This window comes from Cynocephalus volans, chromosome 6 (assembly GCF_027409185.1).
Source record: "Cynocephalus volans isolate mCynVol1 chromosome 6, mCynVol1.pri, whole genome shotgun sequence".
NCBI classification, from domain to species: domain Eukaryota; kingdom Metazoa; phylum Chordata; class Mammalia; order Dermoptera; family Cynocephalidae; genus Cynocephalus; species Cynocephalus volans.
Window position 1 is genome coordinate 113734375 of NC_084465.1, and position 60313 is coordinate 113794687.

The 60313-nt window shown below is 47.3% G+C and overlaps 2 protein-coding genes and 1 pseudogene across 2 annotated transcripts; all 3 read left to right on the plus strand.

The window, feature by feature from the left end:
- Positions 1 to 22272: 22272 nt before the first annotated feature.
- Positions 22273 to 23712, plus strand: SPN (sialophorin). The gene is made up of 2 exons (XM_063101109.1): positions 22273 to 23149; positions 23261 to 23712. The coding sequence occupies exons 1-2, from the start codon at positions 22273 to 22275 to the stop codon at positions 23710 to 23712; spliced, it is 1329 nt and encodes a 442-aa protein (XP_062957179.1).
- A 20586-nt stretch (positions 23713 to 44298) lies between these two features.
- LOC134381192 (vasculin-like) lies at positions 44299 to 45555 on the plus strand (annotated as a pseudogene).
- A 737-nt stretch (positions 45556 to 46292) lies between these two features.
- On the plus strand, positions 46293 to 48769 carry QPRT (quinolinate phosphoribosyltransferase). Its single transcript, XM_063101110.1, has 4 exons — positions 46293 to 46344; positions 47219 to 47754; positions 48357 to 48488; positions 48563 to 48769. Exons 1-4 carry the CDS (start codon positions 46293 to 46295, stop codon positions 48767 to 48769), a joined length of 927 nt encoding a protein of 308 aa, XP_062957180.1.
- Positions 48770 to 60313: the final 11544 nt, after the last annotated feature.

Consider the following 60313-nt stretch of genomic DNA (forward strand, 5'->3'; position numbering starts at 1 on the left):
GGGGCAAAGCAACAACCTAGAACGCTGCCCGACACACAGCAGACTCTAGATGAATGCCCCCGGCAGGAAGGAGGAGAGGAAGGCTGGAGTGGGACAGCAGGCCAGCCAGGCATTCCCAGTGGGAAGGAAGATGGGGAAAGGGGCCTGTACTGGAGGATGGCACCTGGGCCTCAACACCAACACCCCAGGCCATGGCACAGAGGCACTAGTGGCAATGGCATGGTGAGGAAGGAAAGTGCCATGACCTTCTCACCATGATTGTCTGGACCCTTGTACTCCTTGGTGCCACCGCTGTCTGTAATCCCAGCACAGGTGAGGCAGGTGCCTGCCACCCTCCCAAGCACGTGCCGTTCCCACTCTGCTAGGGAGGCACAGGGCTGAGGGGTGGAAGACAAGCCCAGGGTGCTAGGGGTTGACAAGGAGCTAGCAATAGTCCCTCACCCAGCCTCATTCTTTGAACAGGTGGCACTGGGGGATCCAAGCCCTGGCCAAGAGCCAGGGAGGACGCAGTAAGGGAAGACGCTGGAGCCCAGCCCTCAGGGGAGTGGCAGAGGTAGAGTCCCTGCCTGCAGCAGCTGCTAGCCTGAGACTGAGGCCTGGCCCGGGACAGAAAGAAGTAAGCAAAGAGCTCAGGGACCCCAAATTTAATCCCCTACCCCACTCCCAGGCAGCTGCTCATGGAGGCTGCCCTGACCCACATGCTGGGAGCAAGAATTGGTGGCAGAGACATTGGCCCAATGGGCCTGGCAGCCTGGAGCCAAGGGTGCCTTCTGGGGCCAGATCCAGAGCCCGAGCTGACAGCAGAGAGGAGAGCAGAGGAGGTGACCATGGTAGTCAGATGGTCACAAGGACCAAAGGGAGACCAGCCTGCAGCTGGGGATTAGGTGGGGAGAGGAAACTCAGTGAACTGGAAAGAGCAGGGCTTGGCTCTGAGAAATATCTAGAAATAGATCTCAGCTTTACCCTGCACCAGCAGCACAGCCATGGAAAGTCATTTACCACTCCACGGGCCTAGTTTCCTCCTCTGTGCACTGTGCAAAGTGCCACCTGATCCACACGGTTATCAGGAAGACCAGTCAAGATCATTCATCCACTCAGCCATTCCCCAAATACCCTGAGCGCCACCGACCAGCAGCTTAGTACTCTCAATGCCAGCTCCGTGGCCAGCATGAATCCAAGGCAGCCTCTCCTGATCCTTCCTCTCCTGGGCCAGAATCGCCCCCAGCTCAGGGCTCAGCAGTCGCTTGTGGTGGTCTCTGGTCACAAGCAACATTTCTCAGAGGAACAGAACTGTCTGCTCACCAGCAGCATGACATGGCAAAGTCCCCTCCCATTGCCATCTTCCCCACCTCCCCCACCCCTGCTGCCAGCTGTTGTCATTACCTAGGGGCTCATAGCTTTGTCTGGAGGGTCCCCCAAAAGGACCATGGCTCCTCAGGCCACTTCTGCCAGTGATGGGTCCATTAGTTATCTTCTTACAGAGGGTGGGTCAGCGGCCTCCCTGCTGAGCTGTAGGAAATAAGAAAACAGGGAAGGGGGAGAAGAAGAGCAGGGGTTAAAGCTCAGAATCAGGGTGTACTGGAATCACGTGCCCACCTTGGGCCCTGAGAGCCTGGCTCCACTAAGCCCGGTCCCAAGGCCACCCCAGGTGACCCCCGCCAAGCCCCTTCTAGGTGGCCTCCTGCTCCACTGCTCACAGTGTGGAAACAGGGATACACAGCCTTGAAGAAGTCCTGCCCTCAGGAACCCGCAGCCCCCAGCCCTCTGGCCACTTGGAGCTCTGGCTCCCTTGGCTCCCCAATCCCCTGCAAGACCAGCCCTGCCTGGCTTCTGAGCACATGGTACCTGAGGGTCCCCCTGTGTGCACGCCTGTATCCACTGCAGGGCATGAAGAGGCAATACACCTCCGGGCATTGCACCTGGGCTGAGACTGCAGCACTCAGGCCACCTGCCACATCTCTGTCTGTAGCTCTATCTTCCTGAGCCACACCTGATGGGCAGCAGAGCTGGGGTCGGGTTGCCTGAGGGTGAATCTGCTCTGGCCATTGATTATCTACAGCTTGGCTCAGGCTACTGGACCCCTCTGGGCCTCAGTTTCTCATCTGTACAGTGAGGGGAATAAAATGGCCTACGTCTTAGGATTATTGTGAGAAATAAATGGATACACAGTCAGTGCTCAGAGCAGAGTTGACAAAAAGTAAGTGCTCAATACATACTTCACTGGCTTGGCATCATACTTAGGATGACACCAGCCATCTCTGACAAGAGGACGGCGGGGACATCTCTAGCCTGGACCGTGCCAGGGCTGCCGCCCATGGGGTTCCCTTCCCCCTATGGATTTGTCCCTGTGTGCATGAGTCCATGTGGGACCTTATATTTCAAGTGGAACCTTTAATTCAGTGTCCTTTTGGCCAATCTGAAGTATGTAAGAGCCTGGGAAGGCAGAACTGGGAAATGGACAAATGGAGATGGAGAAGAAAAACTTGGCAACTCCTCCACTGGATGGCATCTGTCATCCAGGAGTGACAGGGTGGTGCATTCTGGAGTGAATTTAAGGTGTCAGAGAGGATCCCCACCATGGATGACTTAACAACCGCCCTGGAGGGGAGCAGAGTCAGGGAGATGTTTGGCTTCGGTACAGCCAGTGCTGTTTGCCCAGTCTCTGATATACTGCACAAGGGCGACACTACTCACATTCCAACCGTGGAGAACGTCCTAAGCTTGCAAGCCGTCTCTTGGGAAAACTTACTGATAGCCAGTAGGGAAGAGAAGAAAGCGGCTGAACAATTAAATACAAAATACAGGATATCAACTGTATGCTGTTGGGAAAGACTGCTGCGTTTGAATTGTGATAGATTTCTTTGGCTGCCTGTTATTACTTGTGCATAAAGTGGTTTGTATTATCAGTGTGTTTCAAGGGTGATTTTTTTTCCCCATGCCAGAGAAAATGAATTGCAATCATCAGATTAAAAAATAAGTAAATAAACTGTCTTGGAATAATTCCTCTTCCTTGTGGTCATCTACCAACTACTTATATAGGTAGGTTCATTGGTTTAAGTTTGCTTATTATTTTTAGGGACTGGATTTTGTCCTTTTTGATATAATTTTATTCCTAATTATGAAAAACTGGCAAGCCCCAAGGCGCTGGTGCTGTGCCTGGGCCGGAGCTAATTTTTTGTCCTTTGCTTACTTCTAAAACGGGGGAACTTCCTGTGGCAACCAGTACTTGAGCTGTGTGGTTGAACTAAATTGCTGCTTTGCTGCTGCTTCCCTAGGGAAGAGTTTTTGTGCAGCTCAGGGTTTAATGGTTGATCTTATAGGTACTTCCAGCTCTCCAGAGACCCCATGCACCTGGGTTTTGTAGAAACTCTGATCTGGGCCTGAGTCTTTTCATCAAACTGCACCCCATGCAATTCTATGTTCCTCTGAGTGGTCCTGTGCTGATTGGGGGGCGGATCGGCTGTCCTTGCTGTGTCCCAGTGTTCTCCTGGTGGGCCCATCTCCCCCACCACGCTCCAAACACTTCCTATGGGACGGGCCCTGTGCTGGTCTCTTGCAATGACTCACTGACCTCTGAATGGCTCCCCTGTTTCAGCTGTTCTGGCTCCTTGTTCCTGTGTGGGTCCTTGGGAACCCTATTAGTGCTCTTGCTGTCCTGGGGGCCACCAAGGCCCTCTTCTCCTCTGCTGCCTCCAAGTAACTCCATCCAAAGGGCACAGCTGTGGCTTCTGCCAGCTCCTGCTTCATACACTCATCAGCTCTAGCCTTAAAGCAGCCGTGGCCCGAGATGCTCCGAGCAGTTTTTTTCTTTCTCTCATCGTGGCTTCTCCCCTTTCATGAACTCCGTAGGTCTCTCCTCCTCTTCCCCTGAGCTCCAGCGGCCCCAGCTTGGCTGTTGTTACACTTTTATAGTTGTAAATTGGTTGATTTGTGGGAGAGAGTGATGCTGGGGACCGTCTATTCCACCATCTTGACTGACTCTCGACCTTTGTCAGATATTGTTTTGCAGATATTTTCTCTCAGTCTGTGTCTTGTCTTTTCATTTTAAAAATCTGTGTCTTTTGAAGAGCAAAAGTTTTAAATTTTGGTAAAATTCATTTTGTTGATTTTCTCTCTCCTTTTTTTTTTTTTTTTTTTTTTTTTGGTGGCTGGCTAGAACTGGGATCTGAACCCTTGACCTTGGTGGATATTTTTTCTTTTATTGTTTATGCTTTTCGTGTGCTATATAAGAAATCTTCGTCAAACCTAGAGGGATTTTCTATATTTTCTTCTAGAAGTTTTATAGTTTTAGCTTTAACATTTAGTCTATGATACATTTCAGTTAACTTTTATATAAGATTCACTTTTTTTTGGCAACTGGACCTTGGTTGTCACTATCCCTCTCAGTGAGGGAGACGAAAGGATTACTCAAAGCCCAAATACTTCAAAGCAATGAGATGCCCAGAGGGACTACACCAAGCTAACTCCCATAAGAAAGGAGAAAGTCAGTGCAGCCCCAAGCTCAGGCTTGTCTCATCCTTTATTGTAGTATCAAGACCTTGGCCATGTAACAAGCTGATGTGAACAGGGATAAAGGAGGGAGAGCCCCCAGGACAGAACCTCCTGAAATTTTATTTGAATAGACTATACTGCATACTCCATTGAGTTCAAGGATGCAGCAGTTCCTAACAGCTGGTGTTATCATCTTGAGAAATACTGTGTGCAGCACATCCCGCATGGGTACTGAAGCCATGTGTCTTTTCTGGCTGTGGCCAGAGGTCATGGCCGTCCTCTTAGCAGAACATATCACAAGATGTTAACCCTCTACACTTGGTGTTACAACACCATGCTCTAAACAACTGAACTAACTAACCAGCTCCAGATTCACTTTTTTTTTTTTTTTTTTTGCATATGGCTATCCAGTTGTTCCAGCATGATTTGTTAATAAGATTATTCTTTCCCCACTGAATTGCCTTGGCATCTTGGCCAAACATCAGTTGACCGTATATGTCTTCATCTATTTCTGGATTATTTATTTTGCTCCATTCATTTGTATGTTTATCTCTACACCAATACCATATTGTCTTGCTAATATCAGGTAGTGTCAACCTCTAATATTTTTCTTCTTTTTAAAAATTGTTTTGGCTATTGCATGTCCTAGGCATTTCCATATAAATTTTAGAACCAGCTTGTCAATTTCTCAAAAAATTCCTGCTGGGGTTTGATTGGGAAAATGTTGAGTTATACAGAATTGTATAATTCTGAATGCTCAATAGAATTTACCAGTGGTGCCATCTGTACTTAGAGTTTTCTTCACAGGAAAGTTGTTTTAAATTTCCGAATATTTCCATGTATTATCGCAGTTTATAGGGAACATAAAGAAATTCAGTTGACTTTACTAAGGTCACCAGCAAAACAGTGATGAGAAACCTGAAAGTGAATCCTGTCTGCTTCCAAATAATTTGAAAGTTGGCTCATGTAATGAAAAATTATATGATGAAACAGCATGTCTGGGAGTGAAAAAGAAAAACTTTGTCTCTCAGTGCCTAGAGAGCTGTGCCAGTTCCAAAGATAAAGCTTTTATTTGAGGCACAGAGCTGAATTAATCTTGTGGGAAAGTTTTTAACTACAAATTCAATTTAATTAATTCTATATGAGGCTATTCACGTTTTCTATTTCTTTTTGAGTGAGCTTTGGTAGTTTGCTTTTTTAAGGAATTTGTCCATTTCATCTATGTTGTTGAATTTATTGGCACAAAGTTGTTCATAGGAATGCTTTCTCGATTTCATTTTTGATTCATTTATTGCATTTCGAATATGTCATTCTACTGCCTTCTGACTTTCATTGTCTTAGATAAGAAGTCAGTTGTATTTCAGTATTGGTGTTTCCCTGCACACGACAAGCTGCTGTTTTTTTTTTTTTTCTTGCTGCTGCTGCTTTTATGATTTTCTCTTTCTATTTGTTTTTTTGTTTTGTTTTGGTTTTGGCAGCTGCCCAGTATGGGGATCCAAGCCCATGACCTTAGTGTTATCAACACTGTGCTCTAATCAACTGAGTAAACCAGCCAGCCTGATTTTTCTCTTTGTCTTTGTCTTTTAGCAGGTTGACTATGATGTGTATGGCTGTGAACATCTGTATTTATCCTACATGGCATTCATGGAGCTTTTTGGATGTGTATATCACTATTTTTCATCACATTTAGGAATTATTTTAACATAATTTTGTCAAAATTTTTTCTGCCTTTTTCTCTCTTTCCTTTTCTATTGGACTCCTATTATGCTTGTCCACAGGTCTCTGAGTCCTTATTCATTTCTCTTTGCCTTTTTCTCACCTCTCTTTTTCAGATTGGATAGTTTCTAATCACTGATTCTGTCATCTCAGATCTGTTGTTAAGCCCCTCTAGTAAATTTTTCATCTCAGTTATTGTGCTTTGCTTTGCTTTTTCCTTTTTTTTTTTTTTTTTTTTTTGAGGCTGGCCAATATGAGGATGCGAACCCTTGACCTTGGTGTTATAACACTGTGCTGCAATCAACTGAGCTAACTGACCAGCCCCAGTTATTGACTTTTCAACTTTAGAATTCCCCTCCCCACCCTTTGTTTTTAACCATTTAGACTGCTTTTAAGTATACTATTCATTAGCATTAAGTACATTCACAATGTTATACCATTATTATCACTATCCATTTACAGAACTTTCTCATCATTTCAAACACTCTACCTATTAAACAATAACTCATCATTCCTCCCTCCTCCCAGCTTTCGGTAACCTCTATTCTTTCTGTGTCTATGAATTTGCCTATCCTAGGTGCCTCATATGAGTGGACTCTGGCTTATTTCACTTAACGTATTGTGTTCAAGGTTCATCCCTTATTGTAGCAAGTATCAGAATTTCATTTATAATTTCTATCCCTTATCAAGGTTACCTATTTTTGAGTCATTGTTTATCACACTTTCCTTTGAGTCTTGGTCTGGTTGGTTAGCTCAGTTGGTTAAACACGGTTTATTTTAGTTCTGTGAACATACCCGTATCTATATATATGGTGGGGTTTTTTTTGGCAGGGGGAAGCATCTGGCCAATACAGGAATAGAACGCCAGTCCTTGTTGTTATCAACACCATGCTTTGACCAACTGAGCTAAACAGCCAGCTGTGAACATATTTTTAGTAGGTGCTCCAAAGACTTTGTCTGCTAAATGCATCATCTTTCAATCATCAGAGACAGTTTCTACTTATCACTTTCCCCCTCTGAGTTTGGACTGGATTCTGATGCCACCAAAGGTGGTGGTTGTCACTTCTTCACGTTCGTTTGCCCAGGCAAATGATCCCCACAGTGTGTGGCTGCTGTCTTTGCCCCCTTTAAAAAAATTCTTGTTTTTATGTTTAAGCTTGAATTCCTAGGACTACCCCTGTATCTGTGTAGCATAATGGTCAGCCAGTTATTTTATAGGGGCTGTACTTAGTTACCCTGAGCCAGTGAGAATTCTTTCCTTTGCCAATGGATCTGTGTGTGGGTAAGAGAGCACGATGTTCAGGCCATTTTCAAGCCTGTCTGGGCCTTACTTTCTACTGGATCCCTCAGAATCTCTGTGCATGCAGACTCAGTGTCAGCCAAGAGTGTGTGGGTAGCTTGGGCTCTCTCTGCTCCCTGCTGCAAATGCACACGGCCTCAGCTCCTCACTTGCAACTACAACATCAGGCTAGTAGAGTCATTAGCTCTCCTACTCACTTACCATGAAGATCGTCACTTCCACTGACAGCATCACTGGGCATGGGTGCCATCTGCTTCTCCAAATCAACAAGCCTCCTTTCAGCAGTGAAGCTGCCAGTCCTCAAGGCCTACCCTGCCTGGGCAGAATCTCTGCACCCACTGAGCTGGGAAGGGGGAGACACAGAGCAGCCCCAGGCGCGAACAACCCAGACTCCCACTGTTCTCACTCAAAGCTGAGCAGTTTTCAAGCTTATATGCTTCTTGGGTTGTTGTAAGCCTCTGGTCAGTTTTCAGAGCAGTGAAATGGTTTTGACTATTTTGTCCAGCTTTATAGCTGCCTTTTGGGGACAGAGTTTGCGGACCTCATCCCTCAACCATAGGCAGAAGTCTCCGCCTTTAAATACCTTTGAGCTTTGTTCTGGGGGAGGGTCTTGATGCCTTGAAAGCAGTTTAATCCTCTGAGGGCTTGCTTTTAAACCTTGTCAGGCAGGACCACAGTCGCCTTTATCTAGGGTTAGCTTGGCTTCACGACTGAGCAATGCACTTGTCAGCTCTCTGCTGTGCGCTTGGTGGTGCTTCCACTCTGGCCGACCGCGCACTGCGTGAGCCCTGGGACTGTTTGTTCCACCTGCTCTTTTCTTTCCCGGCCTCACGCATGCGCTGACCGGTGCTCAGATGAACGCTGCGGCGCCCCCTGCAGACAGATGTCTGCAGTTCTTCCTCTGTGCCTTACTCATAGTTGCCCTGTGAATTCCACTTGCCTGGCCTCCCTTGATTCTGGCCTTGATCTCCTCAACTCGGGGAGACTGCTGGGCCCTGCTTGGGTTCCGTCATCCTGTGCAGCAGCTGCGCAGTCCTAGGGCTCCTCTCGTTTGCTTCTCTTCTCTCAGGGCTCACTGCCCTGCACTGCCTGGTGTCCGCTGTCTGAATGGCCTCGGTCTTGCATGGCATTTCACTTGTTTAAGACAGGTAGGTATGTCTAGGACCTGCTACTCCATTCTGGTTGGAAGCCCCACTTAGGCTTTTTGATTATACTATGCTGTGCCCTAGCCCAACCCTGCCTTGTGCCCGGGATCAGTGGCAGTAGAGTCAGTGAGGGGGAGCTTCTGGGTGGAGATCAGCAGTGGGCACCGTTCTCTGTGTTCATGAGCACTCCTGCACTGTGGGCTGGAGGCAGACGTGGGTGAGAATGACAGGGGATGGAGTCTGTTCTTGAATGTGGTGGCCATGGGTTCCCTGTGACCCTGCTGCCACCAACTAACTGGGATCTACAAGAAGTGGGACATATGACATCTACCTGGAGCCCACTGGAGATTTGTCTTCCAGGAAGTAAGCTTTGGTCTGATTTTTCCTGAAGTTGCCTTGGTCATAATAATAATAGCTAACATTTATTAAACACTAACAGTGTGCACTTAGGCACTAGCCTAAGTTTTATATACAGTAGTCCTCATGATAACACAGGTGGGGGGGTGACTATTGTTATGCAGGTGTAAACCTTTGAGTAGCTGAACTGTGGGGCCTTCTGGGGTTTCCCAAAGGAGTGGCCAGAGTGACTAGGGCAGGGACACTGGAGGGGTGTTGGGCCAGAGGCTATACTAACCAAGGGGTACAGAACTATTTCAGTATTTTAACAATGGGGACCACTGTACTAGTGTGTGCCAACTGAACTTGACCCTGTGAGGATGTCAGGAAGACAATGGTCTTTGCAAGTTCTGGAATGGGCAGCAGGCAGGAGGCACCTACATGATGCTGCCTGGGGTGCCCTGACTTTCAAGACTGCAGGTGGGCCCCTAGGCCTAGGTCGAAGTAGAAAACTTGACAGGGTTCTGCAGGCTCCAGCTCCTGTCCCCCATCCCCCAGCGTCCCTGGCCGCCTCACCGAGCCCCTTCTGCAACCTACACCCAGGCCCTCGCTGCCTCCGGGCCTTTGCTGTGTTTTTTCCCCCTCATCGGTTCTGTCCCCTCTTCCCTCTGCCCAGCTGACTTCTGCTACTCGTCCCTTGGGTACTGGTGTTGGCCTCTTTTCCTCCAGGAAGCCTTTCTGGACTCCTGGGAGTGGGCAGGAGCTCCTGCTGCATGGCCCCGCAGGGCCTCGCACTGCCCCTTCATAACCCTTGTTGATGGTCAGAAACCACGAGGAGACCGGGGAGACTATGTGTCCCCAGCACAGAGCACCATGCCCGGTACATAGTAGGAACTCAATAAATATTCATTGAAAGGGTTTAGAAAAGGATCCTGGGGTGGCGATGGCGATCAGAGGGTGGATGGGGGCCAGGCCTGCTTGGAGAACCCCACAGTCTCAGCAGGTGGACCACAGCCCAAGAGAAGGAATTGAAACCTGGGTCCAAGGAGCAAAACAAATTGAGACCTGAGGTATGCCAGGTCGCAACCAGCCTCTTCCTGTTCCAAATGCCATGAGCTCTGAGCCAACCTGTTGTTGTGAGGCTGCCTCATGGAAAAGGAACCAGAACCCCCAATTGAGAATTTGGAAGGGGGGTTTTATTGGCCGGCCAGCAACTGTTCCTCAAAGAAAGCCTTGGAAGGAAGCAGCCCTGAGTTTAAGTTTAAGGGGTCTTTTAAAGGCACATAGTCACACAGGCAAAAAATCATATAGTCACACACTTACAGTTATCATATAGTTACACACATACGTACACACAAACCCTCCTGGCATGAGGAGGGGGTTGGGGAGGCCTAGCGCAAGCTGATAACAGAAGCTGAAAGAAGCCAGTTAATCACTTAGGGACGGCAAAAACTTTCACAGGGCGGTTTCCTCCTTAGGTGGTCTAGATACATCCAGATACAGCTCTTGGTGTTATTGGTCAGGGATAGCATAGGCGGGAAACAGCAAAGGCAGGCAGAACTTAAAATTTTTCTAAGTACAAGACAATTTTTAACCTTCAATTTTCACCACAGGTGTTGGGGGCTTTCAAACAAGAACACTTTTCAAACAGTAAAAATGGCATAAGCTAAATCAATGTACCTCATCACACTGTTTCCCCATTTTTCCTTCTTATCCTACCTCCTTATCCCAGGCTCCTGCTGGCTCTCCCAGAGCCTGTCTCCCTCTTCTGTCCCGGTTGTTCCGGCCTCCTCTGCGAATCCCTCCTCCTGCCACTCCCATGGAGATTTATTTGACCCCGTCTTGGGCTCATGGAGCATCGCCACTTCAGTGGAGACAAGGCGGACTGTGACTCACATCAGGTTGTTTATATGAAAATCGCTGGCCAGAGTACACACAACTCCAAACTCAGGGGGTTGGTACTAAATACCTTCTTTGAACAGTTGCTTTTGAGCTTGTTTGTACTAGCAGACATCTTTTTAAAAGTATTTTAAACAATTTTGAAAATTTTCTGTCAAAATAGTAATGCGCATAGTTTTAAAAATTCAAATAGGGGCTGACCGGTTAGCTCACTTGGTTAGACTACAGGCTACTGATAACACCATGGTCATGGATGTGGAGCCGATCCATATCTGCCAATCGCAAAAAAAAAATAATAATAATTCAGATAAGATTCAAAGGCTTACATCGAAAAATAGCAATACCCAGCACCTTCCTCAAGTATCACTTCTGTAGATAAATACTTTCTTTTTAGCCATTTCTATTGATATTTATTTCCATGTTTCTAATAACATACTGCTTTTTAAAAATTCATCAGTTTTAGACATGATGGGGGCAGAGGCAGAAAAAACGACTTTATGTCTTTTTTTAAGAACAACTTTATTGAGTGATAATTTACATACCATACAATTCACACATTTAAGATGTACAATTTGGTGATTTTTGGTACATTCACAGAGTTGTGCAACCATTACCACAATTAATTTTAGAACATTTTCATTACCTCAGAAAGAAACTCCACACCCTATTTCTCCTCTGAACTTCTCAGCCCCTAGCAATGACCAATCTGCTTCTATTTCTATGGATTTGCCTTTTCTGGCCATCTCATGTAAATGAAATCATACAATATGTGGTCCTTTGTGACTTGCTTCTGTTACTTAGCATAATACTCTCAAGCTTCAACCATGCTGTAGCATGGATCAGTGTTTCCTTCCTTCCTTTTAATGCTGAGTAATATCCATTGTATGAATGTACCACATTTTGTTCATCCGTTCACTAGGTGATGGACAATGTGGGTTGTTTCTACTTTTTGGCAATTACGAATAATGCTGCAGTGAACATTTGTGTACAAATTTTTGCATATGTACAAATTTTTATGTTTGCAATTCTCTTGGGCATCTACCTAGGAGTGGAATTTCTGGGTTATAGCTCAGAGAGGTTAAGTGTCTGGCCTGAGGTCACAGAGCTGGTAAGGGGTAGAATCAAGATTCAAAACCAAGTCCTAGGTCAGGTCTTTTTGTCCTCCATTACACTAATCTTACGTAGGCTCTGTTGATCTAATTTGATCCATGGTTATAACTTAGAATATTTAGAGGACTTAACTAGTGTGTACTCAGGCCCTGAGTTTAGCGTTTTGTTTAGCATTTTGAGGAACTGCCAGACTGTTTGCTAAAGTGGCTGCACCATTTCACATCCCCATCAGCAGTGTAGGAGAGAGACAGTATGTCTTGAATACCTGTTAGAATAGTTGAGAATCAATGACAGTTTAAAATCGGACTCCCAAATATCTAAGTGAGATAAAACTGCCTTGGTTCTGATGGATCTAGGGCAGTGTACCAGTTAGTCCCAGCAAAAAGCAGAATCCAACTCAGATGGTTCTAAGCAGTGCTGTCCAATAGAACCTTCTGTAATTATGGAAATTTCTGTATCTGTGCTGTTCCAAGTGGTAACCACTAGCCACATTGGCTACTGAACACTTGAAATGTGGCTAGTGCAACTGAGAAACTGAATTTTAAATTGTATTTAATTTAATTTAATTTTAATTTAAGGGCTGGCTGGTTAGCTTAGTTGGTTAGAGCACGGTGCTGATAACACTAAGGTCCAGGGTTCGATTCCTGTAATGGTCAGCCAGCAAACCCCCCCCCCAAAAAATAAATTTAAATATCCATATGTAGCTAGTGGTTATTGTATTGGAAAGAGCAGATCTAGAGGCTTTAACATAGGGACTCCTTGTAGAGATATGGATATGGTTAAAAGAATCTACAAGGAATGCTGAGCCCAAATTTAGCCAAGAGGCTAGCATACTATGGGAGCTGTTACTACCTCTAGGACTGAGGGGTAAAGGGAATACATTGTATTATTGAAACTCAGTGAAAACTGGAGACATAGAGGAGGGGACCTCCGACAGGCACCGTAGGAAGGGAGCAGGGAGAAATGGCCTGACTCTCCTCTCCCCCTCCAGCCTCCAGCTGGTCCTCCCTTTAGCTGAACCCAGTGGAAGCCAGAAGGTGAGGGAGCCTCCGGGGCACAGAAAGGATCTGAGGGGTGGGAGGTAGAAGACAACAGCCCAGGGTAACAAACCCAAAGCCCACCTCTGAACCCCAGGGCTCTGAGGAACTCTATCCAAAGCCACTTCCTGAGCAGAGCACATCAGACTGAACAGATACACAGGGCAGCGTAGGGGGGCCCAGAGGTCACAAGGCTTAGGAGGGATCTTTGCTGAGTTCTGAAAGGCTAAGGCAGGAAAAGAAAAATATTAAACTCTGTGCCAGGCCTTGCCGTGAGCTGGGTAATTTCACTATTTGCTTGTGTAACCTGATAACAGTCCTGAAGAGGGCAGCATCATTACCTTCAATTTAGAGCTGGGACAAGGACGAGCAGCTGGCGACACTTATGTGGACATTTTCCAGACTGGAGGAAAGCCTGCTGAGGAGTGACACTGGTGCTTATCAATTGTTCAGGGGCTGAGGCAGATCCAAAATCGTGTCTGTACTGGCTGATATCTGGGCGGTAGCTCTCGTGATCTGTGATGACTCCTACCACCTCCAGCTTTGCCAAACACACAGATCTGCCCTTGCTCAATGCGTGAGAATCCCATTCCGTCCCATCAGGTCTGATGGAGAATCTTGGATTCTGCAGCTCTTCCCAAAAGCCCAGCTGAGAAGCAACTTAGAGTTTCAGGGCCTGAGTAAACACTAGTTAAGTCCTCTAAATATTCTAAGTTATAGCCATGGGTCAAATTAGATCAACAGAGCCTATATAAGATTACTGTAATGGAGTACAAGAAGATCTGACCTAGGACCTGGCTTTGAGTCCTGATTCTACCCCTTACCACCTGTGTAACCTCAGGCCAGACACTTAACCTCTCTGAGCTGCCATTGCCCTCTCTGTAAATGAAGTAGCACCCATTTCCCATGTCAGTGCTGGTCCTCTTCTCTCAATCAACACTTACGCTTGAGGTTAGTTCACCCAGAGTCATGGCTTTAAATACCATCCAAATGTTGATGTACCCCAGATATTCATCTGCAGCATAGACCTCCTCTATGAGCCTCGGAACTGCTTACTTGAAACCTCTTGGGTGTCTAACAGGCATCTCAAACTTAACAGGTCCCAAAATGAACTCCTTATCTTCTCCCCCAAACCTGCTCCTCCCCCAGCCTCCCCATATGAGAAAACAACTGTTCCCATCTTACAGTTGATCTGGCCAAAACCCCTGGGGTTGTCCTCAGTCCTGTCTTTCACACCCCCATATCCAATCTGTTAAGAAACCCTGTTGGTTCTACCTTCAAAAGACATTCAGCATCTGACCACCTCTCCCCACATCTCCTGTCACCTGTCACCTGGCCTGGTGCAGTAGCCCCTCACTGATCTCTCTGCTTCCACTCTTGCCCCCAGTCTCTCCTCCCAACAGTGGCCAGAGGAGTCTTTTCAAAGTCAAAGCCTCCGACAACTCTGACTGATTCAGAGTGAAAGTCCTTATGGTGACCTAAAGCCATGTTTAATCTGGCTTCATTTCGTCCCTCTCTCCATTCAGACCCTCTGCTCCAGCCACACCAACCTCCTTGGGGTTCCCAGGACACGCCAAGCGTGACTGGGTTTGGGGGCCTTTGAATTTGGCCTTTTCCTCCCCTGGAGTTCCATTCCCCTTGAATATGGCATGGTTGGCTCCCGCACTCCCTTCAGGTCCTTCTCAGGGAGACCTGCCTGCAGAAATGAACCTTTCCTACTGCCCCTGTCCTGCTGCATTACATTCCTCTGTGACACCTACATGATGTGTTTGTTTAGAGTCTGTCTCAGTCAGGAGAAGGTGACCTCCAGGAGGGCAGGTGTCTGGGACTTTATTTGGTTCATTACCATATTCCTGTGCCTGACACATGGTTGGTATTTAACAAATATTTATGGAATAAATGAACAAAAGAATAACGTTGTGAGGTAGGGACTGTTCCCATTTTAAAGATGAGGAAAACTGAGACTCAGGAAATGTTCCCAAGGGCACACAGCTAATGAGTAGTGGCCGTCTGCAGGCCAGTCTGTCTGACTCCGATGCCCAGGCCTGACTTGCATTACCCAGCAGCTAATGTATTCTTGACATCAACCAGCACGAGGTGTGGCCTCACATGAAAATTAATTTTTGTTGTTCTTTTTTGGTGTCTGGCTGGTACAGGGATCTGAACCCTTGACCTTGGTGTTACAACACCATGAGAATTAATTTTAAAAGTGAGCGCCAGGAAAATATTGGACTTCTCTGAGGAACTGCTTACTGTTTCTTCTCCTTTATGACTATGAGAAATCATGTAAATTCTCCCTTTTGGGCCAGCCTCAGGAACTCAGGGCCAAATGTGGAGCTGGTCACTCCGTTCGCCCTTTCCTAGGCTGTTTACCTCATCACCAGCTGCTTCCTGTTCCTTAGGAAAGACGTAAGTCATAAATGACATCTTTAGGGTTCTGATGTGCCTGGCCGTGGGTCTTCTTTCATTGGACAGGCATCAGGTAGGCTTTTCGGCCTGAAGATGTGTGATTTTCAGCTGAGTGAGGCTGTCTCATGATATTTCTCTGATTATTCTCGCCCTTCCATTTTCTCAGTTCTCTCTTCCTGGCACTCTTATTGGTTAGTTTGGGACCTCTTCAATTGATCCACTGTGTCTCTGTGGTAAGGATTACTATTGTCCACCGAAATCCAGGGATCCCTTCTTCTGCCAGGAACATGGCTGAGCTACATTTCCCAGCCTCCCTTGCAGTTAGGCATGGTCACATGACTAAGTTGTCACCAATAGAACGTGACGGGAGCGTAGCATGTGACTTGCAGGCCTTAAGAAGCTAGCACACCTTCATACTCTTTTTTCCCTTGCTGCTAGGTAGAACTCAAGACAATGGATTCAAACATGCATATGACAACAGTGTCCTTGTGGGTGACAGGACAATGACTAGGAAGAGGCTGGGGTCCCTGGAAGATGTGGGGAGCAGAGCTGCTTCCCTGATGACCACCACTTAATCTGGACATGTCCCACTGAAAAGAAATAATCTACTGTGCTTTTTAGGCCGCCACTTTATTGGATCTCTATGTTACAGCAGCACAGTTGTACCTGAGATAGTGCAGTCTCACATACTGTCTCTCTTATCTTCTCCCTCTCTCCCTTCTTTTTGGGGTTCTGTTTTCTGGAGGACTCCTCTAACTTTTTGTTCTAACACTTTTAGTAATTCAGTATCATTGTTTTAATTTTGAAGAATTCAGTCTTGAACTCTAATTATTTCTTTTTCATAGCAGGCTGTTTTTATTTTTTTAACTTATTTTTTATTTTTATTTTTTTGCAGCTGGCCAGTATGGGGATCCGAACCCTTGACCCTGGTGTTATACTGTTTTTATTTTGAGAAAGCAATGTCTTTTAAAATTTCTCTAAGGATATCAGATTTTTCTTTTTCTTTAAACAAATTCTGTTTCCTCCAGGATTATTTTTCATTTTGTTAAGTACTCATGATGCTTTAGGCTACCAATGACTAAAAATCCAACTTCTAGGAAGCCCACAGAAGGGGACCAATGACATTCAGGGCCCATTGATCTGGCTTTTTGGATGCCTCAACCACCCTGTGCTCTTTGTCTCTCTGCTTGGCCAGCCACAATGCTGTCATCCTGGTCCTGGTTCCTCTCAGAGTTGGAGGATATGCCCTTAATCACATCTGGTGAAAAGGAGAGGTCACTGTCCTGGCTCTCTTTTAAAAGTAAATAAGAACTTTTCAAAAAGCCCCCCTTCCTTGCATCCCAGTGGCTGGAATCAGGGCACATGCCCTTTCCCGATGCAATCATGAGCAGAGGGCATAAGGTTACTCTAGATTCATCAGACTTTTTCCTGGAGGTAAAGGAGGGGTTGGTGTCCCTGATGTGTATGAAGGGGGGCACCTGAACAAATTGGGGATCTGTTAGGAAAGAGGGAGGCAGAATGGATGATGGGACTGATTTATCTTGGTGCTTTTCTTCATGTTGCAGGGTTTCTTTGAATGTCTGGTATTTCTTTAAGGTCCATTCATACTTCCGAGTAGGCCAATAAAAAGCTAATTGGGGCTTTTGGTACTGGAGTAGGGCTTCCAACTTGATGGCTGAACTTTTGAGTTTTCCTGTGTGTGTGTGTGTGTGTGTGTGTGTGTGTGTGTGTGTTTGAGAAAAGCTCTTGGATTAGCATCAGATTTTTCATCAGCAAACTCATATATCCAGATCCTAGAAGAAAATGAAACACCTTCTAGGTCCTAAGAAAAAATGATTTTTAGCATTGAATTCTATATCAATTGATAAGAGTCTGGATGTGTTGTTCCTCCAAAACTCAGGTGGAAATCTGATCCCCAATGTGGCAGTGTTGGAAGCTGTTTGAGTCATGAGGGTGGATCCCTCATGAATGGATTAATGCTCTCCCTGGGGGAGGAGGGGTAGTGAGTGAGTTCTCGCTCTATTAGTTCCCACGAGAGCTGGCTGTTTAAAAGACCCTGGCACCCTCTCTCTCTTTCTCTTGCTTCCTCTTGCCTTGTGATCTGCCTGTACCTGCTGGCTGCCTGCTGCTTTCTGCCACGAGTAGAAGCAGCCTGAGGCCTAGGCCAGATGCAGCTGTCCCAGAATCATAAGCCAAATAAGCCTCTGTTCTTTACAAATTACCCAGTCTCAGGTATTTCTGTTATAGCAACACAAAATGGACTAATACGTCAATCAAGTATGAGAACAAAATAAAGACATATTGAAGCACAAGATTACTTAGAAAGTTTACCTTCTTCTTAGGAAGCCCACTTTTGAGGAAGTGACTTGAGGACGTGCTCCAGCAGAACTGAGGGGATAAGCCATAAAAGATGAGGATGTGGGATGCAGGAAAGAGGCTATCCCACATGGGAGAAACAACTGCTGGTCCCAAGATGAAGCTGGGCTACACTTTGAGTTTCCCTGATATTTAGACAATTAGATTTGGGCTGTGCATTTTTGTTAGAAATACCTTGGAAGCAATGTATTCTTTCAGGAGGCAGGTGGTGTTGGGTTGTCCTGTTACTGTGATGGTAATTTTGGTCACTTGGTTAAGACAGTGTCTGTTAGATTTCTCCACTGTAAAGTTACTATTTTCCTTTTGAAATTAATACAGACTATGTAAATGTCCTATAAACACACAGCCCTCCAATTTCACTCAATGGTTTTAACATACATTTTTACCTGAATCAGTTATTATCACAGTGGTTATAATTTGGTCATTTTTAACTCTAAATTACTTTTACAATTATTAGTTAGCTTTCCTACTGTAAAAGAACTTTCCTGACTATCCTTCCACTCTCCATTCCTCCCTCCTTCCCTTTGTCTATCTCATTCTCTAATATTTTCAGAATCAGTATGAACTCATGGGCTCTTACCTTATTCAACTGATTAATCAGTCACTGTCATTATTCAGTTTGATGCTCAAAGTGTCCCTGCTTTGGCCTTTGGTAACTCCTTCCAGCTGGTTCCTTGTCTTTTTGACACATGTCCATCATTCTTTGAGCACTTCTTTACTTGCTGATGTTACAAGATTTTCCAGGCTCTTCTCTGATTTCCCTGCCCCAGCCCTGGAATCAGCCATTTTCCAAGGAACCCTGATTCCTCCAAGGAGAGTGGTATCTAGAAGCCAAGACCTGGATGTCAGGTGCTGGATCTATTTTGAGGGTAGAAAGAGTATAATTTGCAGATAGATTGGATGTGAGGTATAAGAGAAGCAGAGGAGTCCCAATGTCTCTCAGCTTTTTAAAGACCCAGCTCAAATACATCGTCTCTCTGAAGTCTTCCTAGATGCCCCTTAAGACTGGATATAGCCCCTATTTTAGCAAGTACTACATTATTTGAATTAATTATTTATACCCAACCAGTATCAGATTCTAGTACCACCTGGGAGATCCTTATCTTTGGCCTCTGGCCCTTGACAAACCTGACTTTGAATCTCATCCCTAGCACTTATTGCTTTTATGAGCCTAGGCAAATCTCTTAGCGGTCTTGTTCCTCAGATTTGTTTCACAGTATTTCCCACCTGTAAAATTAGGGTAGTGACATGTATCTCTCAGGGCTGTCATGATGAGTAAGTGCTATATGAATGCGAAGCTCCTGGCACTGAGCTGTGCCCATGCTACGTGCCCGGAGGTCACTTACCCTCTTGTTGGGAGGAGCAACTGGCATCAGGCACAGGGGACCTTTGGCACTGCACCTGGCCAACAGTGAGTGTCAGTCCATGAGTGCAGCAACCAATGTTCTAAGTGTCTAAGTATCACTCTTCTGTGATGCCTTGAGGGCCATGGTCACCCCTTGCTCATCTCATCATGGTCTCTCCCTCTACCCCAGAGTCCGCAGACCCTGTATTGTGAGTGCTTCAGGCTGAAGCCTGGACCCACCCACATCCTCAGAGCAACACTAAAACTTATTCCTCCTATCTAACTCTAATTTTGAATCTGTTAACCAACCTCTCTCTATACCTTCCCATCCTTCCCAGCCTCTAGTAATCACTATGCTACTCTCTACTTCTATGATATCAACTTTTTAAACTCCCACATACTAGTGGCAACATGCAGTATTTATCTTTCTGTGCCTGGCCTATTTCACTTAACATAAGGTCCTCCAAGCTCATCCATGTTACCACAAATGACAAGATTTCATTCTTTTTTTTGTAGCTGAATAGTATTCCATTGTGCCTATATACCAATTTTCTTTAGCCATTCATCTGTTGATGGACAATTAGGCTGATTCCATAACTTAGCTATTGTGAATAGTGCTGCAGTGGACATGGGAGTGCACGTGTCTCTTCCACATACTGATTTCCTTTTCTTTGGATAAACACCCAATAGTGGAATTGCTGGATCATATGGTAATTCTATCTGTAGTTTTAAAATTTTGTTTCGTTTTTGGTTTTTTTGTTTGTTTTGGGTGACTGGCCAGTATGGGGATCCAAATCCTTGACCTTGGTGTTATAACACTGCACTCTAACCTAATATCTATAGTTTTTTGAGAAACCTCCATACTGTTTTCCATAATGGATGTAATAACTTACATTCCTGCCAACAGTGTAGAAGTGTTCCCCTTTCTCCACATCCTCACCAGCATTTGTTATTTTCTGTCTTTTTGATAATTGCCATTCTAACTGATGTGAGATGATATCTTGTTGTGGTTTTGATTTGCATTTCCCTGGTGATTAATGATGCTGAATTTTTTTCATATACCTGTTGTCCTTTTGTTTGTCTTCTTGAGAAATTTCTATTCAGATCTTTTGCCCATTTTTAGTTGGTTATTTGTTTTTGTTGTTTGCTATTGAGTTGTTTGAGTATCCTGTATACTCTGGATGTAAGTATGTGGATTTATTTCTGGGATCTCTATTCTGTTCCATTGGTCTATGTGTCCATTTTTATGCCAGTACCATTCTGTTTTGGTTACTATGGCTTTGTAGTGTACTTTGAAGTCAGATAGTGTGATGCCTCCAGCTTTGTTATTTTTGCTCAGGATTGCTTTGCCTGTTCAGGGTCTTTTGTGGTTCCATATGAATTTTAGGATTGTTTTTCTATTTCTGTAAAGAGTATCATTGGTATTTTGATAGGGATTGCATTAAATCCATAGATCACTTTGGGTAGTATGTTTTAATCTATTATGCACATGGGCTGCTTTTACTATATATATATATATATATATATATATATATATATATATATTTTTTTTATAATTGATTTTTTTTTTCTTTTGGTCTTTTTTGTGACCGGCACTCAGCCAGTGAGTGCACCGGCCATTCCTATATAGGATCCGAACCCGCGGTGGGAGCGTCGCTGCACTCCCAGCACCGCACTTTCCCGAGTGCGCCACAGGCTCGGCCCTGCTTTTACAATATAAATCGGCTTTGATTTTCTTTTTTTAAAGAAGGGCAAAAATTGAAAAAAAAACACACAAGTCAAAGCTTACTAATTAGAGGAAGGTCAGGAAATAGAAACCATCCAAAACAGAAAATAAAGAACCTCTACTCTCACCTATCGAAAGACAATCTGGTTAATCCCTCCATAGATATCTTTCCAGACTGTTTTCTGTGTAAATTCCCACAGCATCACCAGCCTTCTACAAAAATGGTATCACAGCATGTGCAGTTGTTCATAACTGCCTTGGCTGAGTTAAGCCGAGGCTAGTGGTGGCCCCAGCTCCATGTGAGCAGTCAGGGGCTCCACCCTGCAAAGGCTTTCACAGCCCCAGCCAGAGCCAGGGGATACCCCTCACCCTGCTACTTCCTGTGAGGAGCCAGGAAGTGGCACCACCTCAGGTCCTGCCCTAACAGCTCAGGAACCACAGATGCAAAGGAAACCACCCTCCCCTCCCATCTCCTCCTCTGCACCCCTAGCTGTCAAGCACACATTCCCATGCCCCAGCTCTTCCAGCGTCACCTCTTCCCATCCTGCTATCCAGCTAAGACCCAGGAATCCCTATTCCAGGATCCTCCCCCACACAGCATCCCCTCCTGCCTCAGCTGGGCCTCCAGAGCCCCAGGCAGGTTATGGAGCTGTCACCACACGAGGGTGGTTAAGGCAGGATGCAGGGTGTGGGGGTGGAGCCAGGGCTCACTTCCTTTCCCCTTGGGGCCCTATCTAACCCAGTCCTGCCCCCGCCTCAGGAGGAGTTGGAGTGACCTGGCCCCAGCCCTGTGCTCTTATCGACTGAGCTGGTAAGGGGGTGCAACCTGGTTGGGCAGGGACCTGGGCATGTGCCTGTGGCTTGAAAAGCTCCCGACAGGTGATGGGGAAAGAGGATCAGGAGCCACTGAATAGGATCAGGGAGGCCAGGAGGTGGCTGTGGCTGGAGTCTGAGCTGCTGAGGCCTGAGGGGCCTATGGGATGGGTTGATGGGGGAGCTGCTGGTACCCATTCCCTTGTTATTTCTGATAATCATAAAAGTCAGGGTTGAGGGACAGTCTGTGGCTCACTTGGGAGAGCATGGTGCTGATAACCCCAAGGCCATAGGTTCGGATCCCTAGGGATGGCCGGTTAGCTCTCACTTGGGAGAGTGTGGTGCTGACAACACCAAGTCAAGGGTTAAGATCCCCTTACCGGTCATCTTTAAAGAAAAAAAAAAAGTAAGGGTGGAAGGAGCCGTTAAACCACAAGCTAGGCCTGGCAGTTGGCAGGGAAGTGGCAGGAGGGGAGGGCTGGCCAGGTCCCCTGCTCCCACGCGTTTTATTTCTCCAATTTCCCCCCTGCCCCAGGTCCCCGCTCCTGCTCGTGCCTGTTGCCCTGGAAATGGCCCTGCTCCTCCTCCTCTTTGGGGGCTTCTGGGCCCAGATGGTGAGCCCACAGTCTCTGGAGTATACGGCAACTTTGCAGACATCTGCCCCTGGAGGGTCTTCTGCTTCTTTGGTCTCAGATATCTCTGAGGCCCTGAACCTCAACTCAGTGACCTTCACTGGCTCAGCAATAAGGGACCCTAAGGTTGACAGCACTGGGGACCAGATCTCAACCCCAGTGTCTACAACTCCCTTTAGAGACAATGAGGGACAAATTGGGACTTCTTTTAGTGCCAGCACTGGCCCCCCTGAGCCAACAACCTCTCAGGAAGTTTCCTCCAAGAAGTCATCAGTGCTTCTGGAAATCTCTAATGTAACCAGTGACTCTGCTGTCCCCATAACAATAGGATCCCACACTGTGATGGGTGGACACGTGACACCTAGCCCTCTGGAGACCTCCAGCGGGGCCAGTGGTCCCCCTGTCACCACAGCAACAAGTGTTCTAGAAACCTCCAGCGGGGCCACTGGCCCACCTGTCATCACAGCGACGAGTGCTCTGGAGACGTCCAGTGGGGCCAGTGGTCCCCCCGTCACCACAGCAACAAGTGTTCTGGAAACCTCCAGCGGGGCCACTGGCCCACCTGTCATCACAGCAATGAGTGCTCTGGAAACCTCCAGTGGGGCCAGTGGTCCCCCTGTCACCACAGCAACGAGTGCTCTGGAAACCTCCAGTGGGGCCAGTGGTCCCCCTGTCACCACAGCAACGAATGTTCTGGAAACCTCCAGCGGGGCCAGTGGTCCCCCTGTCACCACAGCAACGAGTGCTCTGGAAACCTCCAGCGGGGCCAGTGGTCCCCCTCTCACCACAGCAACGAGTGCTCTGGAAACCTCCAGTGGGGCCAGTGGTCCACCTGTCATCACAGCGACGAGCAGGGCCAGTGGTCCCCCTGTCGCTCCAGCGATGAGCACTCTTCCCACTGCAAATTCACATCAAGGGTCGAAAGGCATGATGCTGGTGGCTGTGCTTGTGGCCCTGCTGGTGATCTTAGTCCTCGTGTTACTTCTCCTGCTGTGGCGCCAGTGGCAGAAGCGTAGGACAGGGGCCCTCACACTAAACGGAGGTGGAAAGGCCAATGGGGTGGTGGACGCCTGGGCTGGGCCAGCTCGGGTCCCTGACGAGGAGGCCGTGACAGCAATAGCGGCAGGGTCCGGGGGCCACAAGGGCTCTGGGGTCCCCGAGGGGGAGGGGTCTGGCCAGCGGCCCTTGCTCACCACCTTCTTCGGCAGACGCAAGTCTTGCCAGGGCTCCTTGGCGCTGGAGGAGCTGAAGTGTGGCTCGGGGTCCAGCTTCAAGGGGGAGGAGGAGCCGCTGGTGGGCAGCGAGGACGGGGCTGAGGAGGAGCCGGCTGCCGAGGGGCCGCAGGCGGGAGAGGCCGCCACGCCTCCGTGTTCCTGAGCAGCAGGGGTGGGACAGAGTCCCTGCCGCAGCATCGCTTCCCACCCGCGACCCGCAGCGTCTCGCCAGCCTCCTCGGGAGGTCCCCCAGCGTCCCCTCTCTGCCTCCTCCTCCAGCTTCTCAACCCTGGGCCTCCCAGCCAACGTCCTCCCCGGCTGGGGACTGCACCCGCTGAACACTCGTGGACTGAGTGAAGGAGCTTCCCCGTCAACCCCTACTTCTCCCCATCACCTTTTTCTCCATCTTTTTTTGTCCTTAGAACCGGTTGCTCCAGCTCCATAACGCCAAACTTGACCAAGGTCTCTCAGAGGATCCCCCTGCCACCCCACCCCTCACCCCTGACACCAGAATCTGGGAAGAAGAAAATGAAAACTCAGCAAGCTCCCACCTGGGACTAACTTTGTCGAATGCACTTGGCCCTGCGGTTGGAAGGACAGTCCTACCAGCTCAGCCCATGAACCTCCTTTAGCTCCCGGTCCAGGGCCAGCAGGAGCACGGGCTGGGGGGGGGGGGAAGGGCGGCATCCAATTGTGCTCTCAGGGGGCCTGTGACATTTCCCAGAGCACCTGGACTCTGGCCCGTGGCCCAGGACACCACACTCTCCCCCATCTCTGGATGAGGCAGCCAGAGGCTTCGCTACCTCTCCTCCTGAGGACAAAGGTGAGGAGAGTTTCTGACCAGGTGTAGCTGAGAAGCCCCGGCACCTGCGAGGGTCCATTCATGGGTGCGGTCTGTGTGTAGGAGGTGAGCAAAGGGGAGTGGTGCTTATGGACAGCGTGAGGGCAGGGGCAAGAAGGGACGCAGAGACCAAGGTGATGCCAACTAGAGGGTTCAGGACACAGGCACTGCTGGGAATGTGTCCTCATCTTTGCTCAGATGGCTGGACATATGGAAAATTTAACTCTGTCTGTAGCCCAGAAAGAATGCCAAACTTGATAAAAAGACCACGGGCATGACCCCAGTGCAGGTTCTTCTGCTCAGCCACTGGATCCTGCCCTCAAAAGCTCCCCCACTGCAATACACGCATGCGCAACGCACACACACACCGACACACCTACACAGAGGCGGGGGAGAGGAGTCTGCCCCAGTAGTGGAAACTGGGTGTGGCAAAGCCGCTTGCCTTGCTGCCACTTTCTCCCTTACATGTGCAGTTTGTCTCTCTGTCTCCCCTGTATTCCAGGGGCTGAGCTCTTCCCTTCTCTCTTCAAGGGGAATCAGTGAGAGGGAGTTAAACAAAGAGAGGAGACAGGCCAGGAGCCAGGGTCTTTCCTGAGGGTCTGGTGTGCAGAGGAGGGGACAAGAACCAGCTGTGCAGCCTCTGAGACCAGCCAGGCTACACAGCAATGGGGACACAGGGCCAGAGGCGTAGCTATTGCCCCAGGGCAAGGGGAAATTTGCAGAGAGGAAGTTGAGTCTAGAGTGTTAGGCTGAGAACAAACTAACCTTCAAAAGAGACTTGGGAAGTGTAGGGTCTTTAAGTTTTCCCCCTGAAGTTTCGATAATTTGAGTCTATAAAGCAAACTGGTAATAGACAGATTAACAGGGGAAAAAAGCACTGACCTACAAAAAGGGACGTGGGGGCCATGGGAGTGTGACTGTCTGCCTCCTGCACAGGAGGGGAAGGCAGGAGATAGGGAAAGGGCCGGGTGGGTCAGTTCCTGAGTGGGAGGGGGGAGGGGAGAAGAGGAGGAGGGTGTGTCGCCCGTGCCTGGTCCCTGGGGACGAGCTGAGCAGGGATCAGCTTTTCCTATTCCTCAAAAGGTGCTGTTTGGACTAACTGTAACCCTGGAACAACAGAAGTGAGTTCTTAAAATCCCTTAGAGATGCCGCCAGTGCTATCTTAGATTTGTCAAACCAAAGGCCCCAATTTCAGGCTTAGAAAATCCTGTGCCTAAACTCAGAAGTACTCAGGTGCAACTCCCTCTTATTTGACAGAGGCCAGGTGCAGCCATTTTCGGAGACATTGCTGGTCTCCAGGTCCTGGGCGAATCCTGAAGGAAATGGGGTGGGGGTGGGGTAAGGCAGCCAGCAGGGCTTTCATGATCCAGAAAATATCCAAAAGTTTGTCCCAAGGTCTTTGTCATATTCACAGCTAAATTCCTGGTGGCTACTGTGCGTGGCATGTGGCAGGTCCTCAATGAATATCCACTTGAATGAATAAATGAATGAATGAGTAAACAAATGAGATGACTTATCAGAGATTTTGAAGACAGAAGGATTTTTCTGGAAGAGGAGAAGGCATTTTCAGCAGAAGGGACAGTAGGTGCAAAAGCAAAAAAAAAAAGGGGGGAGAGAAAAACAATAAAGAAATATAAAATATGATGATAGGACCAAATATATCAGTTGTGAAGATAATTATAAATGGATTATTATATTTATCATAGTCACTAAAAATTGTGTTTTCAAAAACTATGTAACAACTTTGGAAAATGCCAACAATGAAAAAAGCAAGTTACTGATCTGTAAATACATATGATTCTAGTTTTGTGATAAAAATTTTAAAACGTATGCACTTAGAGAAAAAATAAAAGAGAACACCCCAAATGTTTACTGTGGTTATCTATAAGGCGGTGGGTTTATGTGTGATTTTTATTTTGTTTATACTTTTCTGTATTTTTTCCAAATTTTATACGGTAAATATGGATAACTTTTACAATTACAAAAAGTAGTGGTAAAAAAGACGTTCGATGGGGTGGCATGGGGGTATCTGGTTTGAGGAGAGTTGCGGTTGGAGCCATGCTATGAGGGCCAGAAAGTTTGAATCCAGTGGTGGGGAAGCCGGCAAACCTGTCTGCTCCATGGCTCTCTTCCCTTTCTTCCAGGGCCTCAGCAAGTGGAGCGTGCAATCACGGCCCGATCGCACCTCTCCTGGGTCCTGCTGAGACTTCCCTTTTGGTTTCCTGACCCCAGTTTCTTCCATCCCCCAGGGTTCCCCCTGATCCCCCAAGGCCATCAGGTTAGAGCTCTCCTTCCTTAACATGGCGTTAACACCCCTCAAGAGCTGGCTGCCTGGTCAGCCCTTGGCCCAAACACTCTGTGCTCTCCAGTCTCATCAAATTCCTGTTGCGCCCCGAATATGCCATGTGCTTTTTTTGGGAGAGGGGAAGGGGGGGATAGTTTAAGATGTTGAAAATACCCTGTACCAGCCAGCCACAAAAAAAAGAAAAGAAAAGAAAATATGTGTTTATTTTGTCCAGGCAGTAAAATAACCTTTTTTCCTTTTTTGCAAAAGTTAACTACCAGCACATTCCAGATCCTTAAATAACAGATTCACACACACACACACACACACACACACACACACGATCATATACAGTATATAATTCTTCATCTTATATTTTAAAATACATGTTTAAAAAAAATAAAATAAAATAAATAAAATAAAATACATGTTTATATTTTGTTCTCAAAAGTGTGCAGAAAAGGCTGGCTGGTTAGCTCAGTTGGTTAGACTACAGCCTTGTAACACCAAGGTCAAGGGTTTGGATCCCTGTACTGACCAGCTGCCCCCCTCCCCCCACCAAAAAGAGTGTGCATACAGATCATGGTTACAAATAAACTTTTGTCATCCAAAGTGAAAATTCCAGATGGAAGAAAGGTTTGAATGGGGAAGATCTTGAGAAATCTGTTAACGCCTTTCACTTTTGCAGACAAGAAAAGGGCCTCATTATAAGGTTCTAAGGACATTCCCTTTCTGAAAATGTACATTTATACCTGTCTTTCCTCTGCATCCCCATTTCTGACCTTTGACCATGTTCCATAGGGCAGGCAGGGCCTGGGAAGGAGGGTGGGCTACCTGGGGGCTGCAGGCAGAGCTGACTCCAGACCCCATCTCTGAGCCACCAAGCTCAGTCCCTGTGTGCCCAGAGGCAGATCATGGTAGGACTGTTGACAAGACAAGAGAGGAATATACTCAAAAGGTTCTAAAATTCCCAAAGCAGTAACAAAATCAGACCCACATGAAAGTAGAGAGAAAACTTGCAAACCCTAAGAGGGTATTCAGGTTGAGGAGCCTATGCAGTGGTGACTGCCTAGTTCTGGGGAGGTTTGGGGGAGGGCCAGCACACAACGGAAGCCCAGGGTATTTCGGAGACAGCCTCCTTGCTCCCAACAACAAGCTGCAAATGGGCACCTGTGTGTCCCAGTCCCCCGCAGCACTCAAGGCTGTCAGGATGGCCCAGCTGAGCCATGGCCAAGATCCCTGTTCAAGCAGAGCGTACTCCATGTGGGCCACGGGGACAGCCCAGCATTTGGCATTTGCACACACTCCGCCTGAAGCCAGCCCACCCACATTGTCCCCTCCGCCCCGCCACCTCCCCAACACATCTTGACTTTCCACCAAACTCTTCAACAGTCAAGATTCAGCTTACATGTCACCAGCTGTGTGAAGCCACCCTTGCTGTCCCCACCCCAGACTCAGTGTTTCTTCTCCACCCTATAGCACCTTATGTGACAGCAGGAAAGATGGCTGTAATCATGCAAAGGTGTCCCTCACTGTTAGAGTGAGAGCCCCTCTAAAGCCATGTGTCACCTCGGTGGCTCCAGAGTCCAGGGTACGACACACAGTAGCTACATAATATGTGCTTACTGAATGGAGGGATGGATAAATGAATGAAAGAATGAATGACGGGTTTTAAATAAACATATGGGAAGTCAGATCTGTCTTTTGAGTTAACCCCTTCACCCAGGAGGACAGCTTGAGGAAGAGGAAGTGTGGCCCAAGGTGAGAGGAATATTCTAGTCTGAATTAGATATGGTACTAATCTGACCTAAGATGGAAAAATGTGGAATATATAAAGCATATGTACTTCACAGGGCCTGGTTTTCCAAAGTCTTGCAGTTTCAAATATTGACCTTGCAAGGACAGGAAATTTCCCTCAGGCTATAAGTCTCTGTTGCAAGATAAGGATTGTGGCACAGCAGGTTGCTGGCTCAAAGACAGACTAGTTACTGATTGTTATGTAAAGATACTGAGAAACTGCTATATGAAGGAATGTTTGCTAAGATCAAACTGTTGTTGATAGGACCACTTCATTGCCTTACTGGAATGTCATCTGGCTTGTTTCACTGAAAGTTACCAGCCTGTACTGTTAAACTATAACCCTGCCTTTGTTCTCTTTCTGTAACTTCCTGGTCTGGAAAATGAATGCAGGAAGAGAACCCCAATTCGATGTTAATTTCCCAAGGAAGGGATGGCTCTTGCTTGAGCATCCCAAAGGGAGATTAACCACTTCGGGGCCTCTCACTGCTCAGTAGAGATGGGCTTTGAGTAATCCTTTGCGTCTCTGTCACCCAGGGGAAGTGGGGTGACAAATCCGTGGGGGGGGGGGTGAAGCAACACAAAGCAACAGAAAAAGAGGGTAGGTTTGAAATAGATTTATTCAGAGAATAAGATTTTAGAACTAATTGGCTATTGAGGTGATAGAGAAGAATAAGTCAAACTTCAAGGTTTCTGTCTTGGGAGATTGAGCTGCTGACATCGTTATCTGGAAATGAGAGGGGTGAGCAGTTTTGGGGGAAAACACAGTGAGTTCATTTTTAGAACTGTTGGGGGGACATTTTGGAGATGGGTAGAAACAGATGCCTGGAAGTTGGGAGGCAACTTAGGGGCTGGAGATAGATCTGAGTCATCTCAGGCTGGCCGGGTAGCTCAGTTGGTTAGAGCATGGCTTTGTAGCACTAAGGTCAAGGGTTCAGTTCCCCGCACCAGCCAGCTGCCAAAAAAAAAAGTCATCTGATTACTGACAGCAATTTAAGTAATGGTATAGATGAATAAATGCATACATTATGTCACTGTGTAGAATGAGAAGAGAACTGTGGAGAGGATCTTAGTGTAATAGTCAGGGCAGGCTAAAGGCTGTAACAAACAACCCCCAAATCCCAGTGTTATAACTCAAGAGAAGTTTTTCCTTGTTTATGTAACAGTTCACGGCTGTCATTTGTTTTTTGTGGGTTTTTTTTTTTTTTTTTTGGCAGCTGGCTGGTAGGGGGATCCGAACCCCTGACCTTGGTGTTACAAGGTGGCACTCTGACCAACTGAGCTAACCATCCAGTCCCATTGCTGGTATTTGAAGGGTGACCTTCCATAAGGGCATTCATGGACCCAGCCTCCTTCCACTTTGTAGTTCTGTCGTTCCTACAGGGCCTTGGAGTGCTCAGCTTCCAACCAGCTGATGGGAGGAGAGAGAGAGAGAAAAAGATCACGTGAAGACATTTATGGGCCAGGCCTGGCAGCGGTGGGGACCACTTCTGCCCACACCTCTCCAGCCAGAATTCAATCCTGTGGCTGCCTCAGTGCAAGTAGGTTGGAGAATGTAGTTTAGCTGGGTGCCCAGGAGGACAAGAGAAACTGTGCCCACCACTTGAGGGACACCAACATTTGAGGGCTGCATGTAGAAAGGAAGGCCTGCAAGAGAAAGAAAAGAGCCTTTAAAAGATAAATGGGGAGGAAAGAACATCTGGGAAAAAAGGGAGTGGGCAGCCTGGAGAATGGCTGTCAGAAGCAGGCGAGCCAGGTTCTGGGCCTCCTCCTTCTCTGAGCCTGGGGGACCTCGCTTGCCACCCCCAGGCCCAGCCCAGCAGTCAAGGGCTGCAGAGGGAGAACTGGGAGAAGGCTGGGGAGATGCCGGTGGATTTGGCAACCAGCGGTCCCTGTGAGCAACTTTAGCAAGAGCTGTGTCCAGTGAAGAAACGGAGGCCCTGGCCGTTCTTGGATAGGAACTGTCCTGAAGTCCCGGTCAGGTTATTGGCAGTTTCCCTGTTTGATGGATCAGAAGCCTGGCTCTGATCTGCCTGTGCCCTGAATGTACCCTGGGAAGAGGGAGGGAAAGAGGATATTTGTTGAGTTTCTCCTCTGTGTCGCTTGTAGAGTTTTCTCACTTGATTCTCAGTTGAACCCAATGAGGTAGGTATTATTCCATTTTATAGCTAAGGAAACGGAGGCACAGAAGAAGGTAAAAAGGTACTCAAGATCAAAAAGGATGGAATTAAGATTTGAACCCAGGGCTGGCTGGTTAGCTCAGTTGGTTAGAGCACAGCCTTGTAACACGAAGGTCCCCATACTGGCCAGCTGCCAGCAACAACAAAAAAAGATTGGAACCTAGGTCTAAGTCCTGTAATTTTCCCAGTACACCATCCAAAAGGCCTTCCAGCCCGCCCAAGGGAGCATATTCATGCCTTCACAGCCTCATACCCAGGTGGAGGGCCAGGAGGGCTGGCCTGGGTACAGAACAGGGCCTCCTGCTCCCTATTCTGACAGGTGAGGACTTCTGAGTTCTAGAACTTAGAGCTCCTCCCCTAATTGCAGGGAACACACTGAGGCTTTACAGCCCAGGGGCCTGCAGGAGGGCGAGAGGGAGGCCCCAGATCCTGGGAAGGGCGGGGCCAGCAGGCTAGACCAGCCCCTCCCTCCCCTCCCTCTGGCAGCCCCACCCCCAGCCTCAGCCTCTCAGACATTGGCTCTGGGCAGTGGACACGCCAGCCCCGACAGCTCCATGTCTCAAGCCACCATGGACACTAAAGGTAAAAGGATACGCTCTCCCTTGCATCCCTGCATCCCCATATACCCTGTGGGCTGCCCCCTCCCCAGCCAGATATCTCAGTCCCTTATCTCCTCCTCTGGAAGACCATCTCTCCTCTGGTCTCTGCACCCACTCTCTTACCTTCCCCATTTCCTACCAACCTCACTGAACCCCCAAAGGCCCCTCTTCACCCTTCTTTCTCCTTCTATGTTGGGTCCCCAATAATCCCTGGGGAAGAAAGGGGCCTGAGTCCCAGGAAAGGACAGGACGGCCGGGAGGAAGCTGCATCTCCTGGGGCTGCAGGGGACGGGCAGTGGGAGGCTGGACAGGGGAGCAGCTCTGGACTCTGTCCCTCACCAGCAGCCCAGGAGGAGCCGAGGCAAAGTCCTGTCCCACCTGCCGCCGCGTGGGGGAAGGGGGCTTGAGTCCTGTGGTTCTCTGTGGGGCAATGTCTTGGGAGGCCGTATGCAGAATGATAGGGGTAGGCTCTGGAGTCACAAGGTTCGTGTGTGAATCCTGGCTCCACCAGGGACAGGCCATGTGACCTCAGCAGGTCCCTGGCTTCTCAGAGCTTCGTTTGCATGCATCTGTAAAATGATGCCAATAGTTCCCGCTCACCAGGGTGTGGGGAGGGCAGATGACAGGAGGCATGGGGGGCGCGTGGCCAGAGCATGGGCACCAGGGACCCCTCTTTGTGCTTCCTGCATTTCCGCTTTCCCTCCCTGGGCTTCTCCTGTCCCAGCCTCAGACCCTCCTCCCACTCTTTGGGGTCCCCCTCATGTGGCTGCGGAACCAGCTCTGGGGGTCCCATGCAGGATGACACATTGAGAACCTTCCAATTTCCATTGTGTCTTTCTCTTTTGAAATAACACTGACCCGGATTTGGATGTCAGCTGCTACTCCCAGCTGGGAACCTTGGCAAGTTACTTACCCGGTAGGAGCCTCTGTTTCCACATCTGGAAAATGGCCTCACAGGGTTGTAGTGAGGATTAAATAAAACCTTACCAGATGTCAAGGTGTCTTGACTTGGCTCCTTTAGGGCCAGGGTTCTTTCCTGAGGGATCATGGATGGGCTTTGGGGGAGTTCATGAGCCCCAAAATTTGTATGTGAAATTGCATGTCTTTGTGAGAACATAATTAATGCTGGGAAGGAGGTTCATAATTTTCATCAGACCCAGATTCTTTTTTTTTTTTTTTTTTTTGTCGTTTTTTCGTGACCGGCACTCAGCCAGTGAGTGCACCGGTCAGTCCTATATAGGATCCGAACCCGTGGCGGGAGCGTCGCCGCGCTCCCAGCGCAGCACTCTACCAAGTGCGCCACGGGCTCGGCCCCAGACCCAGATTCTTAAAAGAGTAAAGGAAAACCACGAAAAGCCAAGGATGTTCATGGTTGACATACCCCCCTCTGTGGCTTTCCCACCAGGTAGTTTAGAAATGACCTGAGTCAATGCCTGGATTCAAGTCTCATCCCTGCCACCTGCTAGCTGTGTGAGCTCAGAAAAGATGCTCAGCCTCACTGTGCCTCGGTTTCCCCATTGATGAGGTGAACACAGTGCCTTTCCTGCAGGCTGTGGTGAGGAGTGAGATAACATGTGTCCAGTGCCTGGCACACACAGTCACACAGTGGCAGCCTCGCCGGTGGGGTTGTTGGTTCCTCACATCTGTCTCTCCAGCTCTGAGTCCTCCCCAGCTTCCAGTTCCATTTCTGGAACCCCTTGAACCCCAGTAGCCAAACAGTTGTTACGTGCTCTGGACTCACCTGCATGGTGTCACCCGATCCCCTACCCTTTCTGCTTCCACGACTTCCTCCCTCTGCGGGAGCAGCCGGTGCAGAGGCTTCCTGGCAGCACTGCCTCCACGTGCATGACGACGTCTGCTGTTTTACTCTGGGCCTGGCCAGCAGGGTCGGTGCTGGGATCATTGGCCCACAGGTACTAAGCCAGATGGGAGTAGACACGTCAGAGGGCTGGGCAGGCAAGGAAATGAGGGGCCAGGGCAGAGTGGGGCAGAGCAGGTGGAGGCCAGTAGCAAAGGCAGAGCCGTCAGACCTGGGCCTGGGAGTGGCAGGGCCATCGAGGCATCTTGTGGGCGTGGTGTCCAGGTGGCACTGCCCTTTTCTTACAGCCTTGGGGGGACACCCTCCCACTGCTGTTCACCCTGCTTGCTGCTTCTTGCGCAGCCCCTTAAACAGCCTCCCAGCTTGCATCCTTCAAGAATTCTGGACACAATTCAAATGTTTAAACTGCAAAGTTCATTTCTGATCATGTGACTTCTGATCAAAATTCTGTGGTGATTTGCTATTGCCTAGTGAGTGGCATCCTAACTTTCCCTCCCATGCAAGGCCTGCTCAGTCTGATGCCAGCCCGCGGCTCGGCCTTCTCTCTTGCCCAGGGCTGGGCACCTCTGCTTGGTCTTTGCCCTCTCCACTCTCATGGCCTGGCCAGCTTCGGCTTCCCTGTCAATGTCCAGCCTATTCTCGGAGCCAGCCATTCCAAGCTTCTGGTCTGGCCCTCATACCTTCAGGACAGGCCATCTCTCCTCACCCTGAAATTCTGTTTTACCACTTGAGTGATGGGTGATCACACTTGGCCCTGTTTGGAGGTCATCTCTCTTCTCCAGGTGTGAAGGGGGAAAGGACAGGACGTTTATCAGGAAGCTGTGGTGCCGACCAGCCTCTCTCTCCATCTGGTATCTGCTGAATGAATCACCAAATAAATGCTACCAGAATCGGACACCCGGGACACGAGGGTTCAGAGACACCTGGCTAGGAGGCACTTTATGTGATCAGCCCTGTGATCTCCTCAAGAAAAGGACTCTCAGTGCCATGCCTGAGGTCACCAGGGTTGTAGGTGGTGGAGACAGGATTCACACCCGGGCATTCCTGAATCCCGATCCAGGCTGTTCTCACTATACCAAGTGCGGAACCCTGGAACCCTGGGTGTAGCTTGCAGAACTCTGTGAATATTGATATAATAAACATATAATAACTAAAAATATAATTTAGCGATAGACTCAATAGCAGTGTGGTGAGGTGGGGTGATGAGTGATTCTGGAGCCAGCCTGCCTGGGTTTATGATCCTGACTCTAAACTGCCCAGCTGTGTGAACTTTGGGCCTTTCTGTGCATCAGTTTCCTCATCTGTAAAATGGGGATAATAATAGGACCTACCTCATAAGGTTGTTGTGAGAATTAAATGTGCTAATATATAAAAGTGCTTAGAACAGGGCCCAGGAGGGACCGTATAAGTGTTAGCTGTAATGATTATCACACTATATGTCATACCAGATTGTATTATACACAAGTGGTGACAGGCACCAGAGTTTTAAGAAAAATTAATGAGGGCAAAACCTTTAAAATTGGTACCTTTTATCTATTTAGGTTTCTTTCCTCCTGTAAATTGGGGAGACCCATCCTCGCTTGATTTTAGGTGCAGAGCACTCTAGTTGGCCTCACATAAAACCACTGTTGCAACACAAGAATGAAGACTTGTTATATTCATTTTAGGTGCATTCAAGAGTCTCACTTTGTGTCCCACCCAGCAAAGGCACAAACAAGTGTTTGTTAAAGGACTGAATGAAAGATGTAGGGATGGAAGTTCTGATTCTGACATAATCCCTCCTGCAAGGAGCCACCTTTATGGGTAACAGACACAGTAAAAACCAGTCAACAATCCTGAGAACGGCGAACATGCCAGAGGTGGGGAAATCTTCATTTATTCTGCCAGAGCTGTCAGTTATCTGTCTCTCTTTACATTATTCACAAAGAGAAGTGCAGAAAAGATCCCAAGATGTTTTGGATCCCCTTAGAAACAGAGATGCCAATTTTATTAGAGTTTTATTAACTCTGGGCAACTAATGAAGAAGGTATCGCCTTGAGAGATCAAGGTTATATCCCACAGAATAAAACTACAATCTCTGATGTCCAGGCATCTTGGAAGAACTTCTGCCTATAGTAGCCGCAGGTGGGGAAGCAGGACAGGGCGGCACGGCTGTCTCCTCCTGTGGCGGCTTCTCTGAGCCAGCTCTTATCTTGCAGCTGCAAAAGCAGCATTCCTCTCTCTGAAGTGCCTTCCAGTAGAGCTGCTAATCACTGTAATTTCAAAGCTACCCACAGGAATCCCTTTTGTTGGAAATGCGAGATAGGGAGTCTAAAGAAAACCAGAGGTATTTATTTATTTTTCATAAATGGAACATGGAATGTGTAACATTCTGCCTGTGTGTTAGGTGATCAGAACGATCTTAAAGCAGGGGGAAGAGGGTAAGCCCTTGGGTGGAAGTAGCTGTGGTGTTCTACAAGTACCAGCTGTGGAGAGGTAAGACCTGGTCCGCATTTGTCGTTTTCTAGCTCCACTCTTTAGGTAATTTCCCTGTACATTTCTGAGCTTTGGTTCTCCATCTATAAATATGAATCATGTCTACTTTGATGGACTGTGGGTAGATTACTGATGTGTGCAAAGTGCCTGGCATAAGGAAGGCACCATACATAGTTGCTATTATTTTCTTCCTGTCTCAGAAGCTCTCAACTCTGCTGCGAATTAGAATTTTTGCCACATACCAGACCAGTTATACCAGAATCTCCATGGGTGAGGCCCAGGGCCCCAGAGATCAGCATTTGCAAAGCTTCCCAGATGATTCCATTGAGCTCCAAGGTTGAGAACCACTGCCCCATGCTACGCTATTGTGATTTATGATAAGAAATAGATATTTTGGTCTTCATCCTGGGTTCTTCGCACAGAGCTCCTAAAACCCTTGGGATTTCCTGAGCAACAGGGGTGCTAGGATAATCTTTTGTTCTAATATTTGGTCTTTGACCCAGGTTCCTGACACAGAGCTGCTAATCCCTTGGAATTTTGCAGGCGATAGGAGTCTTTTGTTCTAATGAGGCAACTGTTGCTGGGCTCCTGGATGGGGGATGGTCACCAGAAAGATCAATCTATGATTAGAAGCTTGAAACCTTCAGCGCCACCCCCCATCCTCTGGGAAGGAAGGAGAGAGGGGCTGGAGACTGAGTTAATAATTGATCATGCCTACGTGATGAAGTCTTGCCAAAAATCCCTGAAATATGGTGTTTGGGGAGCTTCCGGGTTGCTGAACACGTGGAGGTGCTGGGAGGAGAGGGCAGGGAAGTCCCTCCCCCTACACTTTGCCCTTTGCATCTTTTCTATCTGGCTGTTCATCTGTGTCCTTTAAAATATCCTTTGTAATAAATGAGTCATAGTAAGCAAACTGTTTTCCTGATTTCTGTGAGGTGCTGTAGCAAGGGGGGGCGGTCGTGAGAACCTCCGATTTGTAGCCAAGTCAGACAGAAGTTGTGGGTAACTTGGGAAGCTACTGCTTGCAACTGGTGTCCGAAGTGGTGTCAGTCTTGTGGGGCTGAGCCCTCGACCTGTGGGTTCTGCACTAACTCCAGTTAGTGTCAGAGTTGAACTAAATTGCAGGACACCCAGGTAGTGCTGGAGAATTGGTTGGTGTGGTGAAAACCCCACACATCGTGTTCTGTGTTGAGTGAGGGTATAGAAAAGAGATGCTGTTGGTTTTTCATATACACTATCCTAAAAAACTTTCTTCCACCCTCCCTCAGGTGGGGGCCCTCTCTCTCCTTTCCTTATTTATGGTTTTACTTTTTATCACACAAAAGTAGACAGAAAAGTGTGATGAACCCCATATACTGTCACCAAGCCCCACCAACCCTCAACATTTGGTCAGTCCCACCCCACCCTCATTCCTTCTTCTACCTTCTAGAATTATCTTAAAGCAAACCAGTTCTCAAATCTTTTATACATGAACATCTCGGCAGGTGTTTTCTAAAAGATAAAGACTTCTTTTTACAACAACCATAATACCACTGTCACAACTAAGTTTTTAAAAATTTCCTTAATATTATCAAATATCCAGTTTCCAAATTTTTTTTATTAATAGTATTATGTTTTTTACATTCTAAGATGTCGCAGAGCAGTTGGCAGGGAGAGGGAGAGGGGAACGGGGAAGGAAATAGGGTGGGATACGGAGGAAGGAGGGGGGACATGGTTGAGGCCGGTGGCACCTCCCTCATTCCTGCAGGGGAGACCAGGGGGCTTCCGGAGGTGGCTTGGTGGTCATTACTGGGCTGGATGCAGATGTCAGGGGGGTGTGGCTGAAGCCCTCGTCCTCCTACTGCCCCAGCTCAGGAGACCAAGGGGCAGCTCAGTGGTCATCGCTGGGCTGGTTGCAGATGTCAGGGCTCATGGCTGAGGCCCCCAGCCCTCCCTGTTCCCGGCTTAGGAGCCCAGGGGGCTTCCACCTTCTAGGTGTTACAGGTGTTCTTTGGTGAAGTGAGGCCTTTACTAGTTAATATCAAACTTTGTCTCTGGTTGTAGGTATTTTGTTTTCTCTTTCAGTTTTGTGTTGGATTATTCACTGTTCCCACCACTTAAACTCTGCACTGGCACTGGAACTAACTTGTTGTCCTTTGCTTACTTCTAAAATGGGGAAACTTCCTGTGGGGACCAGCACTTGAGCTCTGTGGTTGAGCTAAATTGCTGCTTTGCTGCTGATTCCCTGGGGAAGGCTTTATGAGCAGCTCAGGTTTTAATTGTTGACTTTGTATGTACTTCCAGCTCTTGTGAGTTCTGATACACCTAGTGTTGGGAAAATAGAATAATTTAATCAGGCCCCCTTGCCTACCCCACCGTTTGGGGGTGTTGTGGTGCATTGTTTGTAAGCAAATTGTGTGTGGGGGGGGTGGAGTTAGTGTGCTTGGCTGGTGTCTGCCTCGGGCGTCCGCTCTGCATGGCCATGCTCTCGAACCTATGGCTTTCAAGGACCTTTGCCAGTTACCTCGCTCATAGACCTGAGTGTGAGGGGTCTGGTGACCCAGCCTGGTGTGTGAAGGGTTTGTGACCCAGTCTGGACAACAGGATTGAGGGCTCTGTGAGCTCCAGACCCAGCCCTAGCTTTACAATTGGCAAGTAAAAGAGTGCGACACCTGGATTGTGTGGAAACTCTGGTCTGGGCCTGAGACTTTTGAGCAAACCGCTCCCTGTGCAATTCTATATTCCTTATCAGTCTCCTCTGAGTGGTCCTGTGCTGATTGGGGGGCAGACCAGCTGTCCATGCTGTGCCCCAGTGTTCCCCTGGTGGGCCCATCTCCCCCACCACCTGCACTCCAAACGCTTCCCATGGGATGGGCTGTGCACCAGCCAGTACCTTGTGGTGACTCACAGGCCTCTGAGTGGCTCTTTTTTTTCAGCTGTTCTGGCTCCTTGCTCCTGCGTGGGCCCATGGGAACCCTATTAGTAGTTTTGCTGGCCTGAGGGCCACCAAGGCCCTCTTCTTCCCTGCCGCCACTAAGCAACTTCATCCGAAGGGCACAGCTGCAGCTTTTGCCAGCTCTTGTTCCATGTGCTCACCAGGGCTGGACTGGAAGTGGCCAGGGCTCAAAATGGTGGGAGCAGTTTTTCCTTTCTCTCATCATGGTTTCTCCTGCCTTCATGCACTCCACAGGTCTCTCCTCCTCTTCCCCTGAGCTCTAGCAGCCCCAGCTTGGCTGTCATTGCTTTTTTATAGTTGTAAATTGGTTGATTTGTGGAAGAGAGTGATGCTGGGGACTGTCTATTCTGCCATCTTGACTGGAAGCCCCTCCAAATTTTCAATTGTCTCATAAGTGTTCTAATGCATTGTCAGTTTGTTTGAATTAGGATCCAAATAAGATCCACACATTGTCATTGGTTAGTATGTATTTTAAGAATCTTTTAATTTTTTGTTTTCCTGGCAGTTTATTTGCTGAAGAAATTAACTTATTTTCTGGTAGAGTTTCCTATGGTCTAAGCTGTGCTGGTTGTACCCCTATGGTGTAGTCTAACACGTTTCTCTGTCCCTTGGTTTTCTTATACATGGGAGGTTGCACCTGGAAGTCTGATCTGACTCAGGTTCAGTTGTTTTGGCAGGAGAATTTCATGGGGGGTGAGGTGTTCTTCCCTTAGGAAGGCCTAGCATCCAGCTTTCTTATTTTTCTGGTGGCTCGCCAGTGTGGGGATCTGAGCCCTTGACCTTGGTGTTATAACACCATGCTCTAACCAACTGAGCCAACTGGCCAGCCCTCAGCTTGCTTCTTTATGTTGGCCTTTGATGCTCAATACCTGGATCTGGTCATTCACTAAGGGTTGCAAAATGGTCCATACCTTTCATCAGAGCACTGGTTCCTGTTTGTTTAATTATGCAATTCAATGATTTTTAGTTAATTTGCTGAGTTGTGCAGCCATCACCATAGAACATTTCCATTACCCCAGTAAGATCCCAAGCCCTTTTCTAGTGCATTCCCAGACCCAGGCAACCACTAATCTTCTGTCTCTATCTATTTGCCTTTTCTGGACATTTCATACCCATGGAGGCACTCACTGTGTGGTCTTAGGCAAGCATTGGCTCTTAACACTCATGCGCATCTGAGTTGCAGGGCAGGGCGGGGGTGGGGGCTCTTTCAAAACCTGGGTGCCTGGGAACTGCCCCCAGCTTCTGATTCAGTCTGGAATGGGTCTGAGCGTCTGAGACTGAACAGCTTCCCAGATGATTCTGATATGCAGCCCAGGTGGAGGGCTCTGCATGGTCAACTTCTTCTGAAAGGGGTGGTTTGAACCCACCGCCTCCACTTCCTCACCTCCTATGCACATCTTGATCATGACAATGTGGCTTCTGCCCCCACCACATGCTAAGTCCGATGACCCATTTCAGTCTTCTTTCTACTGGCTTCTGCTCACAGCTACTTCTAGAAACCCCCTCTCCTTCCCAGACACCCACTCCTGGTGCTGCTTCTCTTTTTGATGGCCACACCTCTCTCTGTGCTTTAAAGACTGAGGTTTCCCTCTTTCTACCTCCCCTGGGCGATCTCGTCCACTGCTATGCTCAATCCCCATCCTTACATGCTGGTGGTTCCCAAATCCCTATTCCTCACCCCAGTATCTCTTCTGAACCCCAGAACTGTTCTTCTACCCACCGTCTGGACATGGCCATCCACATTTCCTGCTGGCATCTCAACCAGGTTTGCAAAACCAAATTCATTCTTTTTCCCCAGCTCTGCTGCTAGTGAGCTGGGTCAGGAGGGCATGGCACAGGAAGCTCTTTGAGACTCAATTTCTGTACTTGCAAGATGGGAATAATCCCCTGTGGAGAGTTTCAGAGGTCACTGGTGCCCATGGCCAGCATGCCTAGGGCCCTCAGTGCAGCTTCTGCCTCCTCCTGTGTCCCATCCTGAGCCCCAGGCTGCTCCTCTCTCGGGACAGCCTCTTTTGTCAGCTTTCAGCTCCCCGGGACAGAAACCCAAGTCTTCCATGTCTGATCCACTGTGGATCCTGATAGACCCTATCTCAGAAACAGCTCTCATGTTTACCCTGCTCCCCACTCCTCACCCTGCTGTCCAAGTGTGGGACTTGGTCACTGTCTGTCTGTCTGGACAACAGCCTTGGCCTCCTCTTGCCTGCCATTCCACCACCAGTTGGTGGCTGAAGTGACCCTTCTAGAACCCAACCATAACCATATCATTCTCTCACTTAAAATTCTGTGATGGCTCCTGGGATCTGCCTAAATTCCTCAGCCGAGTAGTTCAGTTCTTTGCCACTCTGGCCTCGTCCCCCACCATTTCTCACAAGCATCGTACTCTCAGCCTCCCCCACATGCCACTCCATTGTGTTTGCTTTTGAGCCTTGAACACCTGCTCTTTCAGCCCCCAATGTCTTGCCCCCCACACACACACCTCTGCCTGGCAAACGTTATTCACCCTTCCTCAGGGACATTTAGTCATCTCTTCCTGCGTGCCTCCACCACGCGTGGTAAATGCTTCAGTCATTTTTTTAGCAAACGCATTTACTATGTGCCAGACAAAGTTCCTAAGGGCTTCACAAATGTCAGCTCTTTCATTTTCATAACCCTATGAGGTCATTATTGTTATCCCTGCTACAGATGAGGAACCAAAGGCCCCTGAGAGGTTGAGTCGCTGGCCTCAATCACTTAGTTACAAGTGGCAGAGCCAGTGCTGGAACCCAGCTGGGGTGGCCCCAGAATTTGGGCTCTGACTCATTCCACTGTGTGGACTCTCTGATGGGAGTGGCCCATCAGAGAACACTTACAATTAAGCTCAACAATATGAAATTGCCCATATTGGACCCTTTGGGGCCCATAAAAATAGCAAATTTGTATGGCTCAGTGTGCTAGGCACTCAGGGCACAGCAGAAAACGCAACTGACAGTCTTTGCCCTTAGAAAGGAAACAACTATGATGGGGGGCAGCAGGGAGCTGAGAGCATCTGACCTGATCTAGGGAGTGGTCTATGAGGGCCCCCTGCTGAGGAAGTGATGTTTAAGAGAAGACCTGAATGGGGAAGGAGAGGTGAAGGGGGAGTTTGGGGATGAGGGTGAGGGAAGGGGCTTCCAGGCAGAGGTACGACCCTGGAACAGCACAGGCTAAGGCCTGAAAGATAAGAGAAAAAACTGCCCACTCTGTCACCATCATGGCCCAGTGGTTAGCACCTGGCACAGAGCAGGTGCTCAGTAAGGAACTGTCGAAGAATACATTGGAAATGGAAAGAAGTCAAGAGAACTGGATCTAATGCCTTCAAGGTGGGGTTTTCAGCAGGAGAGTTAACAAAGAAAACCAGAACTGGGCAGTAAAGTGGTAAAAACAGATCTTATTCAGGACTATTGCAGCAGGGGAAAGAGACCTCAGGAGAGAACTGGGCTCAATTCCAAACATAGCGTGGGCAAGTGGGAATCTACAGCCAAGGAGCAGAGCGGGGGTTGGCAGATGGAAAATCACTAAGAGGAGACATCAGGGGTGAGGGGGGATTCTGGCTAAACCAACCTAACAGGATTCTTGCTGAAGACAGGCCAGGGCGATCGGACATCACCTGTGGTGGCGAGGGTGGGAGGTGGGGGTGGTGGTGGGGGTGGTGGAGGATGAGGAGCCCAATCAGAGATCGAGGGTGATCAGATACAGAGGATGAGAGATTCTGGCTAAGAGGACTCAGCAGGATTCCTGCTAAAATTGGACAGTGCCCAGACGAACAGAAGTCCAAAAGCCCAGGACTAATTGGGGAACCTGAATAGGGTTTGGTAAAGGAGAGAATCTTTGTCTGAGCGATCCACTCAAATGTACTTTTTTAATGGTTTATTTTGAAGATAAGCTTAATGAAGTTTAATTACAGATGGTATAGTCCATCCTTTCTTGTGTGCAGTTCTGAGCCTTGACAAACGCATCAGCTGCATAACCACCATGACAGATAAGCTATGGAACAGTTCAGTTGCAGCAAAAACTGCTTTGTGCTGCCCCTGTGTGGTCAGCCCCTCCCGCATCCCAGGCAAACACTGATCTGTTCCCTGTTGCTACAGTTTTGCCTTTTCCAGGGTGTCATATGAATGGAATCATATATACTGTAGCCTTTTGAATCTGGCTTCTCTTACTTAGCATAATACATCTGAGACAGCTCCGTATTGTGTGTATCAGTAGTGTTTCTTTTGTATTGCAGACTAGAATTTCATTGTATAGATGCACCACAGTTTGTTTACCCGACATATACCAGTTGAAGGATTCAAATTCACTTAAAAAAAAAAGAAATCACAGCACCTAATTTGAGTAGGGTGCGGTGGGAACTCTGCCCTCTGTCTGGTCACAGGCCTTTCCCTGGTGGGACAATGAACAACAGAGACAGGGACCACGTCTCAGTTCCCAGCACCCAGCCCAGGCACAGCTGGCTGGGAATGGAGGAACTGAAGCCACATGGGGCAGATGCGGGACAGAATGTGGGAAGGAGGGCTGGGTGCAGTCGCTTAGGACTGTGGCTGAGGAGGAGAAGTGGGGTGAGCGGGCAGGGGGGTGAAGATTGACTGCTTGGCTTTGGGGAAGAAAGGCTAGACAAGCCCCTTACTGCTAAGGGGCTGCAGTAAGTGATTTAGTTACTCAGGTGTGTAGATCACCATCTAGGTTTTGTGTAAAAGGCCCAGAATATTTCAAGTGGCCATTTTGGAATTACAATGTGTTTGGATAATCTTGCCCCAGGAGTTTATTAAAATTGGTAAGAATCATCTCTGAAGTATATTGACAGTGAACAATTCAACACACTGCTGAAAAAGAGACCCAAGCAGTTCTTCAGTATTTTGGTTCAAATGGATTATATAACTAGTTAAAGTATTTCAGCTGGGGGTATTTTTGTCCCTTCCCTGCCCCCATTGTTGGGGTTCTTCAGCAAAACTGTAAGATCTGTTTGATTTGTGCACTGAGTAGTTTCAGTGGTTTCAAATTACTGTTTAAATATTGCTGAAGTTTCATGGCATTTTTTTTAACCTTCATTAGAAGTTTTAGAAATTTCTGACCGTAGCCTTTTTCACATCACAATGTGACAGTTTTTCTATATGAAGACATTGAAAGAACACAAAGGGTTTTTCCTTTTATCTCTTATTTACATGGAAATTTAAGATGTTACAGTTTCCCAGAAGCATGGTAGCATGGAGATAGCTATGTGTGTCTCTGTATACACTGATATTTAGGAATGCTCTTCGATGTGAAGTTTTCTTTTTGTTTCTGCTTTTTGGCTCATAAATGAGATATTTTATCTGGAGCGGATAAATCCAATAGTGACAAGTACATGGAATAATAAAGAAGACTTTGAACTTAAACCCAAGGAACTTGGCTAGTTCTGGAGATAGCCATATGAAAACTTTAAAACAGAAGTATGGGTAGCTTGCTTGAGGTAACTCTGTGTCAAATAGTCATTGGTTAAGTATCTGCAAAGAACTTGGATATTATTTCAGAGGACACAAAATAAAAGAACAAACTGGAAAACATAAAGATTACAGAGAAAAAAACCAATACCTTCCTGTGCAGTCTTGTTGGAATTTGGACTTGCCATGAGGTGTTGAAGCCTTGTTTCAATGAGTCGGAGAGACTGGACCTAAGTGACACAGCATGACTTTGCTCCGGCCTGGCTTAATTTTCCTACTCCACCAGCATCAACAAAGTCGTCACTGAATTTCGAGAAGCGTTCTGAAAACTTTTCATGGACAGAGAATCGTTATGATGTGAATCGTAGACGACACAACTCTTTGATGGCTTTGGTTCTGGTATTGGACATCCTAATGGAGGTAACTTTGGAAGGAAAGAAAAAAATGAATGGTGTACACATGGAAGAAATGGTACTGAAAACATAAATCATCGAGAGGGACACCATCGTGGAAGTTGCCGTTCTCGAAGCAATATTTTCTGTTCTGGAAAAAGCCAAGGACAACATGAAAACAACATACCTGACAAGGAAATCAGGAGGAAAGAAGACAAGAGAGAATGCAAACAGTCTGAGGCTGAGGATTTTCCAACTTTAAATCCTGATTATGAAAGAGAACCATATCAGACTAAATCTTCAGCTGCAGGTGTATGAGAATATGCACTGTTTCCAAAACGTAGAGCTCCATTTGGTACTGCTGTTCACTAGGTACTACAAAAGACTTACAGCTATCTGGATTCCCAGTAGTAGGAAATCTTCAGTCACAGCCAGTTAAGAACAGAACTGGTGTAAGTATTTATAAAGGCTTAGTTCCTAAACCCACTGCTCTACCTATAAAATCTACATGATGGAAAAGCCAAACTATAGAAAACAAAGTTGGGACTTTTCTCTCATGAGTCTACATATGGTGTTGGTAACTTTATGCTTTTAAATCGACTGCCAAGAATTTTAGTCCATCAACAAATTCAGTGAAAGAGTGTAATTGCTCAAATTTCTCTTCACTTGTTGACAAACACTCAGCAGCTTCGTCTCACCAAACTGAGACAAATGTGCACTGATGAAAAGAGTGAATTTTTGCAAGCATTGAAAAGGGACAGAGTAGAACATGAAGACGAGAGAGAGACGTGCTGGCTCAGAGTAGGACGACGACTCATTTAATTTGCATAACAGCAACAGTATTCACCAAGAAAGGGATATAAACCAAAATTTTGATGAAAATGAAATTCCCCAAGAGAATGGCGATGCCTCGGTGACTTCCCAACAGATTATTTGGTCTTCACCCTTCCCACAGACTGATGTCCTTTCAAGTTCATTTGAGGCAAAACACAGATTGTTAAAGGAGGTGGGCTGGCAGGAAGACAGTGACAGTGACAAAACATGTGCTCCCTTAACTGAGAATGAAATGAGAGAACTCTGGGCTATTAGTGAGTAGTTACAGAGGAATGGTTTGAGAAAAAATGGCATTTGAAAAATGGCCTGATCCGTGATTTCAAATTTGGGCCCTGGAAAAAAAGCACTTTCAAACTCACGATTGAGAATGACATAGACAAGTAGCCGTAACACATCAGATGACGACGATGTGTGAAGGATTTCCTAACAGCTTTAGAAATTTTAGTGCGACACATCTCTCATATAGTTTGGGGTGAATTGGAAAAATGGAGAACTATAATTTACGTCGTGACGTACCCCATTAGAAGATGGTTTTTGGGGGGTGGACTTCAATATGAAGAAAACCACGGGGGCCGAGCCCGTGGCGCACTCCGGAGAGTGCGGCGCTGGGAGCGCAGCCACACTCCCGCCGCAGGTTCGGATCCTATATAGGCGTGCTCACTGGCTGAGTACCGGTCACGTAAAGGACAAAAAAAAGAAAGAAAACCACGAATGTTGTGTTGGTCAGTGTTGAACATTATTTCTTCCTAAATGAATGTTATAGAAATGAGGACCTTGGTTGATCCAGCACTGACTTTCTACATCACTGCAGCATGTCTGTGATTAGCAATGTGATGATGTAACCAATGAGATTTTCTCATTTAATAATTAAAAAGTGTGTAATTTTTTTAAAAAAGAAAAAAGAAAGAAAGGCTATTTGAGAGAGGGCCTGCTTCTGAGGGGCCTTAACTTCAACTTGGAGCAAAAGAGTGAGAGAGCGAGCGACAGAGAAAGAGTGTGTGTGCGTGCGTGCGTGTGCGCGTGTGTGTGCGTGCGTGCGCGCACCTGTGCCCAATCAAACACCGTCCCGTGCTGTCTAATCGTCTACCCTGGGGCAGCCAAGTCCATGGACGGCAGTGCCCATGAGGCTGCAGGTCTTCTCTTGGCCGACAGATGGCGATGTGGTACTGCGTCGCTCCCGCCTCTGCGGTCACCCGGTTCAAGAGTCAGGAAGGGCCCGTTAACCCTACGTTGTGGGCGTGAAGGTCCTTAAGAGACCACCATGTCCATGATCCTTATTTTACAGGCAAATAACTCTCCACGTTCTGCAGAAGAGGGGCTCAAATCCAGTTTTCCCGTGTTCTTTCCTCTTTGTGCAGCCTCCACTTCTAGAGAGATTTATTGAAATTTCAGGCTTGGTAGTCTCCAAAGGAGAACCTGAGACAGAAAGGCCCGCAGGGCCCGCCGCGTTCTGACTCTGCGGCCAATTTGCTGTGTGCCCGCAGCGATTTGCCTCCCTTGTGGCTCTCAGCCTCCATGTCTAAAAACCTGAGCGTCCAGCTTTAAAGTACGTGGAGAAAACTGGGATGAAAAGACACAAACATTCTGCCGGGCACTTCAGCTTGTAAATAACTAATCCTCCTAGGCAGGGAAGAATGGATGTCTGCAGGGGGACCTCCAGGTGGTGCACACAGGACGGTTGTCCATGCTGTTGAAATACTGACATACTTCTCATCTAGTAGGTAAATGGTTGTTGACCCAGCACTAGATTTGTCAGATAAAATACAGGACACCCAGCTGACTTTGAATTTCAGATAAATAGCAGATAATTTTTAAGTATGTCCTAAATATCACCTACGACATGTTTACACGAAAATGTTATTTGATGTTCATCAGAAGTTCAAATTTAACTAGGTGTTCTGCAACCTTGTCCAGCCCACAGGGCCCACCCTCTGCCCCAGCCCCTCCCCTGGGATCTCCAGATCTTCACCCTGACTGGGGGGTGCCTGATTTAACTGGTGGTTAAATATTTTGTCTATCACCCTGACTGCGAGCGAGGTAACCAGAATGGACGGCTGTCCTCTCATTTTTCCTCCCAGGCCTGGAGTTCCTGTTGCCCCCGACCACCCTGGCAGCGCTGGCGGACAGCTGGCTCCGAGAGGACTGCCCAGGCCTCGACTACGCTGCCCTGGTGGCTGGGGCGGCCCCCTCGCAGGCAGCACTGTGGGCCAAATCCCCCGGGGTACTGGCTGGGCGGCCTTTCTTCGATGCCGTCTTTGCCCAACTCAGCTGCCAGGTGTCCTGGCTCCTCCCCGAGGGATCGAAGCTGGTGCCCGTGGCCAAGGTGGCTGAGGTCCGGGGCCCCGCCCACCGCCTGCTGCTGGGGGAGCGGGTGGCCCTCAACACGCTGGCCCGCTGCAGTGGGGTGGCCAGCGCAGCCGCAGCCGCTGTGGAGATCGCCAGGGGGACCGGCTGGACCGGGCATGTGGCGGGCACCAGGAAGACCACGCCAGGCTTCCGCCTGGTGGAGAAGTACGGGCTCCTCGTGGGCGGGGCCGCCACGCACCGCTACGACCTGGGAGGGCTGGTGATGGTGAAGGACAACCACGTGGTGGCCGCCGGTGGTGTGGAGGAGGTGCGTATCCGCTGAGCCCCTGGCCTGCCCGTCCAGCCCTCGCCCTCATCACGCCCTCCCCTCTACCAGAGACCCCCGCCAACGCCACCACCAATAGCGGTGGCCTGGAGTCAAGGGACGAGGACTCCTCCTCCCCTCAGCTTTTCCGTCTGTGAAAGGGGGTGGGTTGGCCTTGCTGCTCACCTGTGTTCTGCTGCTGCTTGGTGTGATGATCAAGAGCAAAGGACAAGCCCTTGGGAACCCGGTGTTGGTGGCCCCACCACCTGGGGCAGATCTCTTTGGACCTGCGTCCCATCTGTAAAAATGTTCTTGAAGACCCCTTCTCGTTTTAATATTATGAACCAAACTGAACTCAGGTCCAAATGCCAAATATCACTGATATTTGTCCCGTTTTATGGCCCACGAAAATGACAGTTCCAGGTGTCTCTGTTGTGTTTCTGGCGGTAACCGGGATCCGAACCCGTGATGTCGGTGTTACAACACCGCGCTCTAACCCCCTGAGCTAGCTCGCCCGGCGCCCGTTTCCGGTTCCCTCGCTAACCCCGCGCTCGTCGCCGGGCCGGCCGGTGCCGCGGCGCTCACGCTGCGCTCCGCTGCGGCAGGCGGTGCGCGGGGCGCGGCGGGCGGCGGACTTCGCGCTGAAGGTGGAGGTGGAGTGCGGCAGCCTGCAGGAGGCGGCGCGGGCGGCCCAGGCGGGAGCCGACCTCGTCCTGCTGGACAACTTCAGGCCAGAGGTGAGGCGGGCTCTGCTTCCCGGGAAGGGGCGGCGGGGGGGCTCCCACCTGCCTGGGCTTGTGTCCTGCTGCAGGAGCTGCACCCCACGGCCGCGGCGCTGAAGGCCCGGTTCCCGAGCGTGGCGGTGGAAGCCAGCGGGGGCGTCACGCTGGCCAACCTCCCTCAGTTCTGCGGGCCCCACATTGACGTCATCTCTTTGGGGATGCTGACCCAGGCGGCCCCGGCCCTCGATTTCTCCCTCAAGCTGTTTACCGAAATGCCGCAAGTCCACTCGTCCTAACGCCAAAGAGGATGACACCGGCGGTGGGTTGACATTGTTTGCTGGGACCCTCAAGGGTAGTCTTTAGGTTCAGTGGCCAACAGGGCACACTTGGTGTCAGCCTGGGCTCAGCTCTGGCTCTGCCACCTACTGCTGTGTGACCTGGCAGGGCCGACTTCACCTCTGCTCACCTCAGTTTTCTAATCTGTGAAATGGGTCTAATAAATGATCAACCTTATGGGGGTTTTCGGTGATAATTAACACATAGTGAGTGGTCAGGAAATGTTAGAGATTACTGTAGTTCCTCTATTCTAAGAGGCACATATTTTTTTCATATGCTGCCTTCTCTGAAGTCAGGGTGCCCCTTTAATCAATGGTGTCTCAGGGTCACAGTCAGCTGGGCAGCTATTGTCACATGCACACAGCTTGGAGACACAGACAATAAATTATATGAGATAGTCAACAATTATAAAATAGGCCTTGTGTGAGATGATTTTGCACAACTGTAGGCTAATGTAAACGTTCGGAGCATGTTTAAGGTAGGCTAGGATAAGCTGTGATGTTCAACAGCTTAGGTGTATTAAATACATTTTCAACTAATGGTGGGTTAATTGGGATGTAACCCTATTATAAGTTGAGGAATATCTGTACATGATCAAAATATGTGTTGCAATAGTCCAGAAGAGCTCTTTCAGGGCTGGTGGGTTAGCTCAGTTGGTTAGAGCATGGTGCTGATAACACCAAGGTCCAGGGTTTGATCCCTGTACCAGCTGGCCACCAAAAAAAAAAAAAAAAAAAAGCTCTTTCAACGTGTATAAAATAGAAATTGTAGGCGATAAGAAACCATTGGTCATGGTTTAACTGGCAGTTTTCTTTTTGAGCAATAATATAGGTGTTTTATAATCACTGGCATCTTGTGTTTGAAGACACATGGCATCAGGTCTGATATTCAGCTGGGACATTCCACTTGGTTGATATCCATGTTGTACTAGTTATTAAGGATTTTGCCTCTCATCTCTGGCTACTTTTGTTAGCCCTTTCGTGGAGGTGAGGACCTGTCCGTTCCTCACTCCCAGGGCCTCCAACAAACTCCATCATGCATCTTCCCTAAAATGAAAGACCCTCCATTCAGTGCTGAGGGCCTTTTAGGATCTGGTTCCATGGGGCTAACATTTGTTGGGGGAAGACGGTGGGTATAGAGCCGCTGGGGCCAGACCACAAGTCAGTTGAGGGAATGAGGGATGGGGCAGGTCGGGGGTCCATGTTCAAAGATCAAACTTCCTTCCTCACTAAGTCAGGACTCAGGGATCTACGCAGAGGATCTAAATCCAGCTCCCCAAATACACACACACACACACGTGTGTGTGTGTGGTCCCACTCATCTCAAGCTCACCTCTCTCTAACCCTCCTAGGGAAGTGGGGATGTGAGAGATCCCTAGGGTGCAGGTGGTCCCTAAGTGCTGCTCCCACAGAGGCCCCATCTGAGGCTGCTTCTCCCCTCCCAGAACCCACTCTCCTCTCCCCATTTGCAAGAGGAGCTCTTACCCACAAAGGCTCCTTCCCCCGGGGGTCTCTGGGGTCCCAATCTGCCTTGGGGGAGATACCTACCCCTTTGTCCCTTTCTCAACCCTGGAGACCAGCATCGGGCCTGGGGAAGGGATGGTAAGGAAAACAATGAGTTAACCTCAGAAGCAAAAGCTGCAGACAGGCCAAGACCTTCATCCTTCATGCACCAAACAAGCTCTGAGCACCTGCCGTGGCCAGGCTCTCAGCACACAGTGGACGGAGGTTCATTTGGCAGAGACACCTGGCCAGGCTGGACCTGTCTTGGGCAATGGCCTGAACCAGAGGGGCCATTCCCATAGGACACAGCCCCAAGGTGCTGCCTGGGGCTGCCCCTTCCTCTAATCCCCACTTTCACCCTGAGTCCTCCTGTCTTTCCTTCAGGGGAAACATGGATACACTCAGCCAGGTGGCCTTCCCTACTCCAGAGAACTCAGATCTGCAGCCTCACTCCTCATGCCTGGAAGGGGAGACCGGGATCCCCACAGAACCAGGGCACTGCAGGGCATCAAATCAGGAAATCTGGGCCCAGGTGTGAGCTGGGAACTGGAAGGCAGAACACCTGGGATCCAGGAGGGAATCAGAGCCTGAAAGAGGCAGAAGTGAGGAGTGCATACCAGGAGCCACATGGATAAAATAAACGGGTGAAGCTGGACTAAGACAAGGGGGCATGGGCTCTGGCCCACTGCAGATTGCATGCTGCACCCACAGCATTCCAATTAAAAAAGAAAAATAAATTTGCCAGGCTGAGTCTTAAGCTCCCCCTTGAACCCAGAAATGGGTCAGCCCTCCAGGAACCTCCAGATCTGAGAGCCAGGGAGGGGATTGCATTAAAAGGAAATGGATCCTGGGTAGGAAAGAGCAACACATGCCCTCTTTGCAGGGCAATGGATTTCCAAGCAGAGGAGACTGCCTGGCAGAGGCCCAGAGGGAGGAAATGGCTTGGATTGTTTGGTGTAAGATTTGAAGCTGGGACTGGGAAAGGCAAGATGGCTAGGAGATGGGCTGCAGCCAGACCACAAAATGTTAGGTCAGAGGATTTGGACTCTTTCCCAAGAGCCATCACATCCAAGCTGGCTAATGAGGTAAGCTTATTTGCAGTTGAGATTGAGTCCACTGCAGGAAGATGCATTTGAGGAGGACAGAGTGGCTGCAGCGAGATCAGGAGCAGGCTGTTCAAGAGGGCAATGGGATTGGAGAAGAGAACGCAGTGGAGGATACAGCATCTGCAAAGGCTCAGAGGGCAGAGGGAGCCTGATGGGTGCAAGGCAGTAGCAAGACTTGGGGCTGGGGAAATGGACAAGCAGGTGGCAGAATCTCACACTTCACCTGGTCATCCATGTGGCTGCACTTCCTCCTTGCCTGGCCAGCCTGGGACTAGGCTTGGATCATTTCCCCAGGCTGCATCATGTCCAGTGTAAAGCCTGTTCAGCAAGCGTGCCCATGAAACCGGCCTGTTATATGTAAATGGAGCGCCACCATCAGTATCTACGGCCATCGTCTCGTTGCTGCCTGGTGGATGAGGAGGGACCACAGTGGCTGAGCAGCCCTCCCCAGCATGTGTAGGTCCCTCTCCCTCAGTGAATGCTGGCGGGCAGTTGGGTGTTAGCATCTCCATTTTACCCATGAGAAAACAGGCTTTATGAAGTGAAGCTGCTCAGGATCACACATGAATAAAGTGGTGGATCGGAGTTTGAAGTCCATGTCATTCGCTCAGTCAATAAATATTTATTGAACACCTACTATGTGCCAGGCACTATTCTAGATGCTGGATATACAACAGTGAGTACGCAGATAAATATCCCTGTCCCCGTGGAGTTTATATTCTAGCGTGGGGGGCGGGGGTGGGGTGGTGAAGAACAGGTAAAGAAAAAGTATTTAAGGTGGGCCAGCCCGCGGCTCACTCGGGAGAGTGCGGCGCTGGTAGCGTCGAGGCCGCGGGTTCGGATCCTATATAGGGATGGCCGGTGCGCTCACTGGCTGAGCGTGAAGACCACACCGTACCGAGGGTTGCGATCCCCTTACCGGTCAAAAAAGAAAAAGAAAAAAAAAAGAAAGAAAAAGGAAAAAAAAGTACTTAAGGAAAATGGGAACGTAGAATATCACATGTGAAATCCTCTGGTGGCCACCAGAGGGCACTGCAACCACACCGCCCTCCATTCTCTGCTTCCATTTCCCTTTCTGGATTCCAAAGACAATAGCCAAAGGGGCTAGGAGTGCCAGGTACAGCATCTACTCAAAAACGAAAGCTGAGGATTGAACGTGCTGGTGCGATCTAGTGGCCAAGTGGGTGGCCAGGGGCCTGCCGGGGTCAGGAGCCAATAAAGTCGGTGAAAATCACAGAAAAAAATATAATAAATAAAAATAAAAAATAAAAAAGAATGAAAGCTGAGGAGGAATTTGCAACAGTTCTTTCTTCCACCCACGTTTCCAGCTTAATCCCCTCCTCAGATCCCCATCCAATTGCCCAGGGTACCACGGTGACTTTTCAAAGCCCTGTGTACTCCAAGTTCACCAACGACTCACATTCACTCACCAGCCCGTCCACCTCCCCTCCACGTCCCCACCTGCCCACCCCATTCCATGCACGCTCTTGCTCACCCACTTACGCTATCCAACCACTAACTCCTACCCATCCTCCTTCTCATCCACCCGGCTGCCTGGCCACCCACCCATCCACCCACTCCCCTTCCGTCTACCCACCTGCCCACCCATCTCTCCTCCCCACCCACCAACTGACGCCATGGAAGCCCAGAGCTGGGGTACTCAGTCCGGAGGGTCAAAGACAGCAAAAGATCAAAGCAGGTGATAGAGCCAGTGAATTTCCTCAGTGGGCATGAGTTTTTGTGTGCCAAGGTCAATGAAGGGTGAAAGCATTTGAAAACAGCAAGATCAACTATCTGAAAATGATTTTTTCTTTGAATCTTTAAAAAATCCCACTGTGGAATTATGTTGCCAATTTATCACTATCCCTTCAAGATGACAAGTAGGTAAAATTCCATAAATGTTTCAGCGCCTCTATACTTTGTTCCAATGACTTCGTGAGTAATAGATCATTTTGGCTATTAGTAACATTTGAGACCTGCTTTCTGAGGTCCTAAGAAGCTCAGCACAGTAAGACCGAACTACAAAGTACTCAAGAAAATCTGACCACGAGGCTGTGAATAACGTCTCCATCCATCACATCCAGATAATGAGGGCTTGCTTTATTTCTGATATGTATCGCTCTTCAGATCACTGGAATCTAGTACAGCAGACCCAGAAAATCAACAGGGGCAAAGAGATCATCGTACATATCTCTAGTTTGGTGGGTCCTTGGGTAACCTCTTTGCTTCTTTCCAGTTCTTCAGCTAAAAGATTCAGGAGCCTTAGACAGCACCAACAAAGTGTGTCCCACCAGTTGTGTTCTTCTAGATATTTGGATGCTTTTTAACAAAAGGAAAAAGCAAGCATCTTTGTTGGAATAATATATCAATATGTAAGGACACTATTGATTTCGTAAAAGCTGGATACACATCATGCTTCCCACATTTAAAAAAAAAAAAAGCAATAAAAGACCTTTAACTGTAACCTTGCTAATAACCAAAATATATATAATTTTTATTTTTTGCACAATCTGCTTTGTTTTCTCAAAATGTTATGAGCCAGAAGGGGAATTCACTGAGATTTGGCAGCTTTTTGGGTGGAGGATTGTAGTTAATACATTTTTACATTACCGGTATAGTAACTACCCAAATGGATGTAAGATTTTAAGAGCTAAACCAAGACTTGCAATTTTTATTCCAACCTAATTAATTCCAATGTATGAAAAGTCCATTGTGGAAACATAGAAGATGCAAGAGAACTATTTATATCACCTCAATCAACAATTCAGTGATGGTCTGCATGCAATAATTAAAATAGAACCCCAAAAAGTCCATTCATAGATTTTTGGACATGGTTAATTTATCTCCTCCTTTTTCATTAATTAATTAATTTAGTTACCAGGATATAAAATGAAGAAGTAAAAAATCTCCATTTCCATCCCCCCTTTTTGCTTTTTTTTGGTGGGGGGTGGGTTGAGTTCTATTTTTTATTCTTCTGATAGCTACCTCTTGAATTATAAAGATGATCATTTATAGCATTAAACACTATTGACTCCCTGATGTGAAGGACAAAGAATTTCTCACTCACACTTTTTTCTATTTTTGTTAGTTATATTTTTAAAGAGAGTCTTTCTACTAGTTATCATTAAAACTTTAAATAATACATCGAATCCTCTCTTCTTGATGCATTGTTTTAAAAAATTGAGATGTAATTTACATACCATAAAATCCACCACTTTACAATGTTCAATTCGGTGGATTTTAGCATAGTCATAGAGTTGTGCAACTAGCACCACTATCTAATTTCAGAACATTTTATGAAATCCGAACCCCTGATCTTGAGGTTCACCATGCTCTAACCAACTGAGCTATCTAGCCAGCCCCCAGAACATTTTAATCATCTCCAAAAGAAACTCCAGATCTATGAACAGTCACTGTCCATATTCCCCTCCCCTTAGCCACTGGCAATGGTTATTCTACTTTCTGTCCCTCTGGATTTGCCTATTCTGGATATTGCAGATAAATAGAATCACACAGGATGTGGCCTTTTGTGTCTGGCTTCTTCCATTTAGTGTGTTTCCAGGGATCATCCATGTTGTAACGTGTCAGTATGTTGTTTCTTATGACATGTAGATGTACCAGGTTTTGTTTATACATTCATCAGTTGATGGATGTGTGTTGTTTCCACTTTTTGGCTATGATGAAAATGCTGCTATGAAAATTTATGTAAAATTTTTATATAAACGTATGCTTTCAATTTCTCTTGGGTATATACCTAAGAATAGAATTAAAAAGTCATGTTTAGCTTTTTGAGGAACTGCCAAACTGTTTTCCAAAGCTGCTGCACCATTTCATATTACCAACAGCAATGCACATGTGTTCCACTTTCTCCACATCTTTGTCAGCTCTTATTATTGTCTGTCTTTTTCATTGTAGCCATCCTAGCAGGTGTGAAGTGGTATCTCATTGTGGTTCTGATTCGTATTTCCCTAATGACTGATGATGTTGAACTTTTCATGTACTTATACAAGGGTACTTCAAAAAGTTCATGGAAAGATTCATATTATCTTTTAATTCTATTTTTCCATGAATTTTTTGAAGTACTCTCATATATATTGTATATTGATGATATATCCTACAACGTTATTAAACTTACTATTTATCAAAATTTTTTGTGGATTCTTTAGGATTTTCTATATGCAAGATCAATGCCATCTGCAAATATAGTTTTACTTCCTTTCCAGTCTGGATGGCTTTAAAAAAAAAAAAAACCAATCTGGATGGCTTTTGTTTTTCTTTCTGGCCTAGGCCATTTACATTTAGTGGGATAATTGATATGGTTAGATTTGACTCTGTCATCTTGTCATTTGTTTTTTACTTTCCCCTTCTGTTCTTTGTTTCTTTTTCTTCTTTTTCTGCTTTCTTTTGGAGATGAATTTTTTTTGTTGTTTTTGTTTTTCCTCTTTTTTTTTTTTTTTTTTGGCTCATTAGCTGTAACTTTTTTCTTTTTCATTGCTTTAGGGTTTATCAATGATGATTAGTGATGTTGAGCATTTTTTTGTATGTTGGCCATTTATATGGCTTGTTTTGAGAAATGTCTGTTCAGGTCCTTTGCCCATTTTTAAAAATCAGGTTATTTGCTTTTTGCTATTGCTGTTTTTTGAGTTCCTTATGTATCTTGGATATTAAGCCCTTATCGGATGTTTTGCTTGCAAATATTTTCTCCCAATCTGTAGGTTGTCTCTTCACTCCTCACTTAATTGTTTCCTTATGCCTGGCAGTCTTTGATTGCTTGCCAGATGTTGTAAATTTTACCTTATTGAACACCAGATATTTGTGTAGTCTTTATGATCTGTTAGGCAGCTCCAGAGCATTACTCATTCTATGGTTAATTATTCTCCACTACTGTGAATTATGAGTTGTTCCAGTCTGGTTGATTGGGAAAAGGCCCTGGCCCTGACCTGGTGTGAGTCCAGACACAATTATTGCTGACTACTTCTCTGCTGAACACTTGGGGGGACCCTCTGTAGGTCTCTGGGGTTCTCTCTGTGCAGCTGTCTGTTCTCTGGTGTTCTGTCACTAAATTCTAGCTGCTATGGTCTCCATAGACTCACAGTTCCATTTCCTCAACTCAGGAGGTCCTCTGGGCTCCACCTCATTCCCCTCCCAGCCCCATGGTTTGGAAGCTCTCTGAAAGCAGTAAGCCAGACAATCCTAAAAGGAAATACCTTGTTTCCTTCCTCCCTGGGATTTCATTGCCTTCATTATTGACTATCATTGCTTGATGTCCAGGGTTTAAACACCATTGTTTCATGTATTTTGTCTGTTTTGTTGGTGGCAGCAGTGGTGGTGGTGGTGGTCTTGGCAGGAGGCTAGTCCAGCCCCTATTACTCCATTTGGGCCAGAAGTGGGAGTCTCAGCATCACCAGTAGCTCAAAAGCTCCTCGGGTGATTCTGGTGTGCAGCCAAGGTGAGACCCACTCGCACAGACCTTTTCTCTGCTTGAAATGTTTTTCTCAATTGACTAGAATCTTCTTTGATTACTTCCCCCCTCCATTTTCTCTGTTCTCTCTTTCTGGAACTTTGGTTAGACAAATATTGAGTGACTTGATCCTGACTTTTCTTTCATATTTTTCATTTGTTTGTCATTTTGCTCTATATCCTGAGAGGTATTTGAAAACTTCCTCGCATACCTGACTTTTATTAAATTTTTAATTTGGGGGCTGGCCACTTAGCTCAGTTGGTTAAAGCACAGTGTTGATAATACTGAGGTCAAGGGTTCAAATCCCCTTACTGGCCAGCAGCAGAAAATAAATAACTAAAATTTTAATTTGTGCAATCATATTCGTAATTTCCAGAACTTTTTCTTGTTCTCCTACTGCGATCTCTTCTTATTTCATGGTTGTGTTATCTTGTTTATTTGTTTCTTCCAGGGCTGGTTGTTTTGTCTATTCATCTTACTTCTTCAGGTGTCACTGAAAGTAAGAGGAGGCCCACGTGGTTCTCCGTGGCAGCTGGGTGGGTCTGGTTCCCCAGCAGGCCTATCCCTGGACAGGTTGCAAGCTCTGTTGGCAGGTGTGTATTAATTGGTTAAAACGCTACACTCAGATAATTTTAACCAATTAAAATGGTTCTTGTTCCCTTCCCCCTATCCACGGACACTTGGCAATGTCTGGAGACATTTTCTGTTGTCACAACTAGGGGGATGCTACTGGCTCCAAGTGGTGGGTAGAGGCTAGAGATGCTATACCCCCCCTTTTTTTTCTTGGTGGCTGGCTGGTGTAGGGATCTGAACCCTTGACCTTGGTGTTATCAGCATCATGCTCTAACCAACTGCACTAATCAGCCAGCCCTGAGATGCTGCTAAATATATTACAATGCACAGGAAAGCCTACCACAACAAAAAATTTTCTGTCCCACATGTCAGTAGTGCAAAGGTGGGGAAAACCCTGACTTCAGGCCATTTGAGCTCAGGCTGCCCTGTCTCTCACCACCAAAGGCCAAGGTAAGGGGGGACCCTTCAGACCCACTTTAGGAACCTCCCCAGGCAGCTTGTTCAATTTTGTCTAGAAGAGACCACTGGCTGATGGTTCACGAGACGCACGTGGCCCACACTTGATTCATTTGTCTGTTATAGGTAGATAGATTTATATACATATTAAGAAGTTATCAACATTCTGGTTGATTTCAGCTAAAAATCCAGACTTCTGGCTTCTCCTGGAAAATCAGAAGGATGGACATAGCTGGTTGAGCTGAGTGGCAGCTGCCTCTGGAGTCAGGCATGTGGTCTCTTTCTACCTCCATCTCCTGGTCCACCTCCCTCACCTAGGTCACCTGCTTGGCCACTTCATGCATATGAATTCATGACCCCTGCATTATCATCATCATTGTCATCATCATCATCATCATTTTGTTCGTTTTATCCTAGGGACAAACACTGACTCTGTATGCAGGCATGGCCTAGGGTGGCTCTGAGATCATCTTTAGTTAACCATCTCATTTTCTCTCCATTCCCCACTCTTCTCTTCAAGCCCAGCACCTCCTGTCTGGAGTCCCCCACCTCCTGCTCCCAGTTTCCTGCTGGGCAGGTTCTGGGCCATGGCTCTCCAGCTCTGGTTTCTTGGCCAATATGGTCCCATCCATTTGCTGTTTTCTAAAAATGTGTATTAATGTCTGATCTATTGATGTCCCCCTCCAGTGTCAGCACTGTTTTGGACTTATATTTTAATACTTGTTTAATATTGACTGGGGTTTGTAGGGGAAGATTAGCTAGAACCAGCTAATAAACGGTCTTATAAGTTCTGTTAGAATTAATGTAAAACTCTACAACATGAATGCAAGTTTTCCCATAAAATATGTCCTTTATTACTTTGATTTTTGAATTTTTCATCATTGTATCTACCACAGAATGTTTTCTTTTCAAATAAAAATGAATTTAACACTCTGAGAGAACAGTCTTTAAGAAAATATTAGCGGGCCGGCCCGTGGCTCACTCGGTAGAGTGCGGGGCTGATAACACCAAGGCCACGGGTTCGGATCCTATATAGGGATGGCCGGTTTGCTCACTGGCTGAGCATGGTGCTGACAACACCAAGCCAAGGGTTGAGATCCCCTTACCGGTCATCTTTTTAAAAAAAAAAAAAAGAAAAAGAAAATATTAGCATTGTTCAAGAGAGAAATCCAATAGCTGGGGAGTGGGGGAGGAAGTTATAAAACTCATCAATGATTTTGCTAAAAAAAATCAAAAAGAATATTCTCATTTTACTTAAAATGTCTACATTTCTTTTTATTGATAGAATATTTTCATTGTTTATTATATTACCAAGTTTTTAGATTTTTCAGTTTCAAGGTTGGTTTATATAGCAAATGATTGTTTTTCTTTAAAGAAATGCTATTTATTATTAACAAAGTGATGTGCCAGTGATATATGCCAAAATGAGCACTGTGTGTGTGTGTATGTGTGTGTGAAGGGTCTTTAAAAAGTTTATGGAAAAATAGAATTGAAATATAACACAAAGACCTCTCGTGTGTGTGTGTGTGTGTGTGTGTGTGTGTACCATGGCAGACACCTTTCATGGTCTACTACCCTCCTGGTGGTCATCACCCCACCCCCTACTCTGCTTTGTTGCTAACACAGCCCTGCTTTAGTTTGGGTGAGCTCAGCACCAGGGAAAGAATCTCTATTGGCCTGGGCTGCTCATGACTATCTCATTCCTCATTGCCAGCTACTTGGTTTCTTAGACTCCCTTGTAAATGTGAGTGCCCATGTGACATGGTTATGACCAATAGGGGAGGGTCCACTAGGAGGGTTCTAGAAGGTTTTTTAGGGCTGGTATGGTGGCTCAGCAATGTTATGGAGCCTCCAAACTCTTTCCAACCCCATTCCACCACACTCAGTATATTGACTCTTCACACATCATGACTTGGTTGCTTAAGTCACTGTTATCCTGTTACTTGCAGCCTAGAGCATTCCTAGTGATTCAAGGTCCACATTAGCCTTTATGTATAGCCTCATTTTCTACAAGTTTTGCCTCTGGGGAAGACATCCCTAGAAAGCAAAAGGTAGGTTGAGACCTGAAAGGTGAGAATTAGCCAAGACAAAGTGGATGAAGGGAGAGAGGGAGACAAATGTTCTAAGAGGGAACAGTATGTGCAAAGGGTCTAGAATAGAAGAAAAATAATTCAATATGGCTGGAGTGTAGAGAAGGGAGAGGCCAGGCAAGGCATAGTATGATGAGCAGGGGAGACAGAGAGGTTGTGTTCATTTTCCACTGCTGTGATAACAAATTACCACACATTTAGCAGCTTAAAACAACACCCATTATTGTTTTGCAGTTCTGTAGGTGAGATGTCTGGGAACAGTATGTTTTAGCTGGTTCTGTGCTTTGGGTTTCACAAGAGTCCAAAGGGCTGTGAT

Bases quoted from the DNA above. Each gene is read 5' to 3' on its own strand.
- SPN (XM_063101109.1), top strand. From the start codon at position 22,273: ATGGCCCTGCTCCTCCTCCTCTTTGGGGGCTTCTGGGCCCAGATGGTG. The intron at 23,150-23,260 runs GTGGGGCCAGTG...AAGGGTCGAAAG, and splicing joins GAGTGCTCTGGAAACCTCCA to GCATGATGCTGGTGGCTGTG.
- QPRT (XM_063101110.1), top strand. From the start codon at position 46,293: ATGGCGATGTGGTACTGCGTCGCTCCCGCCTCTGCGGTCACCCGGTTC. The intron at 47,755-48,356 runs GTGCGTATCCGC...CCGCTGCGGCAG, and splicing joins CCGCCGGTGGTGTGGAGGAG to GCGGTGCGCGGGGCGCGGCG. The intron at 48,489-48,562 runs GTGAGGCGGGCT...GTCCTGCTGCAG, and splicing joins TGGACAACTTCAGGCCAGAG to GAGCTGCACCCCACGGCCGC.